The following is a 72089-nucleotide window of genomic DNA, read 5'->3' on the forward strand; positions in this document are numbered from 1 at the left end:
TCTTCAACAACAGTCTAGTGCGATTCAGTTAACCTCTCTAAAGAAATAACTGTATTAAGGAAGTGCATAGAACAACCATACAGATTTTATTGAGCAGATTGCAAAACAGTTCATTACACATCTCAACATAATCCGTGTTATGATGAATGCAACCACCTGAAAGCTGTTTGAAAGATTGCATGCTTAATGCTCACGTAAGGGGACCACACCATGGTTCAGGTCGAAAAATATAGATTTTCGGTTTTCATCATATTTCGATAGATTAAGGTTTTATTTAAGTACTCTGAAAAGGATTATGCTGAAAAACTTTTTTTTCGATCATTTACAGAGCATTTTCCTACCACGTGTGTTTGTGTGTCACACCCACTTTTCTGTCACACGCTTCTCTGCATGTGTTTTAGATCTTTATATCCCCTACTTTGCACGTTAGGGTTTTTTTTTCACTCCCGAGTGTTTTGGCTATTCTTGGAATGCAACGGTCGGTATTCTTTTGTTTCTGTTGTTTGTAAACAACACACTTTCAAACACGTGGTTAGTTTTCTTCAAATTTGAGAATATTATCATATGTAATTTCTTAATTTGTAGAATGTAAGCAGTGTGGTCAGTCATAGTGTGTGAAAATTTGTGAGAGTGCCAGTGGGAGGAAAGGCCTAGCTATTGCTCTGGATTTAATTTCCACTAAATGTTCAGCTGTGATTTCATTTATGAGTTCTTCAGAACCAGATGCTAGTGGCCCTTATGAAACCAATATTAGACTAGTTTATGCCTTACGATCCATTGGCAAGGGCATGGCTGCAGGGAGAACACTTTGTTCAGAGATGAACTTACATCAACCACCAACTAAATTTGAAAAACCGACTGCAGTATTAGAGAAAGCTGTATGTGATGTCACTGAGGAAAGCATAAAACTGGCTGCTAGGGAAGCAGTGGAAGAAAGTGATGGATGTTCGGATATTGCAGTTGCAATTGATGGAAGTTGGCAGAAAAGAGGACATACTTGTCAGAATGGAGTAGTGGCTGCCACGACTGTAGACACCGGTAAGGGTTAGATGTGGAGATAGTGTCTAAATATTGCAAATGTTGTAAAGTCAATGAACATAAAGAAAACAACTGTATGACTAATTTTAGAGGAACAAGAGGTGGTATGGAAGTTCATGGAGTACAGCAAATATTTCATCCCTCCGTAGAAACAAGAGGCATACAGTACACCAAAAATTTGGGCGATGGTGACAGTAAGGCATACAACAATGTGGTGAACTCTAAGGCATATGGAGATGCCATTATTAGCAAAGTAGAATGTTTAGGCAATGTTCAAAAACGTTTGGGAACAACGCTGAGAAAACTAACTGTTGATATGAGAGGAAAAAAATTAGAAGATGAAATATAGTTGACCGGACAGGGTCAGTTAACTAAAACTGAAGTAGAAAACTTGCAGGTATACTATGGGCAGGCAATTAGGAGAAATAAAGAAAATCTGGAGGCATTGAAGAGAGATGTTTGCGCCATATTCTTTCATAAGTCCTCTACTGATGATAAGCCATGTCATGGATTGTGTCCATCAGGAGAAAATTCGTGGTGCAAATACAATAGCGCTCAGGCAACTGGAGAATCCTATTCTCACCAGCAGTCTCTTTCTGCTGCTGTTATTACTGCAATTAAATCTATTTTCAGAGACTTGGCTCATCCTGACCTTCTAAAGAAATGTCTGCGTGGGCAGACACGTAACCCAAATGAATGTTGCAACAGAATAATTTGGAACCGCCTTTCTAAAACTTTCTAGGCCTCTTTATGTGCTTACTGTGAGCTCAGAACTGAAAAGAGCAACAAGACACGATCGATGGACATATTGAACATATTGCCCAACACATCTAGGCAAAGCTTCATCTTATTTTTCACAGTGGTTTCCATTTCGCTAGCGATCGGAACTTACTTTCGGAATAGCCCTTGAAAATGTCGTCGTAGTTTATCAGTCCAGAAGTCTTAGATAGTAGATAGTAGGTATTAGTCCAGAATTCTTAGATAGTAGATTGTACAGCTGTGAGAAAGAATTGTGTATAGATAATCCTCTGAGAAATGACTGATGTACGATTTTAATGCATTTGCACAAACCATTTCTTAAACAATATTCTGAGGGTATAATTTTATCCTTCAGTTCGACTCTTGATGTCAATTTCATGTAAAAGTTTTGCTTTGCGTGCACTAACTTTGACAATCAAATTAAATGGTAGTAGATTAACTCTAAATGCTACTGACTGTGATTTATTGTTTGACCTGTTTCATATGTCTTCTGTATTGCTAGCTATTTTTATGCACTTGGAAAACTTTCATCAACAAGAATGTTACCAATTTACTATACCGAATCATACCTACTAACATATGAAAACCATTCCTTGTCCAGTTTCCCCAAGGATAATGATTCAATATCGGATATCCAAGAAAATGTAATGACTACTAACAATGAACTTAATTTCTTTCAAGAAGCAAGTAGCATTAAGTCTTCTGAATCTTTCAGTAATGTTAACCCATACTTCATTGTCAGAATCACAGTTAATAAAATATTCCGTGCTATTATGTCGTGGTCAAATGGATTTCACTTTAAAACCCGACGCTTCGTCTCCATCTGCGGAGGACATTTTCAAAGGGAATCGTAGCTTTGTTGAATGTCCGGTTCACACCCTGTCTCGCTACTGACTACACCAAAATTCTGCTTCCGCGAGCTTCCGCACAGCGGCGTGGCATCATGTGTTTTGAATACACAAGTGCAATTGGCCATTGTCGACTGCTGTCATCTGCTGTTACTATTATCCCACGGTGGAAGACTGCAACACATCTTCTTCAACACTAGAATCTAAATTCCAATCAATTTCAGACCCTCCTCCTTCCTACTGAAATTCCAGGGGTGTTTCATATCTCTATTGACTGTGTATAGCCTTTCGTGGAATCCACTTGTGGCTGTCAGTACTTTAATCCTATCATAATGAATGTGGCGGTTTCTTGCTTGTAAAGCATCTGATAAGTTGATCTGTCAGTCTCCCCCCTTCTGCAATTTCCCTTGTGCTCTTCATGTTGTTTTTTGACAGCTCTTTTTGTAGTATCCACGTACATCTCCAACATCTACACGAAATCCTATAAATTCCAGCTTTTTCCGGCAGTTGGCGAGAATCCTTGGCCGATTTCTTGCACCCACAGGAAAGATAATAGCCAGCATAGAAGCAGACATTCGTAGTGTGGACAAGGCTATGGCAGAAGAAATCGGTATAGAAGACTGAGTTTACCAAGGAGGAGGAGGAGGCAGGCAGAAGATTAAATTTTGTTACTGTACTAGTTTTCAAGAAAGAAGATGGTAACTTGGGTCACACAGTTTACGGGAAACCCATGCACACAGATCGTTACCTACGCTGGGATTTGAACCACCACCCACAACAAAAGCAAGACATTATACAATAGTTTACAGAAAGAGCAAGGAAAATCTGCGAACCAGAGCTGATGGACATAAGATTAAAACATCTCACCATTGCATTGGTCAAGAATGATTATTTCTTTGCTGAGGTGAAAAGAGTGTTAAGACCAGTGCGTAGAAATCATAGTGGTGCTCAAGCACTGGTGAAATTAAAAATTTTACTGTCATTTATTAAGGACGTGACTGATAGCATAGGAAAATTCCTGAAAAAGCCAAACATAGTGGTAATCTACTTACCCACACGGAAGATACAAGATCACATACAAACGTCCAAGGGTGCTCGCCAACACCCAGAAAATGCTGAAATTTATAGCATTCCGTGTAGTTGTTGAGAGGTGTATGTGGGTACTACAAAAAGAAGTGTCAAAAAATGACTCAAAGAGCATAGGGTCAATTGCAGTAGAGGGAAGATTGACAGATCAACTGTTGCGAAACATGCTTTACACCCAAGAGACCACCACACTCATTTTGATAGGACTCAAGTGCTGGCAGTTCAAGCGGATACCACGAAAAGCTATATAGGGAGGCCATAGAGATTGTTAAACACCTGGCTGTAATTTCAATAGGAAGGAGGAGGGTGTGAAATTGATTGAAATTTGTATACCAGTGCTGAAGAAGACGTGTACCAGTCTTCCAGCGTGGGATGATACTAACAGTGGACGACAGCAGTCGATAACAGCCAATTGCTTTCGCATATTCAGAACATATGATGTCACGCTAGTGTGAGGAAACTCGCCAAAGTGGAGTTTTGCTGGAGTCAGTAGCGAGCCAGGGTGTGAATCGGACATTCAACAAAGCTCGGACATTCGACAAAGCTGCGATCCCCCTTGAAATGTCCTCCTGAGATGATGTCCTGAGATGGGGACGAAACGTCGGGTTTTAAAGTGAAATCCATTCGACCATGGCATAATAGCCCGGAATATTTTATTAATTGTGACAGTTCCGGCAGGGAGAGTTTAGATCTACACTGTCAGTATTGTGTTCTTATTACCTTCATTAATTTGTGTTTTGTGTATAGCACATGTTGTGTACCAAGTTGTTATTTTAAAAGTGCACTCATCAGTACCAGTTGTCACTGTGTCTACAAATGAAACAAACGTTTCAATGCTATCTGATGCCGCAACACACGATACAGATACATGATTTCCAAGTGGTCGTCTTGAGAGATCTCTGGTAGCTCTTCTACTCTTTGGATGAGTGATGCAGGGGGTATATGGTTGTCTGCAGTGGCTTCAAGCATACACACACATGAGTTGTCACTATCTGAGAATGCTGATGAACTTGATGACAGTACAAAAGTTGGCCACTGTAGACAACATATGCAGTGAGCTGCTGTCATCTGCATGCAGTAAAGCTGTGTAAACGAGCAGTGCACAGATCCAAGATAAGTGTCATTCTCGGTTCACAAAGGAGACTCTGTTAGTTTGTAGTTATCTGGTGCTAGGGTGTCAAACCCAGTGATGACAGGCCAGTAAACCGTCAGCATTACTGTAGCTTTTTTTGGGAATAAACTCGAGAAGGTTACTTACTATGTGTTCATATATTGTGGATACGACGTCTACATTTCTTGACAATGAGTGTGTTGGTTCTTAAGTAGATTACAATGTCTGTTATAAAGTAACAAATTTAAACTGACAATATCATGTTAATGTTACATGTATTTATTACAAAAGTTCATGTGTCTGTTGTATAGATATTACTGTGCAATATACTCGTGATAACTGATTGTCAGATTCAGATGAACTCCACAAAGGGTAATTGTTGCCATCTGTAAAGGCTGATTTTATAAGTATGCAAGAGTTTCATGTACACCATGTTTTCTACTTTTATCATTTTTGTTTGGAAGTTTTTAATTTACAGAGTGCCTGTCTTCTTATAAGTATGAGGAGGCAAAAGAGGAGAGAGGGGAATAAAATATATGAAATTTGGATGTAATGTTGCCACATTAGTGCCAACTGGTGGTAAAATTGCAGCATACATAAATTTGTAAGGCAAATTGTTAACTGACGCCCCAAGTAGGTACAGGGTTTTTTAAATATCAATGAATCTTAGGTTTTAGGTCAGTGAATTTTTATAAATATCTTTTACCTTTTAATTTTAATCTTTTGTAGCTTGATGCTGTAGTACAAATGCATTAACGGCAGATATCGGATGAAGACAGGAAATGAAATGCGCTCTAAAATATTTATTAATTGGTCAAGACTGTTTTATTCGCAAAATTATCCCCATTGATTGTGCGTGAATATCAGAAATTAATTTTTTATTAATGAGAATGGACTTGCAGAGGTTCATAATGCCACAGATCATATATTATAAAGGTGTTTTAATTTTATCACAGTTGTGATAACTTTTTGCTTTTTTTCATTGTGCGTACATATTGCAATGGAGTGGAAATAGAAAATTATTTTTTGTCTTCGGGCATTTAAATCTACTGTTGACCTAATTCACATCCAAAACAAATAGTTTGAACAGTATAAATAGTTGTTATAAAATGAGGTAAAGCATGTTTACAGAACTTGATAACCGGTAAAAGTAAGAACAAAGCAAAACTGTTGTACTTAAAAGTTTATAAATTGTGCTTATAGGAAATCTGTAAGCATACTACAGCCGTAATAACGTGGTCTACAGTTGCTGTCATCTCACTGTTATTTATAACTTCAGGTGAACTGCCATGTCAGCCCTTGTGTGTGTACCCAGCGTCTGTAGTAAGTGGGGAATGTAACTCAAAACGAAATCAAAAACAGTTTTACTCCACTTACTTTTCGAGCGACGCTTCGTCCCCTTCCAACAACATTTTTATTGGCGTGTCAGACACCCCAAAAATAATATCTAAAATCCATTTTCGTACCCAATATTTGTGAGAATATGTTCTTTTCACTAACGTTTCGGGGTGATCTTAAACTAAAATCTGTTCACTCACGATTATTCCTGCACGACGTATTTCACGTGATGCCATTTTGAATACAGCGCTAGTGTGAAAACACTCTTCTACGAGGGTGATGGAGAGGGGAATACATGTGCAAGTTTTCGTGCCAGTCGAACTGGAGGCGCACTAGTGGGTGCTGATTTTCACCCCTACCCAGAGACCACGTTGTGGGCGATTCATGTAAAATCTTTGGCGTGGTAGCATTTGTTTTGTTGTCAGCGGGCTAGCGGCATGCCATTCCAAGTTAGTTGTGTGTAGAAAAGTTTATAGTGATTTGTATGCGTTTGAAAGCAGCTGATTTTTAGCCTTTGTGGTAAGGTTTTCGTTGTTTCTTTCTTACTTTATAGGGTGTTATGTAGTTACTGCCGCATTATATAAAATTACTTTCAATAAAGTATTCAAACAAATCATTTTGCGGAAGATAAAAGTTAGGAATTTATCGAATGATAGAAGCAATTTCACACCCAGTAAATTTGAATTATCCGAATGATAGAAGCAATTTCACACCCAGTAAATTTGAATTATCAGCATAAAAGAACTTTCTTTATAGATAGTGACGAAGTTTTTCAACAATGACATGTAGAGAGTCTACGTTCATGGTGAAACAACCACAGATACTAAGATTCCGGTAATGAAACAACGTCCACCTATTAGGTAGTAACGCAAGTACTGTGTTTATTTGGTTTGCATATAACTACCACATTTCAGGTATTTCCAGTAGCAGTGTGCCACACGATGCTTGTACTGTACACCAAGTGGTTATGTTTAGGCGTTACGCCTGCGCAATTAATAGACAGTATTCTTTCGCGTCATGTGACTGCTGTCCCGTATTTAGCAGCAGACAAGCCTTGGTATGCCGTGGGCAGCAGTTGGGTACAGATGTTCGTAACGTAAACTGAAATTGTTCCACAAGTTGCTTTGTAAACAGCAAAAGTTAAATTGTGAATTGTAAGCGGAATATCGTTCTCTGGCCTCATCTTATGCAAGTATCTTATACCTTCACCCACTCTCCTCCACATTACGTGCTGTTTAGCTCTTTACTGTAATGTTGTGGTTTGGGTGACACGATATGCCTAATTTTCTGTTAAATACCAAGTAGTAAGGTGGACAGTATGGATGTAGAATTCCATTATTATTCTTAATTTGTTTAGATTATAACTGTGGTGCATGATTTTAACTGTTGCAGGTTGCTCCTCTGCTTGGACAGGGAAATGTCATGCTGTCACAGTGATCTGCTCCTACAACACCAGCTGCTCTGAATGAAGAACAGTACTCATCTCTGCAGTAAGTGATTGTGGAGCACCTCAGGTATTGTACCCACCACATATTTTGTCTTTAGGACATCTGTATACTGTGTTAAGCAGCACATTATTTGTCTGATATCTCATTGTGGTTTTAGACAGATTATGTAATACATGCAGTCTATTTCATTAGGTAATGTCTCTTGCTCCAGAATCTTTTCTCAATTTAATCAAGAAGCTTCAAGTTAATTGCGCTTTGTGTCAGTACATTTAAACAGCAAAAATGATAGAATAACAAACTTCTTAGTGAAAGAAGGAAAAACTGCTGAGAGAGAAAACCGCTACCTGCAAAGAATGTGTGTTGACAGAGGACAATCACTGAAAAATCTACTGCAGTGAAACTGTTCCAGCACATTCTTACACAGTTTCAAAGTTGCCATGTTGTGAGCATTGTTCGTATTGTTAAACAAATGTTTATAGTCTGTTGACACTGATATCAATCATTTCCAATGGTATTTTTGCGTCTTCTTGTGCACTGTGCTCAGTGAAGAGAGCAGGTGATTCCAGTAGGTAACTTTTACACCATTTTTTTGATGTGTAGTGTTTTCTTTAATAAGACTTAACTACAATATGGGATGAGGGCCGTTGTGTGTAATAGAATTCGACATCGGTGTAAAATTAAATTTTTTAAAAATTTTACATTTCAAAAGTTGGATCACTTTGGAACAGGAACTCTTAGTGTAACCATAAAATGGTATTGCTCTAAATATAATTTTAGAAAAATAAGATTATATTGACATTTACTATTGTGTAAATGAATACAAATACATGTGTAATGGAATGGGACTTAGATAGGATGTAAAATCCACCTTAGGTGGGGCATAGTATAAAAATTTTGTGAAAGGGTAATTCCATGTCAAATCAACACACTTTAAATAAAAATTTGTCCTCACTCTCTTAGATTTTGCTGGAACTTGATATTCTTATAGTGGGTGCTTCAACTAAGAAAAATACCAAATTTCAATTTTTTACCTCAAACCATTCCTGAAATATGGCCGTGTAAACCTTTCAAAAACTGGCCAAAATGTGTGAACGGACATTTTTCAAGCTGTCCTAGGAGCTGCCCTAATTGAGCTAGAGAGCTGGGAAAGGTGTCATTTTGCAGCATTTTTCATGCTCTTTCCAGTGATATACAACAAAACAGCTTATAATTAATAACCTTTTTCAGAATGCTAATTAATATTTTAATTAAATTTTTTTACATAAAGTACATAATTTGAAAATTTTCAAAATATTTCAATAACTACTTCATATTGTTATAAATCACATGGCACAATATAAATGTGGGATGATGGGTTCATTGTTTAAAAAAATTATTCCTGATTCTTGTTTTTTGACCAAACTGACCTTTAACAAACAGGAATTTCAGTAAAATATACTGAAAGGTAATTAAAAAAGTACTAGAAATATCAAAGTATCACTTTCTTGAAACAAAACCAAACAACATTTGCTATAATTGATTGCTTTTTTTTTAATTTCTTACAGTTTAAACTAATAGTCGATTAACCGGCAAACGAAATGTTCAGTGTGGGACCTATAGCTAAGATTTAAATAAGATGTGAAAAACTTGGAAGTAGACTGTTGATGTAATACTTCTGGTCCTAAAAAGCACATTTCATTAGCACAGACTTTAGCCACTGTGTGAAGGCTGAGCATGCTTGTGTTCCCGTCTATGTATGCAGCAGGCTGTGAACACGTTGAAACACACACAGTGCTTGACGTCTGTACAATCATTGAGAGACTGGAGCCATTGTTAAGAGGATATACGACTGTTACCTTCTAAGGCTTAGTGTGCCTATAGCATTATTGTGCACTGTTGTTTTTGTGCAAATCAGTTGTTAACTCTGTGTTGACCAGTTTGTATCAAGTATATTTAATAGTTCATTTACAAGTAAATCTATAAATTGAAGGAGACTTTGTAAGTGGTTTTTGTATCAATATGGAACCAAATAAAAAGTGGAGTGCTGTAAGAGTGCAGTGTTGTAATCCGTTGAAGTCAAATCATTTTATTAGAGACAGAAAAAACTGAGGAATGTCACAGCATAAATGCTCAAATTATATCCACAAATAGCTAATGGTGGCAGGATTTGTGGGGAAATGTAGGAAATATGTAACCACATTGAAAAATAAACCAGAACCCATCAGTTATAAGTGTTGAAGAAGGTCCTTCTGGATCAGAGATAATCATCCCAGACCAAGACCCTGACTTCACTGCAAGTTCATTGGTTGTTCAAACACTTAACACATCAGTTAAAGAACTAGGTGAGTACCCAATTGATAAGAAAGAAGTAAGATCTAGACGATACAGTAAATTAGAAGTGGAAAAAATCTAATCAGTGACATGTAAACTTTTTGTTGCTGCTGAAGCTTCATCAGATACTGATACTGACGAATCCATTCTTCAAAAAATCGAATCAAACTGTAATAATTCTATAAGTAAGCAAAAAAACTAATGGTTTTTAAAAGTTCACCTGAAAAGTGGGGTGTCAGGAAAATAACGAGGGAATTTAATGCTCCTAATTACATTGTTAGGCAGTCCAAAAAAAGTTTTGAAAGGTCCAAACCCAAAACCAGGGAAGTGTTTACCAACAGAAACTGTCCATTCATTTTATGAAAATGATGAAGTTAGCTGGGCAATGCCAGGTGTTAAAGATTGTGTGATAATTACAGAAGTGGAAGTAAAACAAAAATATCAAAAATACTTATTTTGTATAACCTTAAAGAAACAAGTGTTTTAAAGACAAGTTTCCTAACATAAAAATAGGTTTCTCTAAATTTGCCGAGTTGAGACTGAAACTTTGTGTATTTGCTGTGTGTGCACAACTCACTAAAACATAAAATTAATGATAGAAAATGCCAAACTAAATACAGTAACAAACAGCAGCTTAAACAATTATAAGCAGTGCATTATAAAAATGCTTTGCAACCATCATCAGTTGATTGCAACATGGGAAATTGTGAATATTGCCCAGGAGAAACTGTCATACGTAAAATTTTACAAGACTTCTTTAATGAAAACGTAATTGATCTAGTTCAGTTTCGACAGTGGATGTCAGTTGACTGCTGTAATCTGGAAATTGTTCAGAAAACTTCTGAAGAATTCATAGATTTCTTTTGTAGCAAGATGTCTCCACAAGAGAAAACCTTATGGAATCTGAATTTGTCATCATATGTGAGTTTTTGGAAAATTATAGTATAGTTCTATAGGATGAAGCTCAGAGACAAGACAACAGATTACCGTTCATACATTTGTTATATATTACAAACAGTAAGACAAAATTGAGCATATGAGCTTTGTCATTGTTTCAGATTGCTTGGAGCACAATACAGTTGTGGTTTACGCCTTTCAACAGAAGCTTTTCCTATCTAACAAATAAATTTCAAAACTTCCAAAAATATATACTATTATTCTGATGGTTCTGCTGCTCAGTACAAAAATAAGAAAAACTTCCTGAACCTTTGCCTTTGTTAGGAAGATTTCAACATAAAATCTGAGTGGCACTTTTCAGCCACAACACTTGGGAAAGGGCCTTTTGATGGAGTAGGATGTTCAGTTAAGAGACTGGCAGCTCGTGTAAGTTTGCAAAGGCCATACTAAAATCAGATCCAAACCCAACGAGATTGGGCAGTGGATCATTTCACAAGTGTTGATTTTGCATATTCCACTCAATAAGACTATGCTGCTTCAGAAATATTATTAAAAAGCCGGCTTGAAGAGGCATTGACAATCAAAGGAACACAGCAATTTCTACATCTACATTTATACTGGGCAAGCCACCCAATGGTGTGTGGCGGAGGGCACTTTATGTGCCACTGTCATTAACTTTCATTCTCCAACACTACATCAAAATTAATAGTTAGTTATTTTTCAGGTGATATGCAGAGTTGGGAGAGGGAAGTAACTACATCACCAGACAAACTGAAGTTACAAGATGTATCAGGCTATGTCACCACTGTATATGGCAGAAACTGGTGGCTTCGGGTGGGTACAAAACAAAGAACTCGATGAAGTGAAAATAACTTTTTTTCATCCATGTGGACCAGCTAAGTCATCAAGCAGATGTCCTATCCGTTGTGGGTGTCCACAAATGTAAATCCATTTACTGCGACAGGGAGAACATACATTCTTACTGAACGTGATGTAAACCAAACCCAGTCGGCTTTATTAAAATGTAATCTGTGAAGTTCCAAGACAATTTGTTGGGAAACTGCTTTCAACTCAAAACTTAATTTTTGTCTGAGGTTACTGTTAACGTGTGTTTTATAGAAAGTTGTTTCAAAATTACTTATCGTGTTAAATTTAGCTATGTATAGAGAGATACCTGTTACTCAAAAACAAGCATTGTGTATTAATTTTTTTTTCTAGTTTCATTCCAAACATCATGGACCTGAACTATTATGTAAATACTTGTACTTTTTCATACTTTATTTCAGTTTGTAGTTAAATGTTCAAACTTTTTTGTTTTATCAGTTAATATACTGTTAGTTGAGTTGTATGAAATTAAAATAAGCAATCAGCTATAAAAATGATTATTTTTGTTTTAATAAGGTGATGTTTTGATACTTCTAATACTTTTTATAGTTACCTTTCAGTATATTTTAATGAAGTTCCTGTTTGTTAAAGGTCAGTTTCCTCAAACTATGGCTGTTAGTGAAAAAAAGCAAGAGTCCAGAATAACTGTTTTTAACAATGAACCCATCATCATCCCACATTTATATTTTGCCGTATTTACAACAGTATGAAGTAGAATATTTTGAAAATTTTCAAATATGTACTGTTGTAAAAAAATTAAATCAAAATATTAATTAGTATTCTGAAAAAGTTTATTAATTAGAAGCTATGTTTTGTTGTATATTCGTGGATAGAGCAAGCAAAATGACACCTTTCCCAGCCCTCTATCTCAATTACAGCAGCTCCTATGGCAATTTAAAAAAAGTCCGTTCGCACATTTTTGGCTGGTTTTTGAAAAGTTTACATAACCATATTTCAGGAATGGTTTGAGATAAAAAATTGAGATTTGGAATTTTTCTTAGATTCAGCACCCCACTATAAGTATACTAAATTTTAGCAAAATCTAAAATAGTGTGGTAAAATATGTGTGTTTATTTTAACCAACTGGACTCCTAAACTTTTTGTGCCTCTTGAGTCAGTAGTCCTTTCTGGATATTAATTTCTTTTGTTTTTCATTCCTATCTGGTACTTAAATATTAAAACTATTTTTTCAAGTGGTGCAATGGGACTACTACAAAACAGTTTTTATTTTGAAAAATATAGGTTTCCATTCTGAACTAATTTACATATTTGAATATAAGTAGATCAGACGAAAAATATTTATGACCAAGCCAGGGAATGGAATTCGTGCTAATTTCCAAGAATCATTGTGTATTAAACATGTAGGCCCCGGACAATATATACCAACTACACAAACATAGATACTGTATTTTGTGTTGACGAGAGCAGTGACAAAAGACGAATGTTTACTAAGTTATCATTAGTTACAAATGAAACTAGTAATCATGTTTACATGACTCGGCAGCAGTGTCATATTCATGGGCTATTCTAAGGGTTTCGTGCACCACCTGAAGTAGTCCTTGTTTCCCTTAACCTGGGCACACTCTAGATACACATCTCAGGAATACTGGGAGAGTCTCAGAAGTTTGAATTTCCCCATGAAACTGCGACTTGTGTATGTACAGTTACTGGAAGAGGTATAGTACATCCCTCTCCCCTGTTAGGACCTCTCTTTTAATCAACACTTTGACAGATTTCCACAAGCATTCTTATATTCTGTGTGTGGACGAATGACACATCCAAAGAGACAAATTCCACAGAATGATTTACAGATTCATGTTGGAAACTTTTCTTCGCTGTGTTGTAGAAAATAAAATCTGTCTGGTAACTCTCTGGTTCTTGGCAAGGTGAAGTGCTTTACGAGAGACACTCAAGTTTTCGTGTCCCTGAAATTTACATGAATTATGAAGCACTTAAACATTCCCTTTCAATGCCTCTGAAGATCTTTGTGTGCTTCAGTTTCATTTTTTAGTATTTGTCCATTCTGGTATTTCTAATTAGCTATATGTAATTCATCTGTTTTCATTGTCTTGTTTTGTCCACTGATAGGAATGCTGTCATTCTTGACTATCAGTAGCAGACTTCTTGACAGAACCTGTAGCAGTTCCAAATGATGTTTTCCAATGACTTAGTTTCGGAGGTGGTACTGTGTAGTATGTGTTATCTTACCAGTGTTAGACTAAAATAATGCTATTTTCAATGGTAAGATGACAGTTACCAAACCATGTGTTCTCCTTGTCAGTATCATTTTCTGACACCATCCACAGTACTATTAAAGTGGGAAATTGGGATTCACGCCATTCTTATGAAGTTTCACTCGGCTGTCTCCACGACACTTGACACAATTCCTGAAATCGTCATTTGGCAGCAATCTGTATTCCGAACAGACATCCAAATAAGATTGCACACTGAACAATTGAGGAATTGAGTTTCGCCAGGTAGGAGTTTTGAGACTAGAGATGCCAACAGCTTCACTCATTCCAATAAATGCTACATGATGTTTCCATTGCAATCACAAAACATTCCATATCTCCCATCACAACAGCTGCGCATTTAGTGTATTTCATCATTCAATATATATTGTTCATAGCTCATGTGTTCGATAGGCAATGCTTCTTTGGAATTACTGAATTCTTTGTCAGTGGTCAATATTTGGCATAACATGAATTTGAAGAATGTGAGATCATTTTACCAGTGCATTTTTACCACCTTTAAATGTAGGCTAAATTGGTTGTTCTGCTTTGTTCTTTCTAAAGGAGATCACTTCTTATTCATCAATGTCTACTGTTATAACTTGTCCAATAGTGCACTTTATAGGCTTTGCACCTACAATTTTAATAGCAGCAAAAGAAACTAAATAAATATCTTCCATTTCATCACCCGTTTGACCAGTGACATCATTATTTAATGTGTGCTTCAGAATTACTGAATTGCAGTTTTCCCATGAACCAAAGTTAAATTCAGAAGCATTTTGGTTGATAGAATTCTCTTTATAAATCATTAGGACAAACCAGGGTGCTTGATGCTAACCATCAACTTTGGCCAGTGACGTCATATCAAGTCCAAAGAAGCAACAGAAACACGAAATTGGTTTTGTGACGATGTAGTGTCTGACGCTCTGTCCACGCCATTTGTGGCATGGAATTCTAGGCTGTGCCCTTAACTGATTGTCTTTGCACTAAAATGCAAGATAATGATTTGTGCAAGGTTAGTTTGCACTTCTTACCCATGGAGCTATCGGTGTGTTGTATGTGTACTGGTGGAAGGTCGCCTTTGTCTGCCACGGGAGAAGGTGGTTGCTTTGTGGCTTCTGATATTTTGTATTGTAAGCAGATACCAAGTGCAGAGGAAGAGTGGTGAGAAACTGCAAACAGGTATAATTTAAACTTTAATTTCATCCACTGCATTGATGCAATTGGCAAGAAACACACAATACAGACTTCCACTGTTTTCTGGTGCTTCAATCAACACAGCTATTATCTAACATGTGTTGTTGTTTTGATGGCTATTGCAGATGCTCACTACAGAATTCAGTATGCCAGTTTGGAATGCCAGGAGAGAATCTCAGACGACGGAACGAATAAGGTTATTGAAAATGAACTGCAACTTCCATAACCGACATTGATACCAGAGAAAAGCAAAGTGGTTACTCCTTTTGCGTAGGTAACAGATGACACATTTGCAATAGGCTCAAACCTCATGAAGCCCTCCCAGATCCAGACCCATACCCAAAGGGTTCGCTAGGAAGAGTGTTTAATTATTGATTGAGCAGAGGTCAACACAGGATAGAGAATGTATTCAATTTCCTGGCATTTGTTTTCAGAGTGGCTTTTGATGGTGGGGTCACATATACAGTATGCAGTTACAACTTCAAGAACATCACACTTATTGTGACATTAGTTATTTTTCAGAACTAAGTCAATATGTACTTCAGTAGTACTGCAACTCTTTGGAGATCTCATTTTCTATGAGAAAGCTCATCATACTGTATCCAAACAATACAGGCTCATTCCATGAAATCTCACAGTGAGTGATCAGTTGACCATTTCATGATGTCTCATCAGTATTTACTCATCATTAATCTGGCACCAATTTCCATATTCTGAGAGATCTACTACTTAGTAATGAGTTAACCTACAGCTCTCAGATTTTTGTACATAAAGTCCTTGCTACTAAGTTGGTGTAACATACAAAAAGGGGGTTCAACATTTTGATTTTTTATAAAAAATGTTGAAATACTCATTTTCCATGCCGTGCTTTAAATTGGTGATATTCTTAACACTATTTTGTACAGGGAAACAGTATAGATATTGGCCTGTGCACTGCAACTCTTTAGTACCAGTATTAAGTTTTTACAATAGTGCAAAGCATTTCACATCACAATTAATAGCTCTTATTTTCACTTAAAGATGACACCATTAAAAAAAAATAAAACTTGACTAGCTTTGAAGTTTTTTTGCTGAAATGTTTATGTATCTGGTAGCAACCTTACATGCAGAGAATAATATCCTGACTTGCTTTATTCATTGGCAAAAAATAAACCACCAGCAATCACTGTTGGGATAAGGTTCACCCACCTATCAAAGGGGTGTAGACGGGGGTGAAAAAGAAGTGTAGCTCATAACATGAATTCCTAGACTAATCACTAAGTTTAAAGCATATATGAAATTTTTTCCTGTGAATAATACAAAATGATGAAAGTAAAAAAAGTTCATCGCTTACTTCTTTTCTGATGTTCTTGCAGTAAACGTACTGCAAGAGGCATGACATTATAATTTATTATTACTTTAGTCATAACCGTAATTGCGACACATTTTGCAGACAGTAAGCACATACAGCACTTACTGTAACTGCAAAATTATATGTGTGAATGGCACGTAATTCAGGAGATATTATATCATCATAAACAATGAGAAGAGTGAAAAACCGATGAATCATGCAAAATGTTTAAATTTATTGTCTTGTTGTTAGTAACTCAATTTACAACACATTTTGAAGACAGGATCCACATATGCAACTGAAGATACCTACAAAATTTTTATCATTGTATGAATCATAGTTTGAGAGATACGATACAAACATTAAGCACAACGCTGCTCACCAGATTTCTCTCCTAGCTTAGCAAATAGACTCCATATGTATTCTTAGAACAATTCTTCGTGAAATATATGTGGTTGTCCTTACATGTCAGAACTGTAACAGGTGTGAGAATTGAAATTAGTTATCAGTCATTTTCAGTGTGGTGACACATTGTTATTCTGTTACTGTAAATTAGAAAGACGCCAGGGGCATGAAATGAGATGTAAGCAGTACTGAGAGACATCAATATTTCTTATGCTTATAATGGCATATAGACTCTGAGATTCTGCAGAGAACAGTCTCATAAAGTAATTAAAGTACAAGGAAGGAAATTTTACACTAAAGAGCCAAAGAAACTGGTACACCGGCCAAATATTGTGTAGGGCCTCCGCGAACATGCAGAAGTGCTGCAAAACGACGTGGCAGGGACTCGACTAATGTCAGAAGTAGTGCTGGAAGGAACTGCGACCATGTATCATGCAGGGCTGTTCATAAATCTATTATAATATGACGGAGTGGAGATTTCTTCAGAACAGCATGTCGCAAGGCATCCCAGATATGCTCAACAATGTTCATGTCTGCAGAGTTTGGCAGCCAGTGGAAGTGTTTAAACTCAGAAGAATATTCCTAGAGCCACAGTGTACCAATACTGGATGTTCGGGGTGTCGCATTGTCCTGCTGGAATTGCCCAAGTTGGTCGGAATGCACAATGGACATGAATGGATGCAGCTGATCAGACAGGATACTCACGCATGTGTCACCTGTCAGTTGTATCTAGACGTATCAGGTGTCCCATATCACACCATCTGTGTCCACCCCACACAACAACAGAGTTTCCGCCAACTTGAACAGGCCCATGTTGGCATGCTGGATTCGTGGATTCATGAGGTTGTCTCCATACCCATACACATCCATCCGCTCGATATTATTTGAAATGAGATTCGTCCGAGAAGACAACATGTTTCCAGTCATCAGCAGTCCAATGTCGGTATTGATGGGCCCAGGCAAGATATAAAGCTTAGTGTCATGCAGTCATCAAGGGTACATGAGTGGGCCTTCACCTCCGAAAACTCATATCGATGATGTTTTATTCGATGGTTCGCACGCTGACACTTGTTGATAACCCAGCATTGAAATCTGCAGCAATTTATGGAAGGGTTGCACTTATGTCACGTTGAACAATTCTCTAGTCGTTGTTGGTCCTGTTCTTGCAGGATCTTTTTCTGGCCTCGGCGATGTCAGAGATTTGATGTTTCATAGGATTCCTGATACTCACGGTACACTCGTGATTGGTCGTATTGGAAAATCCCAACTTCATTGCTGCCTTGGAGATGCTGTGTCCCATCACTAATGCGTCAACTATGACACTACGATCAAACACTCTTAATTGTTGATAACATGCCATTGTAGCAGCAATAACTGATTTAACAACTGCACTAGATACTTGTCTTCTGTAGGTGTTCCCGACTGCAGTGGCATATTCTGCCTGTTGTCATATCTCTGTATTCGAATACGCACGCCTATACCAGTTTCTCTGGCACTTCAGTGTAATAAATACACATCATCTACTGTGCATGTAACATTGTTTTCCATGACGTCTTGATCCAGAAATGAAATAAGTTCACTTTAGGATGAGAGATCAGATCTTTCCATAGCATTTATTGTCATGTTTGTGGAATGATGGGACCTTGCATATAACATTGGAGAATGGGACTTGCACAGCATCTTTCCTACAGGCCCAGGATGGGAATGGTGATTCATCTGGAGAAAAGCAGTTAATCTCAGCATCTTTAAATTCATTCAATATGAGGAAATGCATGTACCAGTTTTCATCATATCTGAAAACCACAAACTGTGCTTCCATAGATAGGTTGTGTGCATGCGGCTACCGCACTTGGGACTTTGGTTACAGTTTTCTCTGGAGTGTTCAAAGCCCTAACATCTGGAGCACTGGATTGGTTGTGATGGTGGTATTGAGTTCAAGATGTTCACTGAGTAAACTATCTACTTTTGACAGGTCTCTTGTAGTGACTTATATCAGGGAAGCTTCACCCAGTATCCTTGGAGTCCAGCCTTAACTGCCCTTTGGCAGGTATAAATTTTGTTCGGCCAGCTCTTCCTCTGCCTCTTGTGTAATATTGAAATCAGTGCCCTTAATGATCATGCAAATTGTAAGTAGTTGGCATTTTGTGTTAGAATCTGTGTTAATGCATAGGTTTTTGTAGTTGTTGTTAAATGTTAAATGTGTTTTATTTATCTCATAACGTACAATATTTCAGAACATATGTCTGATGTACAGGAGACACGTCAAGGTTACAATTAGCTTATTTACAATTTTTTCATACTTACAGTAATACTTTGTGAAGAATTTACTTACTTAAAATTTGTCAAACTTATAGCATTTACATCTACTATAACTATCAGAAATTTTTATTCCATTTTAGGGATCCAGTTCAAAGTATCACTTCATCCTTCATGAAATCTTCCACAGAGTAGTAGCATCGTTTAATTAGAAAATCATGTAACTTGCTTTTTAAAATATTTACCTTCATACTCATCATGCCACACCCTTTTATAGAGTTGTGAATTTTCATGGCTATATACTGAGGAGTCTGAGCACGCAGTTTTAAGCGATGAGAGGTGAGCATAAAGTTTTCTTTATGTCTCGTGTCATACGAGTGTTCAAAATGATTTTTTTTTTAATAGATCAGCTCTCCTGCGTAGGAAAAGAATCACCTCAAGGATGTATAGAGAGGGAACAGTTAATATTTTTAGATCTCTAAATAATGGTCTACATGATGCCCTCGGCTGTGCAGAGCACATGTTGCGAACGATTCTTTTTTGCAATTTTAAGATCCGTGTAACGTTTCCAGAGTTTCCCCAAAAAATTATGCCATATCGAATAACTGATTCGAAGTAGCTATAATACGCTATTTTCCTGGTGGCCATATCAGTGGCACAGGCTAAAATTTCCATTGCAAAAGCAAGGCTGTTTAATTTATTTGCTAGATATTCTATATGAGAATTCCAGCTCAAAGTTTTGTCTAAGTTTATTCCCAGGAACCTGACTGAGTCAAGTTCTTTCATTTTTTGATTGTTGTGAGTGATACAGATTTCTTCAGTTTTTGACTTTTTGGATTTAAAACTCATCATGTGGGTTTTTGAAATGTTTAGCCTTAAGCCATTTAGACTGAACCATGTTTCCAGGTTTCTTAACGTATTCATGACACAATGTGGTACATTTTCAGAATTTTCATTTTCAATTAGGGCAGAAGTATCATCTGCAAACAAAGTTAAATGAGTATTTATATTGAGAGGCAAGTCATTTACATAGAACAAGAATAAAATGGGTCCAAGAATTGAGCCTTGAGGAACACCTTGTGTGACAGTTTTCCACTCTGAGAAGTAATCTGCTCCATTTGATGTGATTATTACCCTTTGCTTCCTCTACGACAGGTATGATTCAAACCATTTCAAAGCAATATCCCTTATTCCATACCTGTTGAGTTTGAAAAGCATGAGGGCATGGTTTACAGAGTCGAATGCTTTTGTAAGATCACAAAATATTCCTGCGACCTTAGCTTTCCTATCTAGTGATGAAGTAATTTTTTCAATAAACTCATTTATTGCATCTACTGTGTTTTTGCCTTGTTGGAAGCCAAATTGGTTTGGTGAAATGATATTATTCTGTGTGATGAAGCTTTGTATCTGTAAAGCAGCAATTTTTTCAAATATTTTTGATATGACAGGAAGTATAGAGATGGGGCGATAATTTCCCATATCATCTTTTGAACCTTTTTTATACAATGGTTTTACTTCCGCATATTTCAAGAGATCAGGGAAGTAACCGTCTTCAAAGGATTTGTTTATTATGAGAGAGAGAGAGAGAGGATGAGCTATTACGTTGTAAACTTTTTTAATTATTTTGGTGGGTATCCCATCCCAGCCAGCCGAGTTTTTGTCTTTCAAGGAAAGTATGATATTTTCAACAAGTTTTGCTGAGACTGTGTTGAATTTTTTAAGACATTCAGTGGTATTGTCTTTTAACCCAAAACTATTTACTTTCTGCTCATAATTTGCTATGTCTAAATCAGATTGTGCTACATTTATAAAGTATTCGTTGAAGCACTCACATATTTGAGCTTGATTTACAACCAATTTTTCCTTAAGTTTGATTTCTGAGATATCTTGTTTATGGTTTTGGACACCTAATTCAGACTTAACTACAGACCATACTGCCCTTGTTTTATTTTTCTGCCCTAGAATGAATTTGTTATTTGCCATTTGTTTTGAAGCTTTCACAACTTTTTTGAAAATAGTTTTATAGTTTCTAACATATTTTACAAAATCAGGATCTTTGTTGTACTTCAGTTGATTGTGTAGCTTCCTTTTCCTCTCACTCGATATTTTTATTCCTGGTGTGATCCATTTTATCTTACTTGATGTTTTGTTGCAATATGATCTTGGCGGGAAAGTTTCATTAAATACTTCAATAAAACTTTTTAAGAATGTACTAAAGTTTTCATTTGTTGAATCACCATCCCTGAAACACCACTTAACTTTACTTAGGTTTTCATAGAATATTTCAATATTTGTTTTATTGAAACTCCTTTTGATACAAGTCTTCTTTATATTATGTTTGTCAGTTTTTGGTAGTGACACAAACAAGGCAGAGTGATCAGAAAGACCTAAGTCTAGACAGAATTTATTTACATTATCAAAGTTATAATTTGTTACAATGTTGTTGATGCATGTTGCTGAGTGAATATTTTCTCTGGTGGACTCCGAAAAATTTAGTTTAAAACCAGACTTTTTAATTGAATCAATAAATTTTGTTGATTCTTTATTGTCATTTGCAATGTTTATATTAAAATCTGCTGCTATTACAATTTTTTTTCTTTTCTTTCTTTAGTTTGTTTAGCAAGCACTGGAATTTAGAGAGGAATGGTGTCACTAAAGCCCTGTCTGGAATCCTATAAATTGAAATAATTAACATATTAAGGTCTTTAAGTTCTATGCAACAACTTTCGAATATACAATCTTCATTTAAAAAATTAAAATCTGTTTTCGCTTCATAGCTTATAGAAGAGTCCAGGAGTATGCAGCAACCTCCGTGAGATTTTTTCTCCCTGCAATAGCTGCTTGCAACATTGAAATTTTCAATTTTATTTAAAATATTTATTGTATTAGAGCTAAGCCAATGCTCATTTAAACAAATAATTTTTATGTTTTTACATTCTGAGAGAAGGATTTGTAACTCATCGAGTTTGTAGCCTAGGCTACTGGAAGATTTAGAATTTAAGCCATTTATATTCCAGTGCATCAAATAAGGATTTTCGCTTGTTTTAATGGTATTAAGCATACATTTTCGAAGACATACTTCAGCAGTTTTCTTTTCAGCTAACACGCATTTTTCTTTTACATCCCCTCCAGTAAATATTAGTTTCCCTTAGTTTTAATGATTTTGCAAACATCCATAAACATTTTGCTTAGGGTCATCGATCCTAGTCTATTTAGATGCAGTCCATCCTTGGCTAGGCATTCCTTGCCCAAAAACTTATTTGAGTCTATAAATATAGCACCTAGTCTGTCACAGCACTCATTTATTCTGCAGTTGATTCGATTGATATAACTGTCACTCACCGACCTCCTGTTTACGATTCCGCTGACCACTATCCTGGTAGCGGGGTAAATTTTTCTGGCTGATCGGATTATGTTTCTTGATTCGTTAATGATTTCCTCTTCGCTGTATCCTCGGAGGGAGTTTGTCCCAACATGGATGAAAACGGCTTTGTAATTTTTGTTCGCTTCTTTTTCGATGTTTTCTCTTGAATTTGTAATGTTTTTAAAATAGTTACTGAGCTGATGGGACCTAATTCCTGGGCGCACTTCAACTTCACAAGCTGGCACTACGACATTCTTCAATATGGAATCGCCAATTGTGAGAAATTGCTTTTCAGCTACTTTTTTATTATTATGACATCTTTTGTTCTCGAACTTTTCACTTGTCAATTTGTACGTAGTATTTATGCCTACTGAGTCTGCACTTTGCTTTAATTTACGTGACGTGAAGCGTTTGTCTTGCAGGGAACTCGTATTTGTATCCCTCCGCAAATGGCGTGCTTCATTGTTTGCATCTATCATTTTTCGGGATTTGTTCGCAGTTTTCTTCACGAATAAGATCCACATATTCGTTTCTAAGCGTCAATACTTCTGGTTGCCCTTTTATTGTTTCACAGGGTGCCTTATTTCCGTTTATTGAAACACAACTTGTATCACTCCGCATCCGCCGATTTTCATCGTTTCTGGCGATGTAGTCCCCGCAGTCACAGACTTTTTGGTGCAGAAGTTCGCTGTTTTCGTTTTGTAACGCTAACAAGTTGTCCTTGAGGGATTCAATTTCTTTCCGCAGCACTTGAATAACAGTTTCTTTTGCAGACATTTCACTTTGGAGATCAGCCTTTTCTTCACTTAAACAGGTCCGTAAACAATCCTGGCAGCACCACAAGAAATCATCATGTATGAATTTTAAGTTCAATTTTGCACACTTTTCATGTAGCCAGAAGCGACACTTTACGCACAGAATTCCTTTTACAACACGTTTTTTACATTCCTTGCACATTGCACTGCTAAACGATTGCTTTTTTGAGAGAGCTGCACTATTACACTGACCCATCGGCGCCATCTTGATTAAAAGCTCATACCCTCTGCATGGATGCTTTTCAGCACTGCAGATTAATATCTCCACATTGTTGTCGCTGTAAGATACGACTTTACATTGAGAATTTTTAGGATAGACTGGAGAGATTTCTGTGTCATGTATGGATCCAGATTTTGTATGAAAACAGTATATATTGTCAGATTGTTCATGTTCCTGTTGTTGAAGGGGATGAAAAGGTCAAAACTGAAGTTGTTCCAGTTGGGCATATGTCTTATTGCTGACCTCCACAACGTAGTTGTGTCTATTTGGTGATTTTATGGTTTTGAAAAGCCCTTGAATTGTGTGGCTGTTTATTGCGTTGCCATTTGTCTTAGTTCTCAGGATTGCAGAGCTCATAGTGGCACATGTGGTGCACATCAAGGCTTTCCCCCTGTGGGTCAGGGAGTCAGAATAGGCCCCAAGGTATTCCTGCCTGTCGTACAAGGCGACTAAAAGGAGTTTCACACCTTTCAGCCATTATGTGATGGTCCCCTGTGCCCATCGTGCATTTAGATGTTTAGCCCACTTTCTCGCCGTCGCATTGCAGTCCTGTCCATTCTCCATCTCTTGGGCGAGGACACCTTCCTGGGTGCATTTCCCACCATGCACTATACAGTGTAGATTTCTCCGTTGACGATGACCATGGACTTCTTTGCACATGATATCCAGCATGGTAGCCAGTCCCTTGTGGTGGGGCCACCATGTACCCTTTTGGTTGTAGCCCCCCGACCACACAGGGATTGCTCTGCTGATGCCTGCACTGTTAACTCCCCACTTAAGCCAAGGGGTAGATACCCATCCCTCTGGGGCATCAGGACTCCCGTCAATGACCATCCTGCCAGGTGGCATTTGCTGTGGCTTGGTGGCACCTGTGGTGAGGGTCCCTGGTCAGAGTGGGTGGCATCAGGGCAGATTACACGCGATGAAGCGTAATCCAGCATCTCTTGCTGGTGGTGAAACACCAGCAGTCCCTAAGCGATCATTCAACACACAGAAGTACAACCCCAAATTGTTCCCTTCCCTGGCCATACCATGGGAGGAATGTCAGGCTAAGGATGGCAGCGGATCTTTTTCACCCTGGTACCTTGTATGTTCGAGAGCTGGTGGGGAATTTGTCACGATGATGAAGCCTCAGTTTTTGGTTGACCATTTAGAGTACAAGTTCGGGAAGGTGGTGTGCTTGTACAAAATGAGATCTAGGTCAGTCTTGATTAAAACAGCATCCTCTTCCCAGTCACGGGAGTTACTCACTTGTGACAAACTGGGGGTATTACTATAACCATCATGGCCCATAAGAGTATAAATATGGTCCAGGGTATCATATTTCTCAAGGACCTTGTTTTGCAGTCTGACGATGAGCTGAGTGCCAATTTAGAGCGGTGAGGTGTACATTATGTTTGCCATTTCCACGTGGGTCTGAAGGATAATCAGGTTGCCACTGAGGGTGATACATCACCTGGGAAGGTCAAGGTGATGGTATGCCACTGTGATGTAAAGCCATGCCCTCTATGTTGTGCTGGAAGTTTGACCACATGTCTTCCCTCTGTACTTCCAGCATTACATTCCGAGATTGTGGACACCCATCACATCCCAATCCTCCATGTGCCCCGCCTCCCATCTGTCTCAGCTGCTGAGATCACCATTCGCGTTGCTCGCCTGACTGCAGGATTCTCCAGAAAGAAAGGAAAATCGTGGAGTACAAGACCGTGGACCGACTGACCTACACTGAGGCTAAGAGAAAATTTGAACGCCTGCATCCTGTGCGTATGACTCATCTTACGCCGCTGCTACAACAGTTCTGCCACCATCAGCTCCGCCAGCCCGGGTCATCTCTCAGAGCCGGAAGACTACATCTGCCCCCTTGATGGGGGGGGGGGGGGGGGGCGCCATTTCCCTCTCTGTTGCTCCTGCACCACCTACTTCGGGAACACCACCCACCAAACCGTCGGGGACGTCCGTCCCCACTTCTAAGTTGGAGAAGCGTAAGTCTTCTGCACTTCTCTTCCCAAAAGCAGCTGGTTGTAGGGCTTCATGCCCCTTCCTCTGTCCCAGAGACTGAGCAAGTGAAGTCCTCCCAGCCAGGGAAAACTAAGGGGCAGCTAGAGAAATCCAAAAAGAAAACCCCTTAGACCAACAAAATTGCAGTGGCACCCACATCACCGCTACCTACAAGCTCTGTGGCTGAGGGTAGGGTAGAGATTTGGGCATCCGCTGAGGACCTAGAACTTGCCAGATCCTCAGACACAATGGATACATACTGCTTAGGTAATAAGTTGGTGGCAGCAGGTGACTCTGAGGCCTAAACTGCCTCATTGAATGTTCCATGCCTTCCCGGTCTCACGATATCATCTTCCAGTGGGATTGCGGGGTTTTTCCACCACCTGGCTGAGCTATGGCAACTGTTAAGCTTTACACCTGCTATCTGCATTGCCCTCCAGGGAACCTGGTTCCCAGCAATGCGGACCCCTGCCCTCCGCAGCTATACGCATTGATCGGGTTCTTACCGGGTTTGAGCACCGGAATGATGCTACTCTCCCGCCATTGCGATGCACAGACACCATGGCGCCAGAGCTGGTTGAAGATGAGTACATGTCGCTTGTACTCAGATGAGAGATGTTTAATCACCTGGCTGCGGATCTGATCAGGCCCAGGAGCTGTGTTGGGGCAATGTGCAATGGCACTGAGAGCTCCCACTCTGTAAATGGGGCATTATAGGATTCACGGCACCATATAGTTAATGAGAGGACGTTCCTTTCCAGCCGCTGTTTGAGTGTGCAAAAGGCTGGGGTGTAATTCTCCAATGCAGAGGCTCCAGCAAAGTGCTCGGCAATCACATTTGGGTCAGTACATAACTCGTCATTTATGGTGACACCGGGGACAGCTATTGGGGCCTGGTACCCAAAAAGAAGTTTGATCTTTGACTAGACTTGGGAAGGCGATGTGTGGCACCTAATGGTGGAAACGTATCTCTCCAAGCACTACTTCTTCTGTTGTTTGATAAGGTAGCAAATATGTGCTCCAGGGAAGTGTGCCATTCATGCCATTGTAGCGCTCGCAGACGCTCCTTAATTGCTTCAGCGACTTCCAGTGACCACCAAGGGACTGCCTTATGCCTTGGGCACCCTAAAGAGCGAGGGATCGCGTTTTTTGCTGCAGAAACAATAGTGTTAGTCACCTGCTCAACCAATACATCGATTTTCCCATGTGGGGGAGATTCAGTGGTGATAGCAGAGGTGAAATTTCCCCAGTCCGCCTTGTTCAAAGCCTATCTGGACAGGTGCCTGTGTGCCTAATGCTGGGGCAGTGACATGAATTGGTCACTACAACACGAGTCGTCATGTGCTCTCCAGTGGATAGATGGGAGAAGTCCTGGGCAGCAAATTGATAAATCAATGGCCAAGTAACTACCATTCGAACGGGTAAAGGTCCGTTGACAATTGCAACTGTGGCGAGAATGATTTCAAAGTTCGAAGCCACGGGTTGTTCAGACGACAGACCCCGTATTGGCCGAGCGAGCACAAGCCGTAATGCTGCTGCGACAGTTCAGGAAGAAATGGAGACTCTAGCGGGTTCGTCTATGCACGGGGAAGTCAGCTCTCGTGCAGTCACACGTCGCACCAGCATTCCATATACTATTGTTTAGTTGGCGCTGAGGTGTACCCTCCGATGCTATCCGCACAAAATCCATCGGCATCATGAACTGTTACCTGGCGATTTAGTGAAGCGGAGGGCATTTGCGGTGTTGGCGTTTCAAAAGATGGCGCATGACGACGATTGGTTGAGCAACATGTTTTGGACCGACGAAGCTCATTTCACGCTCCGAGGGTCTGTCAACGCCCACAACTGCAGAATTTGGGCTACCGAAAATCCTAGAGCCTGTCGTTGAAACTCCATTCCACTACGAAAAAGTCACGGTATGGGTTGGATTTACCTCATCTACCGTTATCGGGTCTTTTTTCTTCTAGGAAATGCGTAATTCTGGTTTTGTACGGTAACTGCTACCGTGACGGGTGAGAGGTACGCCGATATGTTACAAAATCGCGTCATCCCCCATCCTGGCTGATAAACACCTGCTGGAACGTACGATGTTTATGCAGGATGGCGCTCCACCCTATATTGCTAGATGCGTGAAAGATCTCTTGCGCGCGTCGTTTGGTGGTGATTTTGTGCTCAGCCGCCACTTTCGTCATGCTTGGCCTCCCAGGTCCCCAGACCTCAGTCCGTGCGACTATTGGCTTTGGGGTTACCTGAAGTAGCAAGTGTATCGTAATCGACCGACATCTCTAGGGATGCTGAAAGACAAAATCCGACGCCAGTGCCTCACCATAACTCCGGACATGCTTTACAGTGCTGTTCACAACATTATTCCTCGACTACAGCTATTGTTGAGGAATGATGGAGGACATATTGAGCATTTCCTGTAAATATCATCATATTTGCTTTGTCTTACATTGTTATTCTAATTATTGATATTCTGATCAGATGAAGCGCCATCTGTCGGACATTTTTTGAACTTTTTTTTCTAATAAAACCCCATGTCATTCCAACCGTGTGCGTCAATTTGTACCTCTCTATCTACATTATTCCCTGATTTATCCAGTTCTCAAATTTATACTGACTTTTTTAATCTCCCGGTACTTGCTAATGACAGATTTGTTGAGATGCAATTTTCTGTGTAGACAAGTGTAACTGTTTCATACGGTGATAAATCGCAGGAGTCACAGAAATTGCAGAAGTGGCAGGAGTCGCAAAAACAGCAGTGGTAGAGGGCGGATGGATACAAGACCTAGATTCGTTAACTGCGATTCGTAACTGCGACAAATCAGTCAAGAGTAACAGATACTGAGAAGTAGCATTCACAGAAATCACTGATATCTCGAAAATGGCAGTTTAGTCCATCACTATTGAGCAGCGCCGAGAAGAACGAATACCAGCAGGTAGCCAGAACAGACCAAAAGGATTTCTTTCGGTACCAACCTTCCCACTGTCGATAAAGACGACTTAGAAGGCACAAACAACTTAGCTTTGACAGAACACCGCAAGTTGGCCAGACTGACCACAGCAGACAACAAATTGCATACTACTAGCTAGCAATGGAAACACGAAAAATACATTCTCATGCACTTTCACATAGAAGGTAATGAGAAAGATGGAAATCTATCAGTATAAATCTAGGAGCATAAAATATATTCAGTGTAAATCTCATTGAGGGCTTTCTTGTGAACAGTTAGGTAATTTAATTACCTTTATAACGATGCAGTACACAGAGACCTTTCAATGTACTTGTCTTAGGTTGCCCTAGGACAGGGTCGCACAAGGTGCATGCACCGGTGCATCGCACAGTGCAGAAGACGGCTGCCCTATGTTGACGACTGTGCAGACCCCCCCCCCCCCCTCCCCTCCTCGGCTTTGCGCAACAGTGCTGCCTCTCACTTCCTCACTTCCTTAGCTTGTGTCGCTCGCGCCGCCTGTCTCGACCTGTTTCAAAGCTTTTACCTTGTTGTCTTCGTCATTGCCAAATATTGATGTACACTAGGTGGAGAGCTTAGTTTGCTGTACCGGTACAAAAGAGATTTATATAATAACTGTAATGGTAACAATTTTAAATTTGATTTCAACACAAGTGTATCTTCCGATGTGCTCTTTATTTTATTTGCAATTATGCTACTAAGATCTGGAACAAGAGATTGGCTGACAGCAATTCTGAGATAATTTTTTAAATTACAATTAGAAATACTTGCACGCAATCTAGTTTTTGCACAAGACAAAACAGAAAAAAACTTTTCACATACATAAGTGGAACCAACAATAGAAATAATCTTCGCTGCATCTCTGTGTAACTTGGGAAATTCTTCCTTCGGCAAATTCTGGTAGAATTGGAGCAAACCTTTTGTATTGTAAAACACATCCTTTCGGTGAACATCGTTTTGCAAATCAATTAGTTCGAAATGTAAATCTGAAGGCGCACTTTCAGTATCCATCGAAAAAGGTTTCACAAAAACATTGAGAATTGGCTGCAGATGGGTAATTTCCTGAAACAATAACAAAGCCAAAGTTAATAACTGAAAGTAATGTAAGCCGTTGTTTCGAAGTACTAAAATGCGACAGATTTTAATAAACATGTAATGTGTGCTATTGGTTTTACTGTAATGTTACACATACATATGTAACGCAATCTCCTTTATTTAGCTGTATGTCATATACCGGCATATTACTTGGAATCGGTCGTTTAACGGATTATCAAGGGACTGTAGCACTTCGACGTAATTTTCGAAGCGCGCTCCTTCCTGCGCAGATGCTGTCAAACAAAAACATAGTACCGTTTTGATTAGAGCGGCTATAAAAATCAGGCTGTTTTAATAAGGGTACAATTTATATCTCGCTTACCTAGTTCAGGAAAGTGTTGCGTATTTTTCTCTGGAAGGTTGTTTTTGAGGAGCTTCAGTTTATACTGGAAAGCTTTTCTTTTTGGAGTTTCAGACTTAAGTCATTTAGGAGAGCCATAATGTCTGCTAAAAATCCTCAATCAGCTACGCATTCAGGGCGACGGAAAAGTGGCTCCGGACGTCCTTTGCTCTCCAAAAACTGAGCCGCAGTGTGGCGTTGTTGAAAGATTCGGGAATCACTTTCCCTTTGCTCAGCCAGCGCACCTCAGCGTGTTAGGGAATATCTGGATACTCCTCTTCATAGGAAATCAAAAATTTTTTTAATTGACGATGAGTGAGTCTATGAGAACGAATGTGGTTCACGATACGCACCACTACCTTCATCACATCTTGAAGACCGATAACTTTCGCGCAAAGAGCATCTTGGTGTGCAAAACAATGAACTGCAGGTAAATTCGGCATGTTAAGTTTTTTCCGCAGTAGGCCAATATACCCTTTTGCTTTACCGCACATTGCTGGTGATTACGGAAAACAGGTTTTCTCAAGGGAGTCCTATTCCTTCAGCTGCCATTTCAACAGCTGCTAAAATATCCGCCCCTGTAACAGTGTCCTTCAACGAAATCGTGTCCAGGAGCTCTTCCGTTACATGTAGGTCGTCGTCCACGCCACGCAAAAGTATTGCTAACTGAGCCGTGTCGTTAATATCCGTGGACTCATCAAGTGCGATGGAGTACGCTAGGAAGTTTTCATGCAAATTCTCCGATGTATTGTCATTCTGGAAAGTGGTATTCTGCTGTACGCGGGAGCTAATGTGGGATTCATTGTCTTTACTACGTCCAACATAATGTTTTTTTATTAATGGCCCGTCCATAACTGGCCTCCCAGCTTTTGCTCAACGTAGAGCAACTTTGTAACTAGCTCTGAGAGTCCTTTCGCAACATCCCTCATCTTCTTCACCCTAAAGTAGAGAAAAAAAGATATGTTAGAAATAATTTATGCGAAAACGAAAACTAAGGAATCTAAACAAATGTTATTTCGTTTCGCATGACCTTTAACCAAAATATGCATACTAAAGTAGTTGCAACAAACCTCGTTTGTAGATACAGATTCTCTTCTGCAAGAGTTCGCAACTTCCGTAATTCTTCCTCTCTCGCATCCCCCGTTTTATCACTGTACTTTTCTGAATGCAATTTTCTGTAGTGCCTTTCAGTAGACGATTTTCTGACACGTAATTAGTGTACCGCAGATTAGACATTTGGCTTTATCGTCACAACGCACAAAAAAGTAGGAGAGTTCCCATTCCGGTTTAAATTATGGCAATTTTCTATTCTTTTGGAGCAGATAGTTCCATTATTCCGGTAATTGCCTTGCGCTTACGTTTTCCACTTTGACTAAGCAGTCCGGCAGCGCATTCGGCAGCGCACAGCGTCGGCCTCACCTAGCAAGCCGACTTGAGGCGAAGTATGCCGAGTTGAACCGATGCACTGTGCAGGCACTCGCTGCACCTCGCTTTGCACGCGTGCGGTTTTCCGTGTTTGTGCGGCCCTGCCCTAGGAAAAGGCAGCAGAGTACCACTTGACGTTCGATGGGTAGCGTTACACATATGCCTGTAGCCTCTTAGGTGAAGTCAAAATTGCGTGTGAGTGTCAGCCGTGCAACTTGTATAGTTCATGGTCGAAAGTAGTAGGCCTATGATATTTATTCGTTACAGGGCTTTAGGCGCCAGGCTCTGCACGCACCCTCTGGCGGCAGTTAAGAAGCACGAGAGCGGCAACAGTAGCGGCAGCGGCCGTAGACCACAGATAACATAGACCGCGCACGTCTCCATCTCTGCCGTGTGAAGGATTTGTCACGGAGATTTGTGCCGACACAAGCAGCGAAGAAAAGTATCTCGGCACATTTATATCGCGACATAATTCAGAGTCATGTACCTGGTACAAACAGCCAACGTGAGCGTTCTCTCTGGCGACTTGTAGGCGGCCAGTTTCACGGAAAATGGCGTCCGACCCAGAACTTCTATTTCTATGCGCTAGCGCATAATTGTAAACACGGAGAATAATCAGGAAAGGAAGGTAGATTGTGGGTGCGTAACTTTCTCAGTTAACGGTGTAGTCATGGAGCTTGCAGTTCAGTGATGAGTGACCTGAAAGTTAAAGATAGGATTACAATTTTTGTTTCGTATATCTACGACAGACATTGAACATGCTACACGGCCAAGAATACAAATTTTCGAGAAGCTGTAACCGCTGCTGAACAGCTTGTCGTTACATTACGCTTTTTAGCTACTGGAGATTCGTACTGCTTCTTAATGTACATCCATGGGATTTCCAAACCTTTATCAGTGACGAAATATAATAGAGGCAAGAGAAATTGATTAATGATTTCTTTTGTTTGAACCAGTTAAAATATAAAAGTTTTCCGGCTGCCCATCATTCTCGTCATTTGGTGCAAAGTTTCTGTTGTTGTAACTTAACTCGTTCTGGAATTAGTGAAGTTCTTCTAGTTTTGCCTCAAAAATTAAGTCCTGTATCCTCTTCTGCAGGATCGTAAGACGTCTACAGTCTTTTTTTTTCGGGTACCGAATCCTGAAGCACAACGGAAGGAAATTGCACGAGAACTGGACATTCGATGGAACTTTCCTCATTGCACAGGGGCTTTAGGTGGAAAACACTTTCAAATTGTTAATCCTGCTCATGCTGGAAGCACTATTACAACTATAAAGACACTTTCAGCACTGTGGGAATGCCATTAGAGGATGTCCATTACCAGTTTCTTTATGCAAATGTGGGAGTGCAGGGACGTGTGTCAGACAGAGGTGTATTTGATGGTACTACTTTTAACCAAAACCCTTCAACCAGGTGAGCTGCACGTACCAGGGCCGGAATATGTCTGGAAGAAGAGGTCCTCCCCCTATGTAATTGCTGCCGACGATAGTTTTGCAAGACAAGTATATGTCATAAAACCCTTTCCAGGTAATTATAACGAATGCAGTAAAGAAAAATATTCAGCTTCTGGCTCAGTAGAGACGAAAGAGTTGTCAAAACTATTATTCTGTTTTTCGTGTTAAGAATACCATTTCATCTTGATCCACATACAGCAGCTATTGTGAGTTGGTGCTGCTTTTATATTCATAACTTCCTAAGAAGAAATCAGGAAGCTCGCCTAATTTATCCACCACCAGGCGTTTTCGATTCTGAAAATATAGAAAAAGGAAACGTAGAACGTGGGAGATGAGGAGATCGCCTCACTTACATTGTTGTTGTTGTGGTCTTCAGTCCTGAGACTGGTTTGATGCAGCTCTCCATGCTACTCTATCCTGTGCAAGTTTCTTCATCTCCCAGTACCTACTGCAGCCTACATCCTTCTGAATCTGCTTAGTGTATTCATCTCTTGGTCTACCTCTACGATTTTTACCTTCCACGCTGCCCTCCAGTATTAACTTGGTGATCCCTCGATGTCTCAGAACATGTCCTACCAACCGATCCCTTCTTCTGGTCAAGTTGTGCCACAAACTTCTCTTCTCTTCAATCCTATTCAATACTTCCTCATTAGTTACGTGATCTACCCACCTAATCTTCAGAATTCTTCTGTAGCACCACATTTCAGAAGCTTGTCCAAACTATTTATCGTCCATGTTTCACTTCCATACATGGCTACACTCCATAGAAATACTTTCAGAAATGACTTCCTGACACTTAAATCTATACTCGATGTTAACAATTTTTTCTTCTTCAGAAACGCTTTCCTTTCCATTGCCTGTCTACATTTTATATCCTCTCTACTTCGACCATCATCAGTTATTTTGCTCCCCAAATAGCAAAACTCCTTTACTACTTTAAGTGTCTCATTTCCTAATCTAATTCCCTCAGCATCACCCGACTTACTTCGACTACATTCCATTATCCTCGTTTTGCTTTTGTTAATGTTCATCTTATACCCTCCTTTCAAGACACTATCCATTCCATTCAGCTGCTCTTCCAAGTCCTTTGCTGTCTCTTACAGAATTACAATGTCATCGGTGAACCTCAAAGTTTTTATCTCTTCTCCATGGATTTTAATACCAACTCCGAACTTTTCTTTTGTTTCCTATATTACTTGCTCAATATACAGATTGAATAACATCGGGGATAGGCTACAGCCCTGTCTCACTCCCTTCCCAACCACTGCTTCCCTTTCATGCCCCTCGACTTACATTGCTACCAAGAATCGGTAGAAATGCTACCAGACACGCTAAGCAAGGGAGAAATGCGTTTCAGCACTTTTTGTCACCAGCGAAGGACAAAGGAAAAGTGGAGTGCCAGTATTTCCTTAGCGTCGCGGTAGTTCTGTGCTAGTTATAAAGTTCACTGAAAATGCTTTCCTTTTCGTTCACTACAGCAAACAAAACATTTACGTCGTTCACTGTTACACAAATACATATGTGATCAAGATTACGTAAAATAAATATGCTCTAACTTACCTCAGACGTGGATAAACTCGAAGTGAATTGTAAGCATGCCACTTGGATATGTACACATCATTGGATTAGAGAGGGATTATTTATTTAGTCCTTCTAATCCTACATGTAGAGAATATATACAAGGATATTGGACATGGTTAAGTATTTGCAACATAAAATACGGTTTGTATTGCATTCCAAGGGACTAGATATTCAGTAATTTAGCAAAGATTTTATATATATATATATATATATATATATATATATATATATACAATAAACATTAGAGACAATATAGAAAGTAGAATATTCATAATGCATATTTATTTTTGTTGTTTGGTTTCTAGGTACTCTGGCAAACTGTAAAAGCACTGATCAATTAAATATGCCTTTAGTTTAGCCTTAAAACTACTGAGTTTATTTACTGTTTTAATATAGTTAGGCAGATTATTGCAAGTTTTTATCCCAATATGTAGAGTGCCGTTTTGGCACGTTGTTCTCACCTGCTTCACATGATCAGATTTTTGTCTTGTATTACATGCCTGTACATCTTCGTTTTTTAATACGATATCTGGGTGTCTATCAGTATATTGTTTTGACGTTTCATAGGTAAAAATGCAAGGAAGAGGAAGAATTGACAGTTTTTGTCCGCATGATTTCCTATGGTTTTCCCCTTCAGTAATTCTTAATACTCTCTTTTGCATCCTGGAAAGTTTGAAGTTTGTTTTTACATTGCCCCAGAAGATTATGCCATATTTAATTACAGAATGCACATAGGAGTAGTATACATTTAACATACCGGCTTTGGTGCACCAACTTTTTAAGATCCTCATCATGTAGCAGATTTGGTTGGTTTTCTTTGCAAATATTCAATGTGTACCTCCCAATTTGTGTTGTTCTGGAGCTGGAGTCCCACAAATTTTGTGCTGTCAACACTTTCAAGAACGCTCTCCCTTAGTTATATTTGTATATTTGGGTGGTGCCATCCTTTTAGATTGCAGAAGTTCAGCGCTACCATCTTTTCTTTGTTCATAATTAGCTTGACATGTTCTATGCTGGTCATTGTTTGGATAGAAGAGTCTTTTAGTTTTTCTTTTGTTTTCCCACTAATAAGGAAGCTTGTATCACCTGCAAATTGGAGGGTAGTTTCAATACTTGTTGTATATAGGGTCATTGACATAGAGGAAAAGCATAATGATTCCTAATACAGAACCTTAACGGTCACCATATGTCACATTTTCATATCCTGAATAGTAGCAGTTGATTTTGTTATGGTCAGTATATTGCGCTTCAACCACCTGTTTGCGACCACATAAGTATAGCCTGGGCCACTCATTGGATGTATCTCTAATTCCTAGTTGGTCAAGCTTCTGTAGTAGCACATTGCGGTCAATGTCGAAAGCTTTGGATAAATCAAGACGTATGCCTGTCACAAACTCTCAGTTGAATAGCATTTCCTGAAACCATGCTGTGAGGGGGAAATCAGACAATCTCTTTATAATTTGAAACGCCTTCTGGATGTTCTTTTGTGAGCAGGTGTTTCTGTTTTGCTATTTTTAAGCATGAAGGGAAGGTTCCTAATGCCAATGAGCTGTTTTACAAGTGTGTCAAGGGTTCGGCTAAGACAAGACAGCATTTCTTAATAATCACATATGCCATACTATCAATTCCGCATGAGTACCCTGTTTTCAAGGTTTTTATAAGACTACTTCTGTATTTGTGGGTGAAAGGAACAATGATGTAGACACATTTCTTATGCTGTTGGATGGTGGAGGTAATATTTTGTTTTGTTCTTCCAGACCACTGACTAACTGTTGACTTGTGCTTGCAAAATACTTGTTGAAAGTCTCTGAATTTTTGTTGGGCAAGAAATCATTTGTCCTTCATAACATAAGTTTATATTTTTATGTTGTTTGGTTTCACTTGCTGTTTGATTTATGGTAGCTTCCCTTATAGCTTTAGATTTGTGTTTTGAATTTTCAATGTGTTTGTCATTTGCCATTGGTTTAGCTTTCCTTATGGCATTTTTGAGGATCCTGTTGTAATTCTTAAGGCATAAATGAAATTTGAGAGGCATGCGTCTTCGTTATATTGTGTAATCTTCTCTTTTTGGCACAAAAGATTCTAATACCTGTTGTAATCCATTTGTTCTTTTTGAAGTTCATTTTTTTTTTCAGTGAAAATGCTGCTTCAAAGTAGGGCATGAAGATTTCCATGAATTTTTCAAACATCACACAGGCTAAAATCTCTGCAGGGATGGTAGCAATTTCTTGAATGATTGCATTATTCAACTCGTCCAAATTCCGTGGTTTGTGATTATAGACGCAGTTCTCAAGGTATCCCAACAGAAAAGTGTCACATACTGACAAGTCGGTAGACCAGAGAGGCCAAGGAACATTGCCATGCGTCAAAGAACTGCCATTGAAGTATATGTGGTGTGCGATGTTGCCCCATCCTGCTGGAACCAAACGCGTATTAAAGGGATTCGTCGTCTTCTTAGTTCTGGTTTCAAGAATGAAGTATACGAATGTAACGAAGCGAATTAACAGTAACTGTGGCCCCGTTCTCTCTCTCTCTCTCTCTCTCTCTCTCTCTCTCTCTCTCTCTCTCTCTCTCTCAAAAACCAAGGGCACACCAGACTGCTACTTTTTCTGAGTGTAGGGGGCGCTAGTGGATGATGTGTGGATGCTCTGGAGCGCAGTAATGTAGGTTTCCCTTATTCACGGTCCCGTTTAAATGAAAATAAGCTTCATCGCTCATCAATAAAATTTCATTTTCATTTGATCCCAAAATCACTTGCATTCTGTAAGCAAAGTCTTCCCGTACAGCAAAGTCAGTTTACTTAAGTTGTTGGACGATGAGCATTTTGTAGGGATGGAATTTTAATTTTTTATGTAAAATTCGTCTAACCGATTCACGATTGATTCGTAACTCACTCACATGCCTAGCTGACCGTCTTGGGCTTTTGACTTACGCTTGCCTTACCTTTTCAACATTTTCTGGTGTCGTTACTCTGCGTGTCAGGCCAGGATGCTTCTTATCCAGTATGTTTCCAGTTGATATGAAGTTTACCGCCTACATGAGGATTGTGTCACGACTCGGAACAGCTCCATGTCGGCCATTAAACCGCGCTCGAAACTATCGCTGCGTAGCAATAATAGATTCACCATTTTTCACGAAACTGTCATAGACTTTTTTTCCTTTTCGTGTCCGGAAACTACAATTTGTTTGCCCAGTATTGGGCAATGTCCAGTGCTTCTTCTTTAGCCAGCCATAGATCGTCGAGGGTGCTTCTGTGGGGGCATGCAGGGTATTGTAGGAGATGTTCCATGTCCTGTCGAGTGCCGCAGTCGCATTTGTCGTCATTGTCGTCCAACAAACCCCATTTGATCAGATTAGATTTCACATGAGCCACCGCAGTTCTGATGCGGTTAAGCATTCTCCAGGTTTTCCAATCACCAGAAACGCCGCTAGGTGGGTCATCTCTTAGTGGATAGCAGATGGAGGAGGGGGGGGGGGGGGCTCATCTAAGGCGCAACTTAGGAAACGGCGTCTGGATTTGAGTCTGCTGGGGCCACACTCTAGGCCAAATATTGAGTGACGGGCATGAGAGGTTTGTTTTAGCTTCTCGGTATGTTCATGGGCTTTCCTACGTGAGTCTGGGTTTGTGAAACCTGTGGCCCTGTGAAGATTTTCTATGGGGGTTGGTTTCATGCAGCCTGTCACTATCCTGCATGTTTCATTCAAGCTAATATGTACCTTTTTTGCGTGGGCGGATCTGCACCATACCGGGCAGGCATATTCGGCAGATGAGAAGAACAAAGCTTGGGCTGAAGTTCTGGCCACGGTAGGTTTGGCACCCCATTTGCTATTGGACAGCTTTCTTATTAGGGGGTTTCGTGCTTCTACTTTTTTGCGTGTTTTTTCGCAATGATATTTGTATGTCAATGTTCTGTGCAGCACGAAGCCGACGACGCCAATGTAGGGGGGGGGGGGGGTGGTATCTGTGTGTTCTAGTAATGTTCCATCCCAGGTAACGTTGAGCCTGTGCTTTGCCTGCCTGGAGTTCAGATGGAACGCACTCACTTGAGTTTTTGAGGGATTGGGTTTTAGAGAATTCTTTTTGTAGTAGGTTGACATTGTAGAAAGGGCGGTTTCTAGTTTCTCCTCGATGGCTTCAAACCTGTTGCCTTGAACTGTTATTGCCAGGTCGTCTGCATATACAAACGTTGTGGTTTTGTCTGGAGTTGGTTGGTCATTTGTATATATGTTGAATAGGATTGGCGCCAACACGCTCCCTTGGGCGAACCCATTTTTCTGATTCCGCCATCGACTCTTTTTTCCCTCAAGCATTACGAAGAACTGTTTATTTTGGAGCAGAGATTCGATTATCTAGACTAGGTGGTAGTCTTTCAGAGTCTCGTAGGTTTTATGCAGTAGTGTCCGGTGATCTACTGTATCATAGGCGGAACTTAGGTTGACTAGTGTCAGCCCGGTGATTATTTTTTTCTCAAACCCATACTCGATATGTTCCGTCAATGCCAGAATTTGACTGGTGCAGGACTTTCCAGGTCTAAAACCTGTGTGGTGTGGAATTAGCTTCGAGTCAACAATCTTCTGTATTCTGTTGAGGATCAATCTTTCATAGAGCGTAAACAGGTGGCAGAGAAGGGTTATGGGTCGATAGCTCTTCGGAGACTCTGGATCCTTCCCGGGTTTAAGGAGAGCGACCACTTTTGACTTCCTACACAGTTTCGGGATTTAAAAGGTTTCACGGCACACGTTAAAAAGTCCAAGTATCCTGCCCCTGGCGCCAAGGCCGAAGTTTTTAATCTGTTCCACGCAAATATCATCAAACCCAGCGGCTTTCCCATTCTTCATCGTATTTATGCCATTGCTCAACTCTCTCATTGCAAATGGTTTCTGGAAGTTGTTTTCTGTTGGCAGTAGACGTGTGATTTTAGTTTTCTGACGTTTGGAGTTGAATTTGTTGTTTAGGAGGAGTTGGTTGGCCACCTGGTTTGGAGTTACATTGGCCGGGGCCTTGCTTAGCCTTGGATCACCATCCAGTTTCGTAATCAGTTTCCTGGCTATTTTGCTACTGTGGGACATGTCCATTCTGTCTAGGGTTGCTATCCACTTCTTCTCGCGTGCCTCGCTGAGGGCTGACATTAAAGCTGTGCCGCAGGGGATGGTTACGTCACTGAATGGGGCTTCCGCGAACAATACTTGATACTTCTCCAGGATGTCCTTTGAGGCATTTGAGAGCCCTGAGATACAGTGTTGTCTGCAGCCCCTAGGAATATAGCGTCTGGATACCTTTCGCAAAGTCTCAACAAAGGTAAGATAATTTTTTGGTGTTGGGATCATCCAGCGCTTGGGAATATTCTGACCACCTAGCCTTTATAAAGTTGTATCTCCTACGGAAAGGTATTTTGGTTGTTTTCATTGTTGAGTAGACTTGGATTCCAATAGGCCGATGTGTCTTTGGGATTGCATCATATACTCTTTTGCAGCAGGTGTCGTAGATGCTCCGGCTGACGAAGCAAATATCGGGATTGTAACCTCGCCTCCAAATTTTGCTGTTGAAGGAGCAGGGGAGCTTGGGGTCGTGGAGAAGTGAGAGGTTATTTGCCCCAGCCCATTGTTCTAGCGGCTGACCATCGGCGTATGTCTCCTCGTAGCCCTAGGTGGTGCTGTGGCTGTTAAATTCGCCCACAACGAAGTGTGTCCTTTGGTTGTTGAAGCTTTCTGGCGTTGAAATGTGTAAGTTCTGGCCGGGGGGTTTATATACGGAGCATATTGTAAATGATCCACTCTCTGTGGCTAATACTTAAATGTTGTTGGTGGTTGTCTTACTCGTGGAAGAGAGCAGCATCTCGGGTCTGGTAAATATTGCGCTCCCATACCTTCTGTGAGGGGTCTTCTACTGCCAAGCTCATTCCTTTGATACTGCGTCTGTTTGCTGTTTCATGTCTATGCGTTTCCTGCTGGTATAGTCCGTCCCACTTTTCTGATTGGCATAGTTGCGATATTACATCCTCTTTATTTTTAGTGATTCCCTCGACGTTCAGGCGGACGATCGTCAGGGTTGGCCCTGAAGAGGACCTGTTTTTGTTTTTGGCTTTTTATTGCATTGGTTTCCGGTGGTGGAAGGTTTGGCCGTTGTCCGATTGGGCAACGTTTCCGGGGAGCGCCGGCATTTTACTTTCTTCTATGTATCATGTAAGTAAAGTGCACACGTGGAGGCACCTTCCTTGCTCCCCACTGTCATAGACAAACATTCGATGTTGCAAGTCCCACTGCTCCATAGTGACTAAGTAAATGAAATGGCGTCTTGTGCGGATCAGAACTATACCCACCACGACCACCTCTGACCACCGCGCCCTCAGTACTACGCACCGTCCGTCTCCCATGTGTCACCTTGTACAAAAACTTTCTCTTCGGCTAATAGATCAATGGGTTTTATGTTACAATAATCGATATAAGACCCTCCTTGGCTGGATGTAGTTCTAGAGAATGATAATGAAAGATTGAAGTCTGCAAGTTTTGTGACAGGCATTGCATCTTTAGGCAGCCAGTGTTCAGTTATGCACATTACTGAAGCGTTTTTTAACTCGTCAGTAAATAAAATTTCAAGTTCACGTTGTTTTGTAGTGATAGGACACTCTGGTGAATGAGCATCAAATTAGAAGATTTTTTTAGTCTTTGGCATATTTAATTGATCATTTACCTTTATCTTGTCAATAAAAAATCGCCCAGGTGTACTGGAAGTACTGTTTCCCTTTTCCCTAATATACTTCTTCTATTATCATCAGCTGCAATTTTTTTTTCTGTGCCTGGCTCCTCTGTGACTTGTTCAGCTGCTCCAGTTGTTGATTCTGCTGTTGATGAGTTTGCTGCTGGTGTTAGAGCGTGGTTTCCAATTGGTAGAGCTGTTATTGCTTTCGTTGTTTTTGTTGTAACTGAATATTATGGCATTTGGTTTCTGTTGTTGTTGTTGTTTTTGGTGGTGGTGGTGGTGGTGGTGGTTGACGTCTTGTTGGCGTTGTTTTGGGTGGGGGTGGGGCAGTCCAGCATGATTTTGCTTTTGAGTGTTTGATGCCTGGTGTTGATAATTTCGTTTATTTTTTCGACAAGCAGTTACTCCCCATGTTGTTAAAGTGCAATCCATGTAATGAATGGAATCAGCGCCAAATATTTTCTAACACTTAAGAGTTGTACATTTCCGAAATGTTTGCAAAGGAATGAAATTTGTTGGTTGGCGTTGATTATTTCTTTATTTATCCATGGCCAAGACGGTAAGTCATGCCGATGTGGGATGTTCAAGACTAAACATTTGTGTGTGTGTCAACTGTACAAAGCACCTTTTTAGTTCTTGTTTTGCTTTGTGAGTTTCGTTTTTGTACAGGTCATTTGACTCACCAAATAGTCTTCAGAGGATAAGTCAGCAACGCCTGTGCTTGCAAACTTCCGACGTAGAAGCAAGAGGCTTTATATAAGCGATTTGTACACTGGATTGACCGTTCCGAAGGCGAGCAAATCCACGACCATGACAGTCAGCCATAACAATTACTTTTCTTCGTTCGGGTTTCTTTGCATGTTTAGAAGGGCCGCCAGCATTATAGCCAAAACATTTAGTATCAGTGCTGGACAAACACTTGGTATTTAAGTCAAGCAGGTGTTCAGGTCTTTCAGACACTCGTAATATTGAGTTGTTAAGCATTCTTTCGGATTATCACTCTGCGTATTTGTAGATTCACATTCAGCTCGCAAAGGAGTTTTATCACATGCACAATGTTTCCTATCCTGCACAGTTGATTGCACACTGAATCTGCTTGTGAACACGATATTAGGCTCATTTAATAAGTTTCGTTGGGAGTGTGGCACTTTGGTTTTTTTTTCACTTTGCTGTAATTTCGAGGTTATTGTGAGGCAATTTCGCTGTCGGTTCACAGTTTTCAGATGTAAGTTTTTTTAGTTCGCTCATTAGGACATTGATGGTTGGTTGCAGTCGACTTATGCGATCATTTAACTTTCTGATTTCGTCACTACAATTTGCGTACACACTGTTTTTATCGGTATAAGTTCCACTTCTTTTCGTTAGAACACTATGTATACCAACACTAGGCGCCATCTTCTGTGCCCGATCCTAATGTCTTCGAAGATGAAGATTTACTGTATTCTCGGAGGAACTGTGACCTGAGATTATGATGTTTGCTGCCATCTCTTTGTCAGACTCGCCGAAAAAAGACGCTAGATGGTGAATTTAATCAGGTTTGGCATTGTGGTAAGCCGGGGAGGTTGGATCCCACAACGAGTGCCTTTTGCGAAAAAAGTTTTACTGTATTACTTTTGTGTATTTGATTTTGTGTTATGGACGAATATGTTTCCTATTTATTATTAATTGAAAATGCAACTGTTAGATTCGTTTTTTGAAAAGGTTAGCGATTTTTGTGACACAGATGCCCTGTATATTTTCTTTTTCACAGTGTCGCCATTTGTCGTCTTACATTCGCTTATTTGTCTGTCTAAATTGTCAGTTGTTTTGGCTATGTAGCCATTGTTTACGGCAATGCTTTTTATTGTATCTCCCTCATTCCTAAGGGCGGGAACACACTTGGCGTTTTTGTGCTCGATGTGACAATGATTTCATTTTGAAGCTTTTTCAGCATTGCAGCCTCCTCCATTTTATTGTTACAGGTCTCTCGGTTTTCTTGTTTTCGAAGCACAGGATGAAATTTCATTGACACCCCTGGTGAGGTATGATTCGCGATAGTCTCTTTTGGAATGAAATATCTCTTTAGAGTCCAAATTCGGCAGTAAATTATCAACTGAAGAGCGTTGAAAACCACACTGTCACTCTTGACTGAGAGACACTTGTTCTCCACATTCACCAGTGAGCTCTAAGTAGGTGAAAATCTGTATTCAAAACTATTAAAAATTTTATTAAACTGTCTCATTGCCATCTTCGTGTTGGTCTCACTTCGTAAGGTATTGTTCAGTGTGGTCTCAGAATTATCGAGTAGATTGCTTTTGGGGTTTGTTATCTTCAGCTTCTTGTTTTTTCCTTTCCAGTTTTCTTCTTCATGGTAAGGCAGTGTTGCTTCAGTTAGTTTGTTCTTCACAGCTTGCTTTTAATCTTGTTTTTCCATCACAAGTGGCGCGAACAGTTTTGTTTCCTCGCCCAACCAGGTCAAATGTTGAAAAATGAATTTGTCTACTCGTAAAGGTAGCTTGTCAAAGCCCATTGTCTTCAATTTTGAAAAATTGTCCTTCACTCTCTGCCGACGAACGAATAGGTGAAGGAATATGGAAAGAAGCATACATCACAGCTGTCCATGGTGGTATATAGTACACCAACTCTTTCAGAATCTCTTCGGCATTAGGAATGTTGTATGGATTCTCATGAAAGAGATTGTCATCCTTAGTCTGATTCGCGATGACTTCAGCTTCATTGTAGATAAGTTTTGTCCTATCAATCCACGCGTTTTCAGTAGATTCCTTAGAGTTCAAAATTGATTCCAAATGACAGTCATCATGGTTTTTTTGTCATAATCTTTGTTTTCGTCAATATGTGAATGACGTGCACCACCTCTGATGATATCAAGGTGGCACTGATGTTCCACTGATGAATATTTTCGACCGTACTCATCAATACCGAGACGTTCACTCAACGCAACAATCAAAAGCGAGTGCAAAGCACTTTCGATATGACGAAAATCTGTCATCATGTAAATATGGGCCAAAACGCGAAGATAAAGTTGTTTGACTTGTGATTTACCTCTTGAGAAGCATTTCCACCTTAATATCATGACCAAAAAATTGTTTAAATCTATTCTCAAACAACACGAGGGTAGAACTACTCTTTCATGCAAAACAATATGGCTGTAACACCTATTCAAATAATCTATTAAGTCCGAGTAGTTGGCTATTGCTCTAGAAATGGCAACCAACAAAGCCTTGCCAAAATCAGTTAGCATGATTTTTGGTCTAGGAGCTCCAGATCTGACGGTTTCCATAAAAAAAAGACAAGAGTGATTCGTCATGCCTAGAGGATATCGTCTAATAAGTTGGGCAGTTGATTGATGATCGATTGACGATATTTAGATCTTGACTAGTGTTTACTTCGCGGATGCACATGTACTGATACTGGTATATGTACTTCGACTTAATTTCCACACAGTCAGTTCTGTTCGATGGATCCCCAAATCGTGAAATAGCTCGAGATGCAACGCCACCTGTAGCATCTACTGAATCGTATACACTGCTATGGATTTGATGACAATTTTTGTGCAACTGACTTCGGTCTTTCAGTCAATATATGCAGAAGACTGGGTCCAATCCGATTGCGTGAATTTCGTCCCAATGGGTTGTTGTTGTTGTTGTTGTTGTTGTTGTTGTTGTTGTTGTCGTTGTCGTCGTCGTTGTTGTGGTCTTCAGTCCTGAGACTGGTTTGATGCAGCTCTCCATGCTACATTATCCTGTGCAAGCTTCTTCATCTCCCAGTACCTACTGCAACCTACATCCTTCTGAATCTGCTTAGTGTATTCATTTCTTGGTCTCCCTCTACGATTTTTACCCTCCACGCTGCCCTCCAATACTAAATTGGTGATCCCTTGCTGCCTCAGAATATGTCCTACCAACCGATCCCTTCTTCTGGTCAAGTTGTGCCACGAACTTCTCTTCTCCCCAATCCTATTCAATACTTCCTCATTAGTTACGTGATCTACCCACCTAATCTTCAGCATTCTTCTGTAGCACCACATTTCAAAAGCTTGTCCAAACTATTTATCGTCCATGTTTCACTTCCATACATGGCTACACTCCATAGAAATACTTTCAGAAATGACTTTCTGACACTTAAATCTATACTCGATGTTAACAATTTTTTCTTCTTCAGAAACGCTTTCCTTTCCATTGCCAGTCTACATCTTATATCCTCTCTACTTCGACCATCATCAGTTATTTTGCTCCCCAAATAGCAAAATTCCTTTACTACATTAAGTGTCTCATTTCCTAATCTAATTCCCTCAGCATCACCTGACTTACTTCTACTACGCTCCATTATCCTCGTTTTGCTTTTGTTGATGTTCATCTTATACCCTCCTTTCAAGACACTATCCATTCCGTTCAACTGCTCTTCCAAGTCCTTTGCTGTCTCTGACAGAACTACAATGTCATCGGCGAACCTCAAAGTTTTTATTTCTTCTCCATGGATTTTAATACCTACTCCGAATTTTTCTTTTGTTTCCTTCACTGCTTGCTCAATATACAGATTGAATAACATCGGGGAGAGACTACAATCCTGTCTCACTCACTTCCCAACCACTGCTTCCCTTTCATGCCCCTCCACTCTTATGACTGCCATCTGGTTTCTGTACAAATTGTAAATTAGCCTTTCACTCCCTGTATTTTACCCCTGCCACCTTCAGAATTTGAAAGAGAGCATTCCAGTCTACATTGTCAAAAGCTTTCTCTAAGTCTACAAATGCTAGAAACGTAGGTTTACCTTTCCTTAATCTAGGTTCTAAGATAAGTCGTAGGGTCAGTATTGCCTCACGTGTCCCAACATTTCTACGGAATCCTAACTGATCTTCCCCGAGGTCGGCTTCTACTAGTTTTTCCATTCGTCTGTAAAGAATCCGCGCTAGTATTTTGCAGCCGTGACTTATTAAACTGATAGTTCGGTAATTTTCACATTTGTCAACACCTGCTTTCTTTGGAATTGGAATTATTATATTCTTCTCGAATTCTGAGCGTATTTCGCCTGTTTCATACATCTTGCTCACCAGATGGTAGAGTTTTGTGAGGACTGGCTCTCCCAAGGCTGTCAGTAGTTCTAATGGAATGTTGTCTATTCCCGGAGCCTTGTTTCGACTCCGGTCTCTCAGAGCTCTGTCAAACTCTTCACGCAGTATTATATCTGCCATTTCATCTTCATCTACATCCTCTTCCATTTCCATAATATTGTCCTCCTCTTCCATTTCCATAATATTGTCCTCAAGTACATCGCCCTTGGACAGACCCTCTATATACTCCTTCCACCTTTCTGCTTTCCCTTCTTTGCATAGAACTGGGTTTCCATCTGAGCTCTTAATATTCATACAAGTGGTCCTCTTTTCTCCAAAGGTCTCTTTAATTTTCCTGTAGGCAGTATCTATCTTACCCCTAGTGAGATAAGCCTCTACATCCTTACATTTGTCCTCTAGCCATCCCTGCTTAGCCATTTTGCACTTCCTGTCGATCTCATTTTTGAGACGTTTGTATTCCTTTTTGCCTGCTTCATTTACTGTATTTTTATGTTTTCTCCTTTCATCAATTAAATTCAGTATTTCTTCTGTCACCCAAGGATTTCTATTAGCCCTCGTCTTTTTACGTACTTGATCCTCTGCTGCCTTCACTACTTCATCCCTCAAAGCTACCAATTCTTCTTCTACTGTACTTCTTTCTCCCATTCCTGTCAATTGTTCCCTTATGCTCTCCCTGAAACTCTGTACAACCTCTGGTTCTTTCAGTTTATCCAGCTCCCATCTCCTTAAATTCCCACCTTTTTGCAGTTTCTTCAGTTTTAATCTACAGGTCATAACCAATAGATTGTGGTCAGAATCCACATCTGCCCCTGGAAATGTCTTACAATTTAAAACCTGGTTCCTAAATCTCTGTCTTACCATTATATAATCTATCTCAAACCTGTCAGTATCTCCAGGCTTTTTACATGTATACAACCTTCTTTCATGATTCTTGAACCAAGTGTTATCTATGATTAAGTTGTGTTCTGTGCAAAATTCTACCAGGCTGCTTCCTCTTTTATTTCTTAGCCCCAATCCATATTCAACTATACGTTTCCTTCTCTCCCTACACTACACTCGAATTCCAGTCACCCATGACTATTAAATTTTCTTCTCCCTTCACTATCTGAATAATTTCTTTTATTTCATCATACATTTCTTCAATTTCTTTGTCATCTGCAGAGCTAGTTGGCATATAAACTTGTACTACTGTAGTAGGTGTGGACTTCGTATCTATCTTGGCCACAATAATGCGTTCACTATGCTGTTTGTAGTAGCTTACCCGCATTCCTATTTTCCTATTCATTATTAAACCTACTCCTGCATTACCCCTATTTGATTTTGTGTTTATAACCCTGTAGTCACCTGACCAGAAGTCTTATTCCTCCTGCCACCGAACTTCACTAATTCCCACTATATCTAACTTCAACCTATCCATTTCCCTTTATAAATTTTCTAACCTACCTGCCCGATTAAGGGATCTGACATTCCACGCTTCGATCCGTAGAACGCCAGTTTTCTTTGCCCTGACAACGACATCCTCTTGAGTAGTCCCCGCCCGGAGATCCGAATGGGGGACTATTTTACCCAAGAGGACGCCATCATCATTTAACCATACAGTAAAGCTGCGTGCCCTCGGGAAAAATTACGGTCGTAGTTTTCCCTTGCTTTCAGCCGTTCGCAGCACCAGCACAGCAAGGCCGTTTTGGTTATTGTTGCAAGGCCAGACCAGTCAATCATCCAGACTGTTGCCCCTGCAACTACTGAAAAGGCTGCTGCCCCTCTTCAGGAACCACACGTTTGTCTGGCCTCTCAACAGATACCCCTCCGTTGCGGTTGTACCTACGGTACGGCTATCTATATCGCTGAGGCACGCAAGCCTCTTCACCAACGGCAAGGTCCAAGACATCAGCATTTGGTAAATTTGGAGGAATCATGTCTCCGAAAGACATATTTTTCGCTTCATCATTTCGCCAAAGAGCTGCAGGCATCCTGGTATCAACCAACTTAGCAGCTACCTGTTGTCTTCTCGTGCCACGAAGTTGTCTTTTTTTCAGGTGATTACTATCGTCTGAAAAGTTTGAAAGTCTGCAGTTTAGAATAATATTGTTGCCCTTCTTTTGTATTCTTCAGAGCAATCCCTTCGAAAACCAACCAACAAATCGGTCCATTCACGGCCGCCTGTATTAGAGGCCGGAGTCTTCAAGCTGACAACGTTGTAGCCTGTGACGTCAGTAGGCCGGCTAGCGTGACCAGCTAGGCCGAGACAGCAGTTTAGATTTCGTAGAATGCAGACGACGTGTCAGATATAAATACGCAATCACTTTCTTTTTTGTAGATTTGGTCCCTATAAATAACACATTAACATGTTGTTGTTGTGGTCTTCAGTCCTGAGACTGGTTTGATGCAGCTCTCCATGCTACTCTATCCTGTGCAAGCTTCTTCATCTCCCAGTACCTACTGCAACCTACATCCTTCTGAATCTGCTTAGTGTACTCATCTCTCGGTCTCCCTCTACGATTTTTACCCTCCACACTGCCCTCCAATGCTAAATTTGTGATCCCTTGATGCCTCAAAACATGTCCTACCAACCGATCCCTTCTTCTAGTCAAGTTGTGCCATAAACTTCTCTTCTCCCCAATCCTATTCAATACCTCCTCATTAGTTACGTGATCTATCCACCTTATCTTCAGTATTCTTCTGTAGCACCACATTTCGAAAGCTTCTATTCTCTTCTTGTCCAAACTAGTTATCGTCCATGTTTCACTTCCATACATGGCTACACTCCAAACAAATATTTTCAACATAGAAAAGCTAATTTCTCGCAGTATTACGCCGACTTTGCCGGAATTACGCATTTTATTCTCGTTTCCTTGCGATGATGAACTTTTCAATAACTCACATGTGCTTCATAGCAGTACATTACGACGTTTCTTACCCGAAATTTGTAGATACAACTTCAGCAAACAATTTTGTGAGGTGCCTACTAACATTATTTGCAGACTTGCTATAATTGCAGTCTGTTATTTGAAATGTGTTATCATGTTACTTCCTATATAAATGACAGACTAATATAAAAGTTTCTGACAGCTGCAACATATCTTTCACACCTTTATATATTAGGGTGGCATAATAATAATAATAATAATAATAATAATAATAATAATAATTTTTAACGAACGTTTTTTGTGTTTTGTTCATTAGTATGTTAGATTTTCTTTTAAATCACAGGTCATACACAATCTATTTAAATACTTTCACACATCTTTCTGAGTAAGGATGAACTGGGGACCTTGCTGTAGGATTTGCATAAGAAGCATGACTGAAATTTATCAGTGCATTAAATTTTATTTCAAGGTGGCCACCTCCTGCTTGCCAGTACTAATCAGAGCACTTAAGGACTGTGGTTATGGGTAAGAAAGAAGTATCATAATTTTGTGTCAAAAGTTATGTAATGTTTTCAATTTTCTATTAACTTCCTCCTTCTTGGAACATATTAAATGATCATTTTGGAGTTTGGTATAATTATTTAACAGTATGTTACACATAATGGAAACCATCTTTTTGTAGATACCAGTAAGTGGCCTTCCACACAGACATGAATCTGTTACAAATATTTGCAGAGAAACATGTGATTCAAGTCCTTGGCCAACCAGATTGAGTAATAACTGCTTTTGATTTTGACAAGTAAGGAATTTTGTTTCATAATCTTCAAATATTAAAAGCTGGATAACTGTATATACAAAAGTGCCAAGTTCCACAACAATATCTGATGGCACAGTCAATCCACTTCGGACAAGGTTATCAAAATATTTATCTGTAGTGTGTGTGTGCCTAAAACAAAATCAGTGCATGCTGTACAACTGAGCAATTGTGTTGTTTTGTGTGCTGCATAACCACAAACATACAGAAGCACAGATTGCTGTACATCAACATTTTCATTGCCTATGTTGTCCAAAACACTTACAAACGGATTCACATCAACATCTGTAGACATTACATCTGAGATGCTTATGTCACTCATTATTTCTGGAGAAAATTTTACTGGGCCATATTTTGCAGACTTTATTCTCAAAACACTCATTAAATGCAACTTCTTTTCAGCTTCAAATACCTGGGTTACAGAAGCATTGTAGTTTTCACCCGATAATTAACAATACCTACTAAACTGTGATTCCAAATTATGGGTTTGTAGTTTTCCCGTCAGAAGATACTGCACACCTACACCACTGAAAGAATATTCAACAACTTCTTAAATAACAGAAGTACTCTGATACAATGCCTGATGTGTGTCTGTGGTCAGACAACTGGTAATGTCCAAAGCCCTCCATCTCTCTAACCAAGCCAAAAATTTGTCAATAAATTGAAGATTGTCATCAGAAGCACTAGTGAAAGGCAGAAAATTAATTTTGTTTGTGAATTCTCTTTGTACAGTTACTTACATTAATAATTTTCTACCAACAGAGAATTATTTCAACTAAGTGTACAGTTCCTGAATTTGCACCATACTCAGCTTTTAAGCCTGCAAGAGTTGTCTCATTGAAAATATTGAAGACAAGATTGACGTTTTGACTTTCTAAGCTATTGGGATACACTGATTTGTGGGTCAATTGAGGAGCTAATTTCAAAAGCTGGTTGAGTTCCTTTTTGTATAGGTTCTCAATATCTAAAAAAAATTGTCATTAGCAGATTATTGGATGTTGAGTCAAAATGGGGAAAATTAAATGTTCTGTCATTGTCTGTCTGGTTCAACCAGTTGTTCCTAATACTTTTTAACAAATGAACAGTGTCAAACATTACAAAGACAGGGGAACTACATGACAGAAAGGGATATGGACTGCTGGAATTTTTTACCAATAGTGAAAAAGTATTCCTGTTAATTCTGTTGTTATCAGATGTAACAACAACAACAACAGTCAGACCACATGAGGAAAGAAACTGCAACACTTTAAGTGTTAATTTTATGGAGATCTGAGCTAGACAACTGTTTGACAGGAACCAAATGAACAAATTCCTTGAAACTGCCATATAAACATGATGTGAGGAAGGTGAGCACAGTTCTTGCCTCAGGTGGGGCATTATTTTCTGCATATCCATGGAGTTTCCCCCTTTAAACTGAATACATGGCCGGACATAAATTTCATCCACTTGTAGAATTACAAATTTTTCTCTCTCATCTAATTTATCCACAACAATTTTAAGAAAATGGGCATTTTGCGATTTATTGGTTGGACAAATCTTCAGTGAAGACGGAAGCTGCTGAATGTGTTTCACATGTGGTAAAGTAAGTAATCCACTAGAGCGGAGTGCTGTACAGCATTCTGGAGATTGGTTGTAGATGATAAATGCATGCATCATCATATCAACCGAATGTGTCCGCTTATTCATTGCCAACAAATCTATCTGTTCCACCAGAAACAACAGTGTGGCACAGCAATTTGGATTAGCTTCTGAATGCAGAATAAGTTTCTTTACAATATTCTTTAATTCATTTAAAAGAGAACTAAAATCGGGTGTGTAGCTGTCACAGTTGATATCTCTACTCAAAATATTTTCTACACTCCTGGAAATTGAAATAAGAACACCGTGAATTCATTGTCCCAGGGAGGGGAAACTTTATTGACACATTCCTGGGGTCAGATACATCACATGATCACACTGACAGAACCACAGGCACATAGACACAGGCAACAGAGCATGCACAATGTCGGCACTAGTACAGTGTATATCCACCTTTCGCAGCAATGCAGGCTGCTATTCTCCCATGGAGACGATCGTAGAGATGCTGGATGTAGTCCTGTGGAACGGCTTGCCATGCCATTTCCACCTGGCGCCTCAGTTGGACCAGCGTTCGTGCTGGACGTGCAGACCGCGTGAGACGACGCTTCATCCAGTCAAAAACATGCTCAATGGGGGACAGATCCGGAGATCTTGCTGGCCAGGGTAGTTGACTTACACCCTCCAGAGCACGTTGGGTGGCACGGGATACATGCGGACGTACATTGTCCTGTTGGAACAGCAAGTTCCCTTGCCGGTCTAGGAATGGTAGAACGATGGGTTCGATGACGGTTTGGATGTACCGTGCACTATTCAGTGTCCCCTCGACGATCACCAGAGGTGTACGGCCAGTGTAAGAGATCGCTCCCCACACCATGATGCCGGGTGTTGGCCCTGTGTGCCTCGGTCGTATGCAGTCCTGATTGTGGCGCTCACCTGCACGGCGCCAAACACGCATACGACCATCATTGGCACCAAGGCAGAAGCGTCTCTCATCGCTGAAGACGACACGTCTCCATTCGTCCCTCCATTCACGCCTGTCGCGACACCACTGGAGGCGGGCTGCACGATGTTGGGCCGTGAGCGGAAGACGGCCTAACGGTGTGCGGGACCGTAGCCCAGCTTCATGGAGACGGTTGCTAATGGTCCTCGCCGATACCCCAGGAGCAACAGTGTCCCTAATTTGCTGGGAAGTGGCGGTGCGGTCCCCTACGGCACTACGTAGGATCCTACGGTATTGGCGTGCATCCGTGCGTCGCTGCGGTCCGGTCCCAGGTCGACGGGCACGTGCACCTTCCGCCGACCACTGGCGACAACATCGATGTACTGTGGAGACCTCACGCCCCACGTGTTGAGCAATTCGGCGGTACGTCCACCCGGCCTCCCGCATGCCCACTATACGCCCTCGCTCAAAGTCCGTCAACTGCACATACGGTTCACGTCCACGCTGTCGCGGCATGCTACCAGTGTTAAAGACTACGATGGAGCTCCGTATGCCACGGCAAACTGGCTGACACTGACGGCGGCGGTGCACAAATGCTACGCAGCTAGCGCCATTCGACCGCGGTTCCTGGTGTGTCCGCTGTGCCGTGCGTGTGATCATTGCTTGTACAGCCCTCTCGCAGTGTCCGGAGCAAGTATGGTGGGTCTGACACACCGGTGTCAATGTGTTCTTTTTTCCATTTCCAGGAGTGTATTTGCGGCCATCTGGTTACTCTAGGTGAGGAAGGTAAAATCCAACTGAGCTGCTCATGTGACAGATTGAAACCGTACACACACACACACACACACACACACACACAGGCGCGCGCGCGCGAAATGAGTTTGTCATTAATTTCCATACTGACTTTGATCTGAGGAATGTCTTCAGAAAAATCTATTAACACTAACACTCCACTTTCCTACGCTGTTTATTGTATCCTGACACTCAGCAAACAAACACTGAAATTTTGCAATAATGTCCTCATTTAGCATGGTTTCATTCTTCTCCTTCTCTTCATGGCGTGCACAATTCCTTCTTATGTCTGGGTCACACCTTCTTGGAGGCTGCATCTTACTTAAATACGATGGTAACCCAGGGAATATTTTTGGCACAGCTTCTGGTAAAAGCAATGGCCTTTGACGAGGAAACTCGTGACAGTTCCAATCAGAGTCCATGTAAATCTCCACTCTTGATACATCACATTGTTCAAAATGTTTAATGCAAACAACACTTCTATTTGATGTAGTCTGCAAATAGAATGATGCATTAATTCGCTAACATCTTAAATCAAAATACTATTATGTAAAAATAGCAAATTAGAATTTGAGTGGGCTGGTTTTTTCTACTGCTAGGACATCACGAAACACAAGTCTACAAATAGAATCAAATGTGTAGAAATATTCTTAATATTAACACAGAATCCCTTATGAGAAGATTCTGATACTGAACTTGTGAATTCAAAATTTTATTTTCAATTTGTATCTAGAATATAGTAGATCTTTTGTTGCAATTGTGTAGACGAAAGTCGCCGGTTGGAGTGGCCAAGCGGTTCTAGGCGCTACAGTCTGGAACCGCGCGACCGCTACGGTCGCAGGTTCGAATCCTGCCCCGGGCATGGATGTGTGTGATGTCCTTAGGTTGGTTAGGGTTAAGTAGTTCTAAGTTCTAGGGGACTGATGACCTCAGATGTTAAGTCCCATAGTGCTCAGAGCCATTTGAACCACTGTAGGCGAACGTCGTTCACGTGCACATCTACATCTACATGACTACTCTGCCATTCACATTTATGTGCTTGGCAGAGGGTTCATCGAACCACAATCATACTATCTCTCTACTATTCCACTCCCGAACAGCGCGCGGGAAAACCGAACACCTAAACCTTTCTGTTCGAGCTCTGATTTCTCTTATTTTATTTTGATGATCATTTCTCCCTACGTAGGTTGGGCTCAACAAAATATTTTCGCGTTCGGAAGAGAAAGTTGGTGACTGAAATTTCGTAAATAGATCTCGCCGCGATGAAAAACGTCTTTGCTTTAATGACTTCCATCCCAACTCACGTATCATATCTGTCACACTCTCTCCCCTATTACGTGATAATACAAAACGAGCTGCTCTTTTTTGCACCCTTTCGATGTCCTCCGTCAGTCCCACTTGGTAAGGATCGCACACCGCGCAGCAACATTCTAACAGAGGACGAACGAGTGTAGTGTAAGCTGTCTCCTTACTGGAAGAGTTGGGAACAAGTTGTTGTTATTTCCGGAGGAAAAGAATCGTCTTTGGAAGTGAAGAAAGAACTCGGTACGTGCTTCAAAAACATTTTGTCATTACTAAAGTTGACAGAACTTAAGTACTTTGCCACTTGAGGGGATCATGATTAACAAACTACTCTGAAAATTTCTCTCTCGCTGCAAGTGCAGATCGACCGCTTCTGCATGAATGGCCTGTACATTCATTGTTCTCAAAACCAATTACTTCAAGTGAGTCTTCATAGACGAATCCATCTCTTGCACGTACAAAATTATGCAAAGCTCAACAAGGTTTAACTGTATCTTGCGCAAAATCAATGCCCACATTTAGTGGACGATGAAAGATTCTCCATTTGTTGGAGAGGATACCAAAGGCACATTCCACATAACGCCTAGCCCTGGATAATCTGTAATTGAAGATCTTCTCGTAACTAAGATTATTTCCACTGTATGGACGCATCAAATTTTCAGTCATGCCAAAAGCCTCATCTCCTACCAATACATAAGGAAAAACAGCTGAATGTTTTTCTGTCAGTGGTGAAGCTTTAGATATCTTCAGGGAATTGTTCATTAGTTTCTTGTAAAACAAACTGTTTTTGAAAATTGCGGAATCATTACTTTTTCCATAAGCTCCGACCTCTATGAAAGTAAGTTATAGTTAGCATCGCACACAGCGAGCAAAACAATGGAAAAGTAATTTTTGTATTTGTGGTATAAGGAACCTGAGTGAGCGGGCTTAATCACTCGTACATGTTTGCCATCAATTGCTCCAATGCAGTGAGGAAAGGTGGCATTCTTTTCGAAGGTATTTGCTATTTTTAACCATTCTTCTGTTGTCGGATAGCTTTACTTGCATACAGTTTCTGCCATAACAGGATACACACTTTTCGAACTATTTCTGTGATTGTTGTGTGCCCGAGACGGTATCCATAATGCAGTTCCAGGAAAGAACAGCCAATCGCCAGATACCTGTAATAAATTAGACAACAATGAGTACGACAAGCGATTCGTATGACTAGTTTTCTTTTTATATAAGGTAAAATGCCACATGAAAGAAAACGACTTTTCTGTGAAATATTAAAAGCTGTGCTATAATGGACGCAAAAACCAACAATGCAAAACCTCTTGCAAAAGTTATTTTTTCTGTGTTTATCACTTTTCGATGTTTACTCGCGTCTACATTATCAAATTTGCATGTGTACATCAAAATTGAATACGTATTCATCTTAGTGCCGCTTATCGTTGAAAAGTACCTACTGTACATCGCACTTATCGACACAAGGAAGAGCCAATAAATTTGCTTTAACGAACTTTCGTTCCTTCAGACCGTTGTCAGCATAAGGGAATCTGAACAAGCTGAGGATCCGCACGAAAATGAAGTACTGAAGAGACCTGATGCAGTCATCGCATGGTATTTATAATGAGTTCCGCTCATGCGAATCGTACTGGCGGTTTACGGCGCATACGTTAGAACGTGGCATGCGCGAGGTAGCCAAATTGTGTGTAGGGACACGGTATCGAATGAAAACTATGGATACTGTACGAACGAGTAGTATCGGTCGGAAAGTATTGTACTCACAGAAGTATCAATACATACGTATCGATACCACTAGGTATCGATACTTTTGGTTTCGATCGATTTTTCGAAAATATACGAACGTTTACAAAACATCATCGTAGAAAAATTGAAAATATCAATACCTCGGGGTATGGTTTCAAATTTTGTATGAAGTTTTTTGTACAATTTGTACTTCATCACATACAAATTCAACATCTATCCATATTTTGAGATTTGAGAAATTTAAATGAACTTTACAGCTTCCAGTTGTGACGACTACGATTCTACCCTGTCACTAAGAATCGCCAAAATACCCGAAAAGTACGGTGTTAACTAATGCCGTCAAAATCAAGTCGTATCTAAATAGACAATTCTCCAGATTTTACTTCCCAGCACAATATCTGACCGTGCATTTATCGCAGTTTAGCACAGAATAACCATATTAAATAAGATTTAATGACATTGACAAAAAATTGCTTCTAACATAAAAAACAAAATAATACCAAAGTTGAGTGATGAACCCACAATTTTACAAGACTCTACATCTACATGACTACTCTGCAATTCACATTTAAGTGCTTGGCAGAGGGTTCATCGAACCACAATCATACTATCTCTCTACCATTCCACTCCCGAACAGCGCGCGGGAAAAACGAACACCTAAACCTTTCTGTTCGAGCTCTGATTTCTCTTATTTTATTTTGATGATCATTTCTCCCTACGTAGGTTGGGCTCAACAAAATATTTTCGCGTTCGGAAGAGAAAGTTGGTGACTGAAATTTCGTAAATAGATCTCGCCGCGATGAAAAACGTCTTTGCTTTAATGACTTCCATCCCAACTCGTGTATCATATCTGCCACACTCTCTCCACTATAACGTGATAATACAAAACGAGCTGCCCTTTTTTGCACCCTTTCGATGTCCTCCGTCAATCCCACCTGGTAAGGATCCCACACCGCGCAGCAATATTCTAACAGAGGACGAACGAGTGTAGTGCAAGCTGTCTCTTTAGTGGACTTGTTGCATCTTCTACGTGTCCTGCCAATGAAACGCAACCTTTGGCTCGCCTTCCCGACAATATTATCTATGTGATCCTTCCAACTGAAGTTGTTCGTAATTTTAACACCCAGGTACTTAGTTGAATTGACAGCCTTGAGAATTGTACTATTTATCGAGTAATCGAATTCCAACGGATTTCTTTTGGAACTCATGTGGATCATCTCACACTTTTCGTTATTTAGCGTCAACTGCCACCTGACACACCATACAGCAATCTTTTCTAAATCGCTTTGCAACTGATACTGGTCTTCGGATGACCTTACTAGACGGTAAATTACAGCATCATCTGCGAACAGTCTAAGAGAACTGCTCAGATTGTCACCCAGGTCATTTATATAGATCAGGAACAGTAGAGGTCCCAGGACGCTTCCCTGGGGAACACCTGATATCACTTCAGTTTTACTCGATGATTTGGCGTCTATTACTACGAACTGCGACCTTCCTGATAGGAAATCACGAATCCAGTCGCACAACTGAGCCGATACCCCATAGCTCCGCAGCTTGATTAGAAGTCGCTTATGAGGAACGGTGTCAAAAGCTTTCCGGAAATCTAGAAATACGGAATTAACTTGAGATCCCCTGTCGATAGCGGCCATTACTTCGTGCGAATAAAGAGCTAGCTGCGTTGCACAAGAGCGATGTTTTCTGAAGCCACGCTGATTACGTGTCAATAGATCGTTCCCTTCGAGGTGATTCATAATGTTTGAATACAGTATATGCTCCAAAACCCTACTGCAAACCGACGTCAATGATATAGGTCTGTAGTTAAATGCATTACTCCTACTACCCTTCTTGAACACTGGTGCGACCTGCGCAATTTTCCAATCTGTAGGTACAGATCTATCGGTGAGCGAGCGGTTGTAAATGAGTGCTAAGTAGGGAGCTATAGTATCAGCGTAATCTGAAAGGAACCTAATCGGTATACAATCTGGACCTGAAGACTTGCCCGTATCAAGCGATTTGAGTTGCTTCGCAACTCCTAAGGTATCTACTTCTAAGAAACTCATGCTAGCAGATGTTCGTGTTTCAAATTCTGGAATATTCCATTCGTCTTCCCTGGTGAAGGAATTTCGGAAAACTGCGTTCAATAACTCCGCTTTAGCGGCACAGTCGTCGATAACAGTACCATCGACACTGCGCAGCGAAGGTATTGACTGCGTCTTGCCGCTTGTGTACTTTACATACGACCAGAATTTCTTCGCATTTTCTACCAAATTTCGAGACAATGTTTCGTTGTGGAACCTATTAAAGGCATCTCGCATCGAAGTACGTGCCAAATTTCGCGCGTCTGTAAATTTTAGCCCATCTTCGGGATTTCGCGTTCTTCTGAACATCGCATGCTTTTTCCGTTCCCTCTGCAACAGCGTTCGGACTTTTTTTGTGTACCACGGGGGATCCGTTCCATCTCTTACCAATTTATGAGGTATGAATATCTCAATTGCTGTTGCTACTATATCTTTGAATTTGAGCCACATCTCGTCTACATTCGCATAGTCAGTTCGGAAGGAATGGAAATTGTCTTTTAGGAAGGCTTCTAGTGACACTTCATCTGCTTTTTTAAATATAATTATTTTGCTTTTGTTTCTGATGGATTTGGAAGAAATGGTATTGAGCCTAGCTACAATGACCTTGTGATCACTAATCCCCGTATCAGTCATGATGCTCTCTATCAGCTCTGGATTGTTTGTGGCTAAGAGGTCAAGTGTGTTTTAGCAACCATTTACAATTCGCGTGGGTTCGTGGACTAACTGCTGGAAATAATTTTCGGAGAAAGCATTTAGGACAATCTCGGAAGACGTTTTCTGCCTACCACCGGTTTTGAACAAGTATTTTTGCCAACATACCGAGGGTAGGTTGAAGTCCCCACCAACTATAACCGTATGAGTGGGGTATTTATTTGTTACGAGACTCAAACTTTCTCTGAACTGTTCCGCAACTGTATCATCGGAGTCTTGGGGTCTGTAGAAGGAGTCAATTATTAACTTAATTCGGCTGTTAAGTATAACCTCCACCCATACCAATTCGCACGGAGTATCTACTTCGACTTCACTACAAGATAAACCACTACTGACAGACACACACTCCTCCACCAATTCTGCCTAATCTATCTTTCCTGAACACCGTCTGAGACTTCGTAAAAATTTCTGCAGAACTTATTTCAGGCTTTAGCCAGCTTTCTGTACCTATAACGATATCAGCTTCTGTGCTTTCTATTAGCGCTTGAAGCTCAGGGACTTTTCCAGCGCAACTACAACAGTTTACAACTATAATTCCGACTGTTCCTTGATCCAAGCACGTCCTGTAATTGCCAAGCACCCTTTGACATTGCAGCCCATCCCGCACTTTCCCGAGGCCTTCTAACCTAAAAAACCGCCCAGTCCACGCCACACAGCCTCCGCTACCCGTGTAGCCGCCAGCTGAGTGTAGTGAACTCCTGACCTATTCAGCGGAACCCGAAACACCACCACCCTATGGCGCAAGTCAAGGAATCTGCAGCCAATATGGTCGCAAAACCGTCTGAGCCTCTGATTCAGACACTCCACCCGGCTCTGCACCAAAGGTCCGCAGTCGGTTCTGTCAACGATGCTGCAGATGGTGAGCTCTGCCTTCATCTCGTAAGCAAGACCGGCAGCCTTCACCAAATCAGATAGCCGCTGGAATCCAGAGAGAATTTCCTCAGATCCAAAGTGACATACGTCATTAGTGCCTACATGTGCCACCACCTGCAGCTGGCTGCACCCTGTGCTCTTCATGGCATCCGGAAGGACCCTTTCCACATCAGGAATGACTCCTCCCGGAATGCACACGGAGTGCACACTGGATTTCTTCCCCTCCTTAGCCGCCGTATCCCTAAGGGGCCCCATTACGCGCCTAACATTGGAGCTCCCAACTACCAGTAAGCCCACCCTCCGCGATTGCCCGGACCTTGAAGGCTGAGAATGATCCTCTGAAACAGGGCAGGCAGCTGCATCTGGCTCAGCCAGAGACAGTGCCTGAAACCGGTTTGTCAGACCGGGGAGGCTTTCTGATCAGCCTCCGGGGACGCCTTTCGCTGCCTGCCACGACTTGGAACGACCTCCCAATCAACCACAGGCGAGGGCTCAGCCCCACTGCGGGCAGCAACCGGGGCAACCACAGCGGCAGACCGATCTGGGGACGGACGGGACGAGGTTGACATCCCCGTGATACCCAAGTCCGGCTCCCCACAGTGGTGCCCATTGGCAACAGCCTCAAGCTGCGCGACCGAAGTCAGCGCCGATTGCAGCTGTGAGCGAAGGGATGCCAAGTCAGCCCTCATCCGAACACAGCAATCGCAGTCCCTGTCCATTCTAATCGATGTTTAACAACAGTTACCGAAACACGAGTCCGTGCCTAGATAAGGCAAGCGAAACACGCAAAGAATGTATCAACTAACCTGTACAAATGCCTAACGAATGCGCTACAATCTGCTGAATCTACGATTACAGTAACTAAAACTCGAAATTGCACCTCCTATACGAAACTCACACGCAATTTAAATAAGAATCTACGAAGTAAACACTAAAGCGCGATGCTACAACCCTCAAATACTATAATACGCCCGAAATATATGAATTAAACAATGCAAGTACCCAAAAACACGCAAAGAAATTAATTAAACTATCTAACAAATAAGTAAGCTAGGGTTATACGACTTGCTGCTGCAGCTGCTTATCCAACGGCGGCAGGGAGCACTGTCATTCAAAGTAATCACAACCCGTGTGGTTTGACAGCTACTCACCTTTGAATTACCCACTATAGAATGTTAGTACCAATAGCAAGCGAGCTTCACTGTCATTGGTCGACGTTCAAGAAATTAATAGCGGTCGCCCTTGTTCAAGTAGCAAGACATTACAATATTCTGGTAAATGTTACGGCGCACGAATTTAGACACATACCCTCCAAAAGTTATAAAAAATATACATGCAGCGGCAGCGGATTTAAAATGTAAAAAAAAAATGGAAATAATTAAAAGGGAAATGGCTGCTGCTAAAGAAAGTCAACAATGTCTACATAGAACACACCAGTTCGTGGAGAACACTTGTATTCTAAAGAATACAAACGTTATGTTAATGTCAGCCAAAAGGAAAAGAAATTACAAATTAAAATTGTTTGCAATAATTTTGAGTCTTTGAGAGGAGAGCGCTGCTTTTAAATCTTATGTTGTGTGTTGTGATGATGGTCGCGATATCGACAGCAGCTGGCCGGTCCTGGTGAAACGCTGAGATCTGGTTCCACGGTCGTGTGATTGCAGCTGATAATTTTTCCTCGTAATCGGGCAGGCGGTGGTATTCATTAAGCTGCGAATCTGATTACAGTGGCGTTTTGCAGGCCACAGGCTGGTCGATGTAATTGTTGTTACAGATGTCCGTATGTGCGCAGTTTTAATGTTTCTAGCGCATATAATTTAAGTTTAATTATGCCCCACACAGTTTATAAAACTTGCCGACCGTGAATTCTGTAGAAACTCAATTCGCATTATGAGTGCCGCGATCGCGAAAAACCGTCATGGGCGGGAATGTACTCACACACAATAGACAGTTCGCATAAGTTGAGTTCGGCTGTTATTGATTATAGGCGTCCGGTAGTTAATCGAAACGCGAATAAATACATAAGTTCACAGTACTTGAGTGTATGAAAACACAAATCAAAATACAAGCGCAGTTCAATTCACAGACACAGAGCTACAATACCGTCCATTCTCGGTTGCATAGTCATAGCTACTTCGTCTCACCGCACAGTCTCAGTATTTACTTCGCCCAGTTTCTACACTCTCTAATATATCACGTCCTGGTATAAAACAGCCATTAAAAACGTACATCGCTTGCCACTAAACTCAATCTTCACCAGCTCGTAAAAGTCACGACTCCCACAGTAAAACGTGTCCGCATCTCTCGATACCCAACAACACACACCCGCTTTGCTGGATCGACTATCGATATTGCTATCTCTCAATACTCTCGCTCACAGTTTATACAACATCAAAATAAATTGCTTATATCTTTACACAACTATTTTCTACCAAACTTACTGCAGTAAAGCTTTCCACAATCAATAAACTCTAACCATATTTATCTACTTACAAAAAAGAAATACTTTCCAGTTACATATTACATCTAGAAAACAACTTTTATCTCTATATTACAGGACAAACTAAAAATGCGCTACAACATCAAAGATATATGAACAGACGCAAAAAGGCAAAAAAAAGATAAATACATATCTTTCGGAAATAACGATGTCTTCAGAGTTTAGTCGTAAGATACAATTGGTAAGCAATAATCTAATGCACAAGACACTACAGTCTGCTCCGACAGCATAATACATACCTATGTAGAAGATACACTGCAAACACTATGAATGTTTTAACGTTGAAAATAATTAGCAATATTTCAAGTAATCAAACACTTTATTTAGTATAAATATTTCACAATATGAAATCCAAATTATGGTTTTATATTTCAAGCCCCCCGTTCTTCCTTTGTACAATCACTTAAAAATAGTTTGTCCAACCGCCTTGGTGATAGCCAATTTCGCGTTTTAGACATAGTAATGGCTGCTTTCGAAAACAATCTTTCTGAAGGCATGGACATAGCTGGGATTGCCATGTACGCTGTAGCCAGCTTATATAATTGTGGAAATACACTTTTCATATCTCCCCTCTCTTCAAATGGGTTCGTAGATAGTGGCGACACAGATGTTGCTAAATATAGCTTCATTTCATCCTTCAGTAAATCTGAAGATTGGGGGTTCGTGAAAGAGGAAGTGGATTCGCTTTTTTTTGTTTTGTACAGGCCAACGTTTAGTGATGGCTCCAAAAGTCATGAGACGACTCACTGTCTGTCTCACTACTAGTGTTGGTGGTAACAGGATTTCTTGCTGTCAGTGGCCTTATCATAGATGTTCGGGCACTAGCTCTGGCGTCTTGAAAATGGGATCGAGTAAGCAAGACATGGCTACTAAATGACTATCTGCCACTTGTACGAACCTGCGCTGAATCTGTTTCATGACTTGGCTTCTAAGGGGTCCTGCCACACTCACTAGGTAGATTCAAAGCATCGATATAATTTTACTAATGGTTACTTGGTAGTCTCCAAATATTTCTTTTGAAACGTATTCCAATGGCTTCAAAACGTGGAGCAGATCTGTAATATTCTGCATTCCTATGACCGATGGAGCAGGCGGTGCTTTCGCATTAAGCATCAAAATTTGAGGCACGAAAGGAGCCAGTTCGATATACCTCTCAAGCATATATTATACAGAGTTCCAACGAGTCTTTACATCTAAGATCAACTTCAAAGTAGTGCCAGTTTGCTTTTGCCTTAATAAATCACTTTGAATCACGCTTGACGTCAAATATTTAACATCATCTCTCCCTTTATTACACAATAAATTAAAATCGTTCATCGACACAGTCGATACAGCAGTAAGATTAATAGTATGGGCAAAACAAGATGGGCCGGCCGATGTGGCCGTGCGGTTCTAGGCGCTTCAGTCTGGAACCGCGCGACCGCTACGGTCGCAGGTTCGAATCCTACCTCGAGCATGGATGTGTGTGATTTCCTTAGGTTAGTTAGGTTTAAGTAGTTCTATGTTCTAGGGGGCTGATGACCACAGATGTTAAGTCCCATAGTGCTTAGAGCCATTTGAACCAAAACAAGATGTTTCCCTCTACCTATGAATTTCGTAACACTGGCTACCATATTTGCGCCATTATCAGTAATAATAGCAGTGATTTGATATTAATTCCTCGACAAATTTCTCGCATCTGTTCAGAAATGTAGTCACCAGTATGCCGTTCATGCAGCGTAACAGTAACAGTGCAGAGTGAAATAAGTTTATTGTTACCGGAATAGTGGGCAGTGACACATAAGTCAATATTTCGTTCTATACATCACAGGTTGGCGAGATACAATTTAAAGTTTCGTATTTTAGTTCAATTTTCGATCGCATGACGCTGCAGAAACACTCTAGATTTTCTTTAAGAGTGTCTACGCTGGGAATTTTGAAAGATGGACAAACCTGACGCATCAGTTTCCGAAATCAACAACCTTTAACAATGTCGAATGGTCATTTGTCCACACAAATAAAAAAAAGCAACAATTTGCATAACAGAGAGTTCGTTGTCCATCCCTCCGCATACAATAGCTTTCTCTGTAGTGTTTCTCCGATGGAAAGTTGCTTCTTTTTGTTAGACGGTCTGCTTTCTGCGTCCGTTGAATTCTCTGATGATTGCACAGCGTTGAAGACTTTATCCGCAGAAGTGGCGCCGATGTCGATAGGCTCACTGGGCGATGGCGATGATGGTTGTTGCTCTTTTATCTTCGGGCATTTTGGTGGTAACTCGATTGTCATTTGACCCTGTGCCAGATTTCCTTTTCACTGAAAAATAGAGAATGAGTGATTTTTTTTAATGAAACAAATAAAAACTTCCAGTGTAGAACACCTCAGACGTGTGCTTTTTCCTGTATTCTCAGGTAGGCGATGGTTTAGTTTTTTTCTAAATATAAATAAACTGGTTTCAGAAAAAGTAAAAATCTAAAGTATAATATTCTAAGAAAATTAGTAAATTTACCTTGATATTGTACTTGTGGGATGCTTTTGCAAATGTTTCTTCATATTCGACGTATTCCCCGATGATTTTAAGGTTTTGAAGCAAATTTTGCAGTTAACTTCATTGGTGTTTAATCGAGTATAATACTTCCACAGTTCACGTTTCACAGGCGCCATCGTAGGCGTACATACAAACCACTTACTGACAACTGAGAAACCAATGTTTATTTTCAAGAAAGCCAAATTGTTCGTTTAACGTTTCTAACACTAAGTACGACGTGCAGACATTAGTATTTCGTTTGCGTTTCGAACAGCCGGTAGCCGGCAACGTCGCGACGGTGTTGCCAGCCTATCTTTGTGGCGCCGCAGTCGAATCGAGTCAGTGTCAACAGTCCTGAGCTCTAGAAAATATTCTGGGTAGCTACCATGAAGTACTCACCGTGATAAAAAGGATCGATTACGATGTATCGATTGAACGAGTGTAGGTATTGATGTAAGTGTACTCGAAACTAAAGAGTTCGATATTTTTTCATTGTCCCTAGTTGTGTGTGCTGCCCTCAGTGGTGAAGCCACCGCTCTTTACCTAGTTGGATAGTGCCTGACTATCTCTAGGTTAAGCAAGTTAAGTGCTTTGCACTATTCCTGCGTTTCCTAATACGTATTTTGAGTGGCCCTATCGAGTGTGTTGGTCCTATTTTGTGATGAGCGTTTCTGTTAGTTAGTATTCGTTACTGCAGTAGTTTTTACTGCCGTAGCAGGTCGGGCCATCTTGTGGTGCCCCTTCTATGTATTTGGTTCCCGAGGTTCGAGACCAGTCTGTTCTCTGACTTCTGTGATTTCTCATAGAAAAATTGAGCGGTCTGTCTTATTCTTTCCTTTATTGGCTGCACTCCAGTGATGTTATGTAACTCCCTAGTGGGAAAATCACGCGGCAGTTTCATGATCATCCTAAGTACTCTACCCTGGAGGCCCTGTAATCTCCGGATGTGGCAGTCTGCCGCGTTACCCCACACTACTGCCGCATACTCCATCACCGGCCTTATAATGGCGAGAAACAGCGTAATGCCGCAGCGTGTGGGTAGGGTTGTCTTCGGGTTTAGGACTGGGTATAGCGCTCTCAATCTGCCATAGGCTTTACGCTGTAGGTCGATGGGGATTCTTTTCCTCGTAATGATTATTGCCTGGCTTTTCCTGGCATTGTATTTCAGGCGCCACTTTGTGGCCCATGTACCTAGGGCTTCACATGCCGTCCGCAGGCGGCGGCACATGAGGTTCACGTTCGCGCTTCTGGTATACAACGCAGTGTCGTCGGCGTACAATGCGAGCGAGACTCTGTTAGCCTTTGGCGTGTCCGAGGTATATAAGGAGTACGACGGGGGGACAAGGACAGAACCCTGTGGCACTCCCGCCTGTATGGGCCTTGCTGTGGAGATACCCGCTCCCGCACTGACATTGAACGTTCGTCCACTAAGGTAAGACTTGATGAGACGAACGTGTGGCGTAGGTACCCCCATTGCGAACAATTTGTAGAGGAGGCCCTTGTGCCACACACAATCGAAGGCCCTAGAGACATCAAGCAGCACTACCCCTGCGTACTGTCGACTCTCCAGGGCACCCATCGTATCCTCCACAAGACGTAACAGCTGTTGCTCTGTGCTATGTCCACGTCGGAAGCCGAATTGTTCCGGCGGGATCAGCTCCTCCGCGTTTACGTGAAGCATTAGCCTTTTAGAGTACAGGCGCTCAAATACCTTTGAGATTGCTGGTGAAAGGCTGATCGGCCTGTAATTCTGTGGAAGCCTAGTGTCTTTGCCCTGTTTTGGTATGGCAACCACCTCTGCATGTTTCCATGCAAAGGGGAAGTTGCCAGTCTGCACGATTCGATTGAAGATCGCGGTGATGGGGCGAATGGCTGCTTGTGGTAACTGGAGTAGTATTGCATTTTCTAGCTGGTCGCACCCCCCAGCTTTCCTCGGGTTTAACTGCTTCAATTGTGCCTGTACTTCCTCCTCTGAGAAGTCTTCTATGTCTGTTCCTGCATCACTTTCGAGGAAGACTGAGAGCCGTTGCTGCAATAGACGAATGTGCTCCTCATCAATGGGGTCCTCTACAGGAGTGAAGTTCTCTGCAAAGACATCGGCCAAGGCACTGGCCTTGGCGTCAGGCTCGTTATCTGCAGGCTGGCTATTTCCCCCTCCCATTCCCTATTGCGATGGCTTTCCACCGCCACTTTCAACTCTCTCCTGAGCCTGTTGAGGACCCCCCCTGTGGGTTCGGGGGTAAGAATAGGCCCACGGTATTCCTGCCTGTCGTAAGAGGCGACTAAAAGGAGTCTCAAACGTTTTGGCCTTGTGAGATGGTCCCCTAACGGGTTTGACCTCCATCCTTCTAAATTTTCCGAAGAGCGAGCCAATTGGGGAAGGGCGCCTTACAAGGAGCGATGTGTCCATCATGCATTACCATCTCTAGCCAGGTTTGTCGTCATCGCTTAGCAGTCCCGCTCACCTACCATCTCTTGGGCGTGGATTTGTTCTTGGGTGCAGTTTATTGCAGTCTGCTATGCTGTGTCGCTTTATGCGCCAATGACGATATTGGACTACATCACCTGAAATCCAGCACGGTAGCCAGTCCGTTGTGGTGGGGCCGCCATGTACCCTGTTGGTTGTAGCCCCCTGACTACACAGGGATCGCTGTGCTGATGCCAGCGCCGTTAACTCCCCACGTATGCCAAGCAGTAGATGCCTATCTCCTTGGGGCATTGGGACTCCCGGCAATGGCCATCCTGCCAGGTGGTCGTTGCTGAGGCTGGGTGGCGCCCGTGGGGAGGGCCCTTGGTCGGAGTAGGTGGCATCAGGGCGGATGACCCGCAATGAAGCGTGGTACATCATCTCTTGCTGGCGGCCAGCCGCCAGCAGTCTCTAAGCGTTCCAGGGCTCAATACAACGCAACTACATATGACCCCAAATCGTTCCCCTCCCTGGCTACACCATGGGAGGAACGAAAGACTAAGGATGCCAGCGAACCATACTCGCCCCGCTACCTGGTGTGTACGAGAGTTGATGGTGAATCCTTTACATCCATGAAGCCTCAGTTCTTTGTCGAGCACTTAGAGGACAAGTTCGGGGAGGTGGAGGGCTTGTCCAAAATGCGCTCGGGCTCGGTTTTGATCAAATCGGCGTCCTCCGCCCAGTCCCGCTGGTTACTCGATTGTAAAAAGCTGGGGGATGTTCCGGTTACAATCACGCCCCATAAGAGTCTTAATATGGTCCAGGGCATAATATTCCATCGGGACCTTCTATTGCAGTCCGATGACGAGCTTCGCGCCAATTTAGAGCGACGAGGTGTTCACTTCATCCGGCGCGTACATCGTGGTCCAAGGGATAAGCAGGTTGCCACCGGTGCCTTCATCTTGGCCTTCGAGGGTGATACTTTACCTGAGAAGGTCAAGGTGATGGTCTATCGTTGTGACGTCAAGCCATATATCCCTCCCCCGATGCGGTGCTTTAAGTGCTGGAAGTTCGGGCATATGTCTTCCCGCTGTACTTCCGGCCTCACATGTCGAGATTGTGGACGCCCATCACATCCCGATACTCCATGTGCTCCGCCTCCCATCTGTGTAAACTGCGGAGAGCACCACTCACCTTGCTCGCCGGACTGCAGGATCTTCCAGAAAGAGCGCAAGATCATGGAGTATAAGACCCTGGACCGCCTGACATACACTGAGGCCAGGCAGAAGTTCGAACGCCTCCATCCTGTTCGAATGACTGCCTCTTACGCCGCAGCTACTGCTGTTATGGCCCCATTAGCTCTCCCTCAGACTGCCACCTCTCAGAGCCAGAATGCTACACCTGCCCCCTTGATGGTGGGGGGCACTTCACTCCCTGCTGCTCCTGCACTACCTGCCTCAGGAGCAGCAACCCCCCAACCATCGGGGACATCAGTCCCCACTTGTAAGCTGGGGAAGCCTCAAACTTCCCCGGCTCGAATAGCACGGAAAGGGTCCCTTGGGTCCCTTCCTTCCCAGGTTTCCGCCTCTGGGAAGGGTGACGTCAGCCAATGGAAGAAAAGCAGACCAGCGGCTGGTCGCAGGGCTTCCCGCTCCTCCTCCGTCCCGGAGACTGACTCGCAGGAGCCTTCCCAGCCAATGAAACCCAAGGACCAGAGAGACAAGACGAAGAAGAAGACCTCTAAGGCCAAGGACCACGCGGTGGCATCCACCCCACTGCTCCCTACAGGCTCTGCGTCCGAGGATAAGGTGGAGATCCGGGCGTCCGCTGAGGACTTGGATCTCGCCGGACCCTCAGACACCATGGAAGCAGATTGTACTGGTCCTCCATCGGTGGCAGCAGGTGACCCAGTGGCGTGATCTGCCTCCTCGGCCCCTTCACGCCTTTTTCGGACATGGACAAAGCGATACTCCAGTGGAACTGCAGCGCTTTTTTTCCACCACCTTGCTGGGCTTCGCCAACTCATCAGCAGTCACCCTTTCCTCTGCATTGCCCTACAGGAAACTTGGTTTCCGGCAATGCGGACCCCTGCCCTACGTGGGTATCGGGGTTATTACAAGAACCGGGCAGCTTATGAGAGGGTATCTGGTGGAGTCTGCGTCTACATCCTTAACTCTGTCTACAGCGAATGTGTATCTCTTCATACACCTTTAGAGGCTGTCGCTGTAAGGATGTTGACGCCTCAGCCTATTACTGTCTGCAGTTTGTATCTTCCGCCAGATGGTGATGTCTCGCGTCATGTGTTGGCTGCATTGATAGCACAACTGCCTCCTCCTTCTGTGTTACTGGGCGACTTTAACGCCCATAACCCCCTGTGGGGTAGCGCCGCGATTACTGGCCGGGGTAGAGATGTCGAGACTCTTCTCTCGCAGCTTGACCTCTGCCTCTTAAACACGGGAGAGCCGACACATTTCAGCGTCGTCCATGGCACATTTTCGGCCATCGACCTTTCTATCTGCAGCCCCGGACTTTCACCATCCATCCACTGGAGTGTCCATGACGACTTATGTGGTAGTGACCATTTCCCCATCTTTCTGTCACTACCACAGCGTCACTCTTCTGAACGCCCCTCCAGATGGGCTCTAAATAAGTCTGATTGGGGCTTGTTCTCCTCTCTCGCCACTATCGCACCTCCTTCCCATGACACCATTGATGCGGTGGTTCAGTCGGTCACCACCGGCATCGTTTCTGCGGCGGCATCTGCGATTCCCTGTTCATCCGGGTCCCCTCGGCGGAGGACTGTGCCTTGGTGGGCGCCCGAGATCGCAGAGGCGATTAGAGATCGCCGGCGGGCTCTTCAACGCCATAAGCGGCACCCGTCCTTGGAGAACCTCATCGTTTTTAAACAGCTCCGTGCCCGACGCCTTATTCGCCAACGGAAGCAGGAGTGCTGGGAACGGTATGTTTCCACCATTGGCGTCCGTACCTCTGCATCGCAGGTTTGGGCTAAGATTAGGCGACTCCATGGCTATCGGCCGCCTGTCTCTGTCCCTGGGCTTTCGCTGAATGGAGTGGTGTGTACTGACTCCGACACGATTGCGGACCGGTTAGCAGCGCATTTTGCTCAGTGTTCCGCATCTACGAATTACCCACTGGCCTTCCGCTCCCGGAAAGAGCGGTTGGAAAGTTGGAGGCTTTCCTTTCACACGCGCCACGCGGAGTCGTACAATGCTCCTTTCAGCGACTGGGACTTCCAGAGTGCCCTATCTGCTTGCCCTGATACGGCTCCTGGGCCAGACCGCATCCACAGCCAGATGCTGAAACACCTCTCTGTGAATTGCAAGCGACGCCTCCTAGATGTTTTCAACCGCATCTGGGTTGAGGGTGTGTTCCCGTCTCAATGGCGAGAAAGCATCGTCCTCCCCGTGTTGAAACCTGGCAAGAACCCGCTGGAGGTGGACAGCTACCGCCCCATAAGCCTCACCAACGTTCTTTGCAAGTTGCTAGAACGTATGGTGAGCCGGAGGTTGAGTTGGCTCCTCGAGTCTCGAGGCCTTCTGGCGCCGTCTCAGGGTGGGTTCCGTAAAGGCCGCTCTGCCGTCGATAATCTGGTCTCCCTAGAGTCTGCCGTCCGTACAGCCTTTGCACGCCGCCAACATCTGGTTGCCGTCTTCTTCGACATGCGGAAGGCGTACGATACGACTTGGCGATATCACATCCTGGCCACACTTCATGGGTGGGGTCTTAGGGGCCCGCTCCCGATTTTTATTCAGAATTTTCTGTCGTCTCGTTCCTTCCGCGTGCAAGTTGCTGCGTCCCATAGTTCCTCCCGGGTCCAGGAGAACGGGGTCCCACAGGGGTCTGTCCTCAGTGTCTCCCTGTTTTTAATTGCGATCAATGGGCTCGCTGAGGCGGTGGGATCGTCCGTCGCAGCTTCGTTGTTTGCGGACGACTTCTGCCTCTACTACAGCTCCGCTGGCATTGCAGTTGCTGAGCGCCAGCTGCAGGGCGCTATCCGCAAGGCGCAGTCATGGGCTGTAGCGCACGGCTTCCAGTTTTCGGCCGCTAAGACCTGCGTTGTGCATTTCTGCCGGCGTCGCACGGTTCACCCTGAGCCACGCCTTTACCTTGACGGTGAACCTCTTGCTGTGGTAGAGACGCATCGGTTCTTGGGACTGGTATTTGATGCCCGGTTGACTTGGCTGCCTCATATTAGGCAGCTTAAACAAACATGCTGGCGGCATTTAAACGCTCTCCGTTGCCTTAGCCACACCGGATGGGGTGCCGATCGGTCCACCCTTCTCCGGCTGTATCAAGCGCTGATCCAGTCCCGCCTTGATTATGGGTGTGTGGCTTATGGTTCGGCATCGCCATCAACGTTGCAATTGCTGGATCCCATCCATCACTGCGGGATCCGACTCGCCACAGGAGCATTTCGGACAAGCCCTGTTGACAGCTTACTTGTGGAGGCTGGTGTTCCTCCATTGCGGATCCGGCGCGACCGACTTCTGGCCGCTTATGCTGCCCACGTTTGTAGCTTGCCAGGGCATCCCAACTACCATCTCCTGTTCTCGCACTCGATCGTCCATCTTCCAGACAGGCGGCCCCCGTCAGGGTGTACGATCGCGGTTCGCATCCGGGCTCTACTGTGTGGGATTGAGTTTTTTCCTCTCCCGCCTTTTTTCCGGGCCAATCTCCGTCTGCCCCCTTGGTGTGTGCGCCGACCATGCATTCGGCTGGATTTGGCACAGGGTCCGAAAGACTCGGTCCCTCCTCCGGCCCTCCGCCGCCGCT

At 41.8% G+C, this 72089-nt stretch overlaps 1 long non-coding RNA gene across 1 annotated transcript; it reads left to right on the plus strand.

The window, feature by feature from the left end:
- Nucleotides 1–6543: 6543 nt before the first annotated feature.
- Nucleotides 6544–47318, plus strand: LOC126272326 (uncharacterized). Its single transcript, XR_007549210.1, has 3 exons — nucleotides 6544–6699; nucleotides 7573–20488; nucleotides 46538–47318. It is a non-coding gene; the product is annotated as an uncharacterized LOC126272326 (long non-coding RNA).
- Nucleotides 47319–72089: the final 24771 nt, after the last annotated feature.

The sequence above is a fragment of the Schistocerca gregaria genome, chromosome 5 (assembly GCF_023897955.1).
Source record: "Schistocerca gregaria isolate iqSchGreg1 chromosome 5, iqSchGreg1.2, whole genome shotgun sequence".
Lineage (NCBI taxonomy): Eukaryota > Metazoa > Arthropoda > Insecta > Orthoptera > Acrididae > Schistocerca > Schistocerca gregaria.